The 61,672-nt window shown below is 44.4% G+C and overlaps 1 protein-coding gene across 1 annotated transcript; it reads left to right on the top strand.

Moving 5' to 3' along the window:
* The first annotated feature begins 5,515 nt into the window (after positions 1–5,515).
* pcbp4 (poly(rC) binding protein 4) lies at positions 5,516–38,842 on the top strand. Its single transcript, XM_085275695.1, has 7 exons — positions 5,516–5,534; positions 7,043–7,170; positions 18,079–18,120; positions 18,202–18,280; positions 21,116–21,171; positions 31,181–31,350; positions 37,221–38,842. Exons 1-7 carry the CDS (start codon positions 5,516–5,518, stop codon positions 37,660–37,662), a joined length of 936 nt encoding a protein of 311 aa, XP_085131821.1. The 3' UTR covers positions 37,663–38,842.
* Positions 38,843–61,672: the final 22,830 nt, after the last annotated feature.

The following is a 61,672-nucleotide window of genomic DNA, read 5'->3' as shown; positions in this document are numbered from 1 at the left end:
TGATGCTTTTTTATGACGACTCACAATTCTTAAGTATTCACTAGAGAAAACATTTGTCGCTGCTGGAGAGGAAACCTTGGTTTGTCTGTGTTTCTGTGAATGAATTTGTTGGATTGGAACGTTTTCACCAAATTCTACTATATATGATTTTTATTTCCAGACCAGATTGTTATCTCTTCCAGGGAAGTCATGTGATCATCCATTTGATAGCATCCTTGAAAGGCTGGGGACGGATTTGAACAAATATGGGGACTGGTTGAACTTGATTCACTTTTAGATACAATCTGATTCTATAACCAGGAATTTGTGGAAAATGGTTTTTGTTCCAAAATAGGGCAAAACTTTGCATCATGTAAGATCAGATGGACATCTATCAGGTCATTGGTGACCCATCTAAGGCTACGATTAAGATATTGTTTGTTTGTAGCTGAACTTTTCCTTGTTTGGAACACCTCATAATGGAAAGACACTGGTGTCAAATATATTTGAGTTCAACTTAAAACTATCTTGTAGTTTCTATAAATTTGCCTTAGACATGTTTGGGCTGGTGCCCTGGTGCATATTACATGATCGGTGATCTCAAAATTAACTTAGATTTTCCTTCAAAGGTCTTAATATTTTTTACAAAATGTGCATGAAACACTTAATTTTGTTGTGACATCTTTTATTCAGGTAAGAAAAACAAGGTTGCACAAATAGGATGCAATCTGCAATCGATGTAGAAAACCTGAAAAATGAAATTAGATGTTTGTCTGCAGATTCGAAGGTAATCAGTGGGAATCCACCTCGTAGTTAAAACAAAACAATGGATTTGCTGTCTTAAAGATAATTTAAAGTAAAGATATAATAAGAAACGATGCTTTTTGCCTTCTTACCACTTATTCTGCCAAGATGCTCTTCAGGCTGCAGGGATTGATTGTCAGTATAATCACATCAAGTCCCATTTCTGACGATTACACTGTCTATTGGGGATCTTCAGATTAAACCAATAACTCATTGTAATAGATCACCATGTGGAACTGATTTAGGTAATTGTATCATGGTGTTAGAGGATTATAGTCAAGGTTGGAAAGGAAAATCTAGATTATTTATTGATAAAATCAACAGGCCTGTGCCTACTTCTTTTATAAAGGCGCCTGTCCACTCAGTTTGGTTGCCGGGTCTCACGCCTGTCTGTCTGACCACCACGGACCACCGAATTTCTCCGTCTACACCTCCAATTCTCTCCCTCCTCAACCACCGGACGAAGCACCCAAATGTTAAGGTTCAAATATTGAGGAAGGAGAGTACAAACAACCATGGTCCAAGAGCTTGGTCAAACAATTGATTTTAATGAAATACACGCGTCTCCGTTCGCAGACAGCGCTGATTTCCAACCAATCAAAGCGTAAACAGATTTTTTATACCATCAGGGTTTGAATTTAATGACGCCCGCTCATGCGTCATCAGATAGAATATTTGCATACGTCAATTCAAAACCACAATGACTTTTAACACAGTTTGAAAAGGAACATTGTCTCTGTCTTCATGGCAGATGTTTCCTGTCAACCCGCTTCTCCAAACCCGCAGTTACAAGACAACATGATTAACCTCTCACCTATAAATGATTCTCTCTAACTGAGTGTGTGTGTGTGTGTGTGTGTGTCGTCCTTAAATGCTCTCTCATCTCACCCGTTGCACTTCTGACTTTTCACCAGAACAGAGGCTCATCCTTACATGTAATCCTCAGAATAACCTGCACTTAGACCCTGCTTTCAGTTTCAGTTCTGCAACAGGCACACTCTGCAAACCTGCAATTTCCTGTCAGCCTGTGGCTTTCTGAAAGACACACACTGTTTAAACATCTGAATGCAATATCAATACTGTAGATTATATTATTAATCTGGACAATAGCAGCAAAATAATTTCCCTGATCTCCACACAGCCTAATAATGTTTCTCCAAGTGTTATTGAACAAAAACAGCACATATTTTACTTGTTTGCATTTGCAGAGTTTACAAATGAAACTGTGACATCTACTAAAATAAATGCTCAGTGATGCTGAGCGCCATAAACCCCAACCTAAACGTTCCTGCATTTACAGAAAGTATTAATCGACAGAGAAAAACATGTTCTGGGTAGAAGTGGCTCAACATTTAGCCCAAGGCTGCTCCAGTGTAAACACAGGTAGAGGATTTTATATCTTTCTAAGTTTCTTAGTCCTGGGGAAAGTCCCTGCAGTGAAATGACAGCTAGAAGCACGAGAAGCTGCTGTTAAGACTCTTTGTGCCTCTGCTAGCTTAAGTCTGGGAGTCTCTTGGCCCTTTGACAGTCAGTAGAAACACATTTATGGCCCTTTGTGAGTCACTGTGTTACGGCTGTGCTACAAAATCTCTCTGTGTGTTTCTTTAAGCGTAACCCCAGAGATTCCCAGCGTACCGCAGTCACATCCTTCCCGTTTAACCCGTTGACCTTGTAAAGTTGTTCTTGTTGAGCTTGGATTACACCACTGTTATTGACTCTTATCGACAAGGCACAAACTGGAAATGTGGTCGTCCAGATTTCTAAAGAAACTGAAGCTACAGAAGCACAAGCAGCATGTTTCGTTCCTCAGAATCATCCAGATTCTGCTACATTTAATTTTTCATCAAACCCAACACACCAGAGGAAGACAGCCTGAAGATGCTGAGTTGGGGCTAAAAGCTCACAGGTCAGGCGGTGGTGACAACAAACATCTCTCCTTCTAGAGACCCAGTTAGCATGAATGCAGCCTTCCTGTGTGCTGATAGGTTGATTTGGCTTAGTGACAAAGAACAGCTTCATGGTTTGTAGCATTTGGTGATTTATGAATATAAAACAGAAAAAGACTTCATGATAATCGACGTGATTGTTAAAATTGAAACAGCCTCAGAATTGCGAGCAAGATCATTTTGCACTGAGTACAGGGAGTGCAGAATTATTAGGCAAATGAGTATTTTGTCCACATCATCCTCTTCATGCATGTTGTCTTACTCCAAGCTGTATAGGCTCGAAAGCCTACTACCAATTAAGCATATTAGGTGATGTGCATCTCTGTAATGAGAAGGGGTGTGGTCTAATGACATCAACACCCTATATCAGGTGTGCATAATTATTAGGCAACGTCCTTTCCTTTGGCAAAATGGGTCAAAAGAAGGACTTGACAGGCTCAGAAAAGTCAAAAATAGTGAGATATCTTGCAGAGGGATGCAGCAGTCTCAAAACTGCAAAGCTTCTGAAGCGTGATCATCGAACAATCAAGCGTTTCATTCAAAATAGTCAACAGGGTCGCAAGAAGCGTGTGGAAAATCCAAGGCGCAAAATAACTGCCCATGAACTGAGAAAAGTCAAGCGTGCCGCTGCCAAGATGCCACTTGCCACCAGTTTGGCCATATTTCAGAGCTGCAACATCACTGGAGTGCCCAAAAGCACAAGGTGTGCAATACTCAGAGACATGGCCAAGGTAAGAAAGGCTGAAAGACGACCACCACTGAACAAGACACACAAGCTGAAACGTCAAGACTGGGCCAAGAAATATCTCAAGACTGGTTTTTCTAAGGTTTTATGGACTGATGAAATGAGAGTGAGTCTTGATGGGCCAGATGGATGGGCCCGTGGCTGGATTGGTAAAGGGCAGAGAGCTCCAGTCCCACTCAGACGCCAGCAAGGTGGAGGTGGAGTACTGGTTTGGGCTGGTATCATCAAAGATGAGCTTGTGGGGCCTTTTCGGGTTGAGGATGGAGTCAAGCTCAACTCCCAGTCCTACTGCCAGTTTCTGGAAGACACCTTCTTCAAGCAGTGGTACAGGAAGAAGTCTGCATCCTTCAAGAAAAACATGATTTTCATGCAGGACAATGCTCCATCACACGCGTCCAAGTACTCCACAGCGTGGCTGCAAGAAAGGGTATAAAAGAAGAAAAACTAATGACATGGCCTCCTTGTTCACCTGATCTGAACCCCATTGAGAACCTGTGGTCCATCATCAAATGTGAGATTTACAAGGAGGGAAAACAGTACACCTCTCTGAACAGTGTCTGGGAGGCTGTGGTTGCTGCTGCACGCAATGTTGATGGTGAACAGATCAAAACACTGACAGAATCCATGGATGGCAGGCTTTTGAGTGTCCTTGCAAAGAAAGGTGGCTATATTGGTGGCTTATTTGTTTTTGTTTTGTTTTTGAATGTCAGAAATGTATATTTGTGAATGTGGAGATGTTATATTGGTGTCACTGGTAAAAATAAATAATTGAAATGGGTATATATTTGTTTTTTGTTAAGTTGCCTAATAATTCTGCACAGTAATAGTCACCTGCACACACAGATATCCCCCTAAAATAGCTAAAACTAAAAACAAACTAAAAACTACTTCCAAAAACATTCAGCTTTGATATTAATGAGTTTTTTGGGTTCATTGAGAACATGGTTGTTGTTCAATAATAACATTATTCCTCAAAAATACAACTTGCCTAATAATTCTGCACTCCCTGTATGCTCATCTCATGCTTGCATACTTTAAGAGCCACAGAAATAATAAGTTCACTGATATCATTGAATACTAAATGTGGATATTAACTGTTATGAGCCTGATATTTGTCACCCTGGTGTTGTTTTTGTAAACCAGAGAATTGAACTGAATGAAAGCTGAATGATCCAAATATTCTGACCTCGTTTGCCCCCAATTAGCACTTTCTGCTCACACATAACAAAACCAAAGTAGAAAAATCCTGCACGATTTCTCCCTGTAGGGTTTTCAAAGTACCTTGAATTCTGAAAAGTTTGCTTTGAAAACTCTGATGCTTAATTGGTTGCAGAAATCTTGCCGTGTGCGCTCAGGCTCGACGGTGCATCGGAGCTTAGCAGCGCGCAGGTTGTCATTTGGTCAGTCCGAGACCTGCATGATTTTTATTTTTCCCTAAGAGAGTGGCACAACTGAGATCTGTCTGTACTTGGTCACACATCACTGGACTGCAGCACAGATTGTTTGGAGATTGACTTGGACGTCTCTCTGCGTAGTTGTCTGGGGCATTTGGTTATTTGTGGATGAACTCTGAGGCGCTGCTGCAGTCAGCGGTGGGACAGTTTGTATTTCATCAACTCGAAACCCTAAAATCTCATGTAAAGTAAAATCAATGCTGAAGAAGATTCAATAAAACAAGGTCCTTTATAACTTTAGTGCATCAAAGTTTTCCACCAGCACTTTAGTTTAAGTGACAGAGACAGAAATCAGTCGTTGTGTTTGCTTGTTATTCTGCAGAGCTGCATATTTGAACAAAAGCTCAAGCTAGACGGAGTCTAAAGAAACCCTTTCATGTCCTCAGTTTAACGTTTGGGGAAAGCTAGTTTACTATAAGCCAAGATCAGTGAGATTACTACTGCACTGATGCTTCCTACACTGATTTCCAGTGAGTGGCAGGTTGCAAACTTTAGACACAATTATGACATCTTAGATTAGCTTGTCGGACCTCCGGTCACAACATTACGTTCATTCAGTTTTATTTTTTATACCTGCAAAGACAAAAATGATGGAAGCCCAACAAGGTAACAGTAGAGAGGAAAAACATCCCTTTTAACAAGAAACGAATAATAAAAACATTGAGACAGAGATGGTTCGTTTACCAGATGAATAAATTAGATGGAAAAATCAAGATTAGTTGTAAAGAAAACATTTGAGAATAATGGAATCAAATCATTTTACAAATACTCCATTAATCACAGCCTTCAATAACCAAAACATGTTTAAAAGTGTGGAACTGTGAGTAACTTCAGACACAGAACCTCAGACTGCAGCGTTTTTGGTTGTTTGTACACATGCGTGTGCAGGACGCGTTAATGCTTCAGTACATGCCACTTTATTTCACTACAGTCTACATGACATTAGCAAAGTACTGCAGAACCATCTGCTTCACTTTCCACCTCATTTACAACAGAAAGAGGCCGGGGCGCTGTATAAGAGCCAAGAACCAATCACTAGCTGGCGTGAAATATTAATATTTTAAACGAATGGCGTTATTAGTGCTGCGTAGCAGAGGAGTAACATTGAAACGTCTAGTTGGCCGATCGCACACGTCACTAAAGCGTGACGTCGCTGTTCCGTTTCATGCGTTCCTTCTCTGGTTTTCAGCATCGCCACCTTGAGCCGGCCGTTGGTGTGGGGGGGGGGGCTATAAAAATAAGACTGATGCAAATTGAATCTCAGCCATCTTGTTAAAACAAATGACTTGTTAAAACAAGTCATTTCAGTGCATCTCCAGGCAGTTTGGCCTTTGGAGACGGTCTCAGCGGTCCGACAGCATCGGCACACCTTTGGCGTCACGCTGCCTTCACGCTGCCACATGGCAGTTTTCTTTCAGAGAATGATAAAGTATTTATTCTGCTCCACTTCATCTTCTCATCTAGCAGTAAATGGGAAACTAAATGAACTCTTGATGGTTTCTTACTGATTTCTGCTTCTCATTGCAGAATCACATGGAAAACCTGTTTTTGTTACTTGTTCTGTGCGTCTGGTCTTTGCTGGCTTTACCTTTGCTTTTCAAAATGTCTTACAAATAAATACACAAGGACTCTGAGCTCTTGCAGCAGCAGAGGAAACACTTATGTAATCAGCTGAGTAACACTGCTCACATGAGGTTAAAGCAACTTACAGCCGATTCAGTGACATAAAGAAAATAGTTTTTAAGGACACTCGTAAAATTAAAGGCCACATTTTTCTTATTAAATTAACACAATTATTGCTGCTTTTACAGTTAGTGAGACATTGTTGGTATAATGCTTTCATAAGTATGATAATAATTGTTTCTTTATAAGGTAAAAGCTGGGATCAGTTTCAGTTCCTTTACGTAGTCTTACTAACTCAAGTTTAATAGTCTCATGAGGTGACTGTGCATGACTTTAATTTCTAGGGGAGATTTGACCCAGCTTGACATTAGTTAGTGTGTAACAGTGTCCACGCTGCATGCCTCACACAGGTTTAGCTGTACATCGAACAGCTGTGGCGATGAAGGATCCCGAGCCGCTCTGCAGTGACCAGGTTGTTCATGTTTGATCAGTTCTGAGCTCTAACCGTGGCGTTGACTCTGCTTGTGTCTCTCTGTGCCGGCTGAAGGTGTTCGAGGCTTCAGACTTTGGCTCTCACCCCCTGTTCTCAGTGGCACAGGGAGGAGTGGACCTGCAGCAAGTGAGTATGGCCGCCTGGGGGCAAGGGTCGAGGGTCAAAGGTCACTGCATCACTGCCTTTGTTTCCATCTACCAACGAGCTGCTTTGACTGGAAGCTGGGCTGGAAAGATGGAAACATTTAGAGCTGCAGTCAGCTGCTCCAGACTGAAATGTGTTCACTATACGATGTAATGAGAAGCCCTGCAAACATTTGTAAAAGTTTAATGATTTAATTTTGCGAGTACAAATATATGCACTGCTCAAAAGATTAGAGAACACACTGAAAACACATCTATCAGCACTGATATGGACTCAGCGTTAGGAATGAAAGGACCTGCACAGCTCTGAAAATCAAAGTGATGATGCATCAGGCTAGCCACTGCAGCAACTCCAAACGGTACTCAGCAGTTTGTCCACGTGCTTGTCTTGTATGCTTGTCTGAAAATGGCGGCGCACGCTCCTAATACGATGAACGGTGTCCTGGGGGATGTCCTCCTAGATCAGGACAGTCTGAGGGGCAACCTGGTGACATCCAAGAGGTCTTCTATTAGATTTAGATCAGACGAGCCCGAGGACCATCGGTGGCATCGATTCCTTCATCCTCCAGGAACTGCCTGCACGCTCTCACCACATGTCGTACACCAGGAGGAACCCAGGACACACTGCACCAGCGCCATACCTGATGGCAGTCAGGGTGCTGCTGCCTGGCCTGTACAGGCCTGTGCGTCCATCGCTGATTGACCACCAAACACTCACGCTGAGCGATCTTACAGACATAACGTTCTCCATGAGAGCGTTCCACGTCTGTCACGTGTGCTCAGGGTGAACCTGCTCTCATTTCTGAGAAACTCAGGGCATCTGCTGTGGACCTGCCACTGCTGGTATTCTACGGCCAACGGGGCTCCGTAGTCCCGGGCCGAGAGCACAGGGCCTACTGATGGCCCTCAAGACACAAGACACACCTTCATGAAGTCTGTGTCTGATTGTTTGGTCAGAGACGTTCACACCGGTGGCCTGCTGGAGTTCATTTTCTTGGGCTCATCCTGTTTCTGCACGGTTGAACCTGCAGCCGTGTCCCACAATCTTTGGGCCATTTTGGGAGAACGCCTACTGGCTGCCCCTCCCTGAGCCTGCTTCTTTTGGAGCACCCAGTGCTACTCATGAGAGATGACCTGTCATTGGAGGATCAAGACAAATAAGGTCCCAAACCTTGGGTTTGGCTGCAAATACTAGTAGAAAGGAGTAGAAAAATCTGACTAAACTAAAAGATTTGACAAAGTTTCAAACGTGACGTGTTTGGCAAAAGTTCATAGAACAATATAAAAGTTCCTGAAAAACTCTTTCAAGTGTCTTTATTTGCAAAGTCCTCAGTTTGCTGTTTTATGCAATTCTATTCACATAACTCGAATTTTTCTCAGGATAATTATGTCGTTTTTCAGCTGCACTCAATTTGCAGATCAAACCCTTTCTTCCCATTCGGTCCTCATTCCCCACACAATGCAAAAGCTCGCCTCCTATTTATTCAGATTTTTTGCTTAAATGGTTCATCGCCAACACACGCCAGTGCTTTGTTTCAGTTTTCGCTCTAAATCAACAGATCTTTTTGTTTCGGTCGGTCGTGTGAGGCAGGTAAACAACCGCCTCCCTCGGGCCGGGGAGCGAGCCAAAGGACCCGAATTCAATCATGCTGCTGCTGCGCTGCAGCCGACACTGGCATCGTAAAAACAGATGGTCAGTGCGGTCAAGGATGCCAGATTAACACCTCTGCACAGAGGAGCTCAGTAAACATGAATCTTCTTTTTCACATTAAAAGCAAACAAAATGCAGGCGCACGATAGCCGAGGCTGAGCGAAGACGAATGCCGTGGAGAAAAAGTACAAAACAGGCAAAGAAAAACACGGAATCGAGGAGGAAAAGAGACGTGACGAATCGAGACGGGAAAAAGTAAGTGCAGGGAAGGAGAGGGAAAGATGAAGAGACGAGCGGGGATGCCGAGCAGCTCCTCCTGGCCAGTTTAATCCCCGTTAAAAGCTGAGAGGGGTCGGCCTCCTCGCTCTCGGTGCTTTCACCTCCCAGGAAACGCATCCGTTAACGAATTTTCCCCCGACTCATTGTTTGCTCTGAAACACAAATGAAGCAGGAGTGGAGCCTGTGAAACAGTCGTTGGCTATAATTGCGAGGATGGATCGGGGAATGCACGGGTCATTTTTTATGTGCTTGTATCCTAGAGGGCTGCCATCATGTTCACAGTCCTCAAACAGGCTTAAAAGTGGCTTAATGAATCCAAAACGTACAGCAGGTGGGAAGCTATCAAAAGCACAAACACTCAATACAGCCTCATTATTCTAATGCTCAATAACAGCTGTCCTGCTTTGCAGCAGCTGAACCAGAGCTCCACGGTGTGTTGATGTGCTGGATATGTTGAGTACCACAAACTTCCTTGAGACTCTAATGGAGTCTCAGAGTTGTTAATTAACAACATTTCTTCATCAAGTTACTCGTAAACTCGATGCAAACATCACCGAGTTCCCTCAAAGAGCGTTTTCTGACGCACATTAGCTCTAATTAAATGTCGTTTCTAGGAGACAGACACACACCTGCAGTCTGGCACGTTAAAGCAGCTCATGAAGCTCACCTGCAACAAAACTGCACGTTTAATCACATTTACAGGAAAATATCATGTCTCCAGCAAAATACCTTAAAAACACAGGTATTAATAATGACCATGATTCATACAATAATAAAAGAAACGATGCAGCACCATCGGGGATGGTGATTCTAGTCGATGTTACTTGGATGCTGGTTGTTGAGGCTGAGGTTTGGAGATTATGAGCGGTGCCTCGTGACCGGCGGTCATTGCCTGAACGAGCAGAGGTCTTTGCATCGAAGCGGGTTTCAGGACTTCAGGGTTAACCCTGCGTGCACATCACCATGGTAACTTATGCAGCTAACCTGCTCTGGAGCGGACTGCGTTTGAGAGCAGAGACCAGCGGGGGTGAAATCGTTGTCAGTTTCCTTTTACAGACCTGTGAGCACAGACAGGCTTTGTCTGTCCTTCTTATCAGTAAGAAAGATCAAGAAATCTGGTTTTATAGATTTAATATATCCATCCTTCCGTTCTCGTCCGCTTATCCATATTGGGGTCGCGTCGGGAACGGAGCCTTTCTCAGAGTTAATATAGTTTGGGGGGTTTTCTTTGTTTTCCCCGTTGGCTGCAAGTAATTTTAAAACTGCTCTGGACCTGATGTCATATTTGTAGTAGTCCGAGGATAGATTTGAATTCTAGTTTTATATTTATCCTTGGTTAAAAACACAGGTGTGGATATTAATTTGATGGAGTAAATGGCTGTTCTATGACAGCGCGGTGTGAAGGCTCAGGACCTTCAGACAGGCTTTGTAACTGTAACACACCTTTCCCCGCCTCACTGACCAGCGTGCACACACACACACACACTGCTGCAGTATGTTGTTTAACCTCTTTGTATTTCATATATCGTACAGCTTTTGTAAGTCGCTCTGCTGGCCGTAGGTGGGTTACACCATCACTGTCATGTGACAGACTCTGCTTCTATTTACCGTTTTTAGTAACCGTATTTGTTTGACCGCTGAGCCTCGTTGTTGCTGTGTTGAACCCGCCTCATGGCCCAGGAGTTCACGTTATTCTTGACTTCATGTTTTGCTAACAGCACCTGCACCATGCAGGAAGTGAGCAGATAGCAGATTTTGGCCATTAATCTCTCCTAAGCTGTTTTAGGACAGCGTGATGAATAGTCTGCGAGCTGGCAGTACATCAGCCTGTAGGTCAGGTTTATGCACGTATGTTAAATCCACTTTAATGTGTTTGGGTTTGTTGTGTGTGTTGTGTGACTGTAACTGAAATTATGTGACTTACTGATCTGGGCATAATTTCTGAGCTCTTATCGTCTTGAAGTGTATCCAGATTTTCTCACATATCTCACGTGTACTCGTGCATGAATCAAACCTACAATCTGATAAAATTTTGCGCCTCTTCTACGAGGTTTTTTTCCCCCGGTGAGCGCTGGTGCATAAATAGCTTCATGTCAAGGGCGCGGGTGTTCAGACCAGACGTAACGGTCTGAGGTCAGGTTGTTGCGGCCGGTGTGTCGCCGTCATTAGCCAAACGTCCTTCAGCCAGACGCTGAACCCGCCATCGCTGCGTCGTGTTGGCTTAAAAGCGGCCTCGGGCCACGTTGCTTCTACATTTAAAATTCTTTCATCCAGCAGAGCCTCTGTGAGTGATCATCTGAGGGTGTGACTGCAGCGGCTCATGGCTTCATAAAAGATGCACACATCCCCTCTCAGCGTTTTTAAACGGTGTTTTTCCCGTCGTCACCTTTGCCTTTGAAACCCAGATCCACAGTCGGCAGCGTCTGCCCGACGAAGCTGAAAACCTCGTGGAGAAAAGCAGAGACAAACACACGGTAACCTCGGAAAAGCAATTTAGAGGAATGAACTTCTCTTTTCTTGTTTGAGCTGAATGGAGTGAATACAAGCTCGGCTGCTTCACTGTAAAATGTTCTTCTGTTAAATTGAAATGATTACCACAATAAATGAGTTTTTATTTTCAAATATGATTTTTATATTCTCGGGCTTCTCGACATCCAGTATTTCAGATTTTAGTCCGAAGAAACTGCTGGTGGTGTGAAAGTGCTACATCTTTAGCAAATGGTGAATGATCTCCTTGTTTCTTAATCGGGAAAAGGATTCAAGCCAAAATCAATCGTAATTAAGCCGTGAAACATTTAGAATAAAGTCTCTGGGATCAGCGCGAAGCATGAAGTCACTCAGCAGGTCGTGTTGTGTGTTAGAATTTACCATTGTTGTTCTTTGCGTGTCTTATTCACACTATAAGAAATGTTTAAATCTGATATTAAAGTGGATTTATTCAGCTTGGACGCCCAAGTTTGTGAATGAAATAACTTGAGAAGAAAGTCAACTGGATTTTAAAGTTGATGAACCATAAGTGCGTCAGGAGGCTGAGACAACAACAGCTCAGCCCACCTGTGGGTCAGACCTTGAGCTTGTGAGGGGCAACCAATCAGAAGAAAGTTTGCATTAAGGGGGAGGAGCTAAAAGAGCTTGCCTGAGTCACAGAAATTGGCCGAGTGAAACTGGTCACAGTGAGGATGCTGCACCAAAAACCTCCTGTGGTTGTTTTTGATCACCAGACACTAACTCGCTTTGCTAACTAACGACCGAGCGGCAGCTTGTCACAGAGAGGACGTGGAGAAGGTTTGCCTTCAAAGTAAAAGCTCGGGCCTCAGCCTAAAACCAACACATTTCAAAAGGAGCAACTTTTACTTTGAAGATAAGTCGTTTCTGTTTCCAGTTGGCATCACGTTCTTCGTTTGCTGAACGAGTAGGTGGCAAATGTTTGCAGACGAGTCTGCGTCTTCCATATAAACTAGAGGTAACCATGGCAACCTGTTAGTGACCAAAGCAGTCACAAGGAGGGTTTTGACAGCAGTTTCACCTAGCAACAGCGAGCAACAGCTAGCAACAGCTAGCAGACGCTCACCAACTGCATGTCTGTTGTTCTGAAAGTAAAACTCCCTGTAAATGTTTTAAAACAGCGTCTTTCACACGTTGTTGTGTTGGAGCTTCGCCACAGCTCCCGTTCATCATCCCGGCTGTGTGATTGTACTAAAACTGCAGTAAGTAAACGGACGATTATAAAGAAGCAGAAACCAAAACAGAGAATCTTTGTGAGCCACTGATCTGGAGACAGATCCACGCTGGCAGCAACACACACAGGTTAAATGGGATAAAAGCTTTACATGATCCAAGTTAGCCAAACTAAGCTCACTGACTTCGCTGCAGATCAGCTGTTTGTCCTCAGAGACACAGAGACAGCGTGGCTCACAGACAGGATGACAAATAGGACTAGAAACAACACAAGTGTGCGAAGTAGAACAGAAGAGCACTTTACTCCATCACACTGACAGGCCTGCACGCCAACTATAGCTAAGTGGGGTGTGTGTGTGTGTGTGTGTGTGTGTGTGTGTGTGTGTGTGTGTGTGTGTGTGTGTGTGTGTGTGTGTGTGTGTGTGTGTGTGTGTGGGACGGATGGGAGGAGAGACGGAGGGTTGAAGTGACAGTTGGGGGTGAGACGAGGAGACTGGGGGAGGAGAAATGAAGAGAAATGTAGAAAAACCTCGTCTTTGGTAACAAATCGATAAAAAGACGTTTAACATCGGGGGATCGGTCGCTCTGCTTTGGAGTGACATCAGTGTCAGTTTTGCTGTGAAGAATATTATCAGAATATTGTTACTTACATATGGGATTGATGATCGATCAGATCTTTTACACTCCTCTCATGACAGTTAGGTCCACTGATCAGCAGCTTCCCGATTGGCTCGTACGAATGACCGGACAGTCTCAGTCTCAGCTCCGAAACTCTTGAATCGTCTCCGTCCTCACGTTATTTCAGAGTTTTCTGCAGGCTCAGGATGTCAAAGTAAAGTGACAAAGTTTTAATCACCACACAGTGAAGAGTTGAACAGTAACTGTGGACTTGTCCTGCAGAGTTTTGTGTCAGACAGGAATCACCTCAGCACTCAAAAGCATGACTTGATTTTTGTTTTAATCAGAGAAAGTGATCATTACTGGTTAAGATGTGGCCACAAATCACTCAGAAGAACCAGGAAGCTGCTGGTACTCATCACGTGACTGTAGGGAAGAGATGGCAGGAGAGCACGAAGAAAGACGCAGAAAAGGATGTGAAGGAATGTTTGAAACGAAGAGGTTTTAGAGAAAAGAGCTGTGATGGAAGAAGCAATGGAGGGAGGGTTAATGCAGAGTTCAGTGACAGCGTGAGGAGATTAACGCCTTTAATTCATTATTAAGGCTGCAGAGAGAGGAAGAGGAGGCAGCGACTGAGAGACGAAGAGGATTCGTATACTGCGTTTGTGACGAGTCACATCATGATTGCGTCTCTCGCTCTGGTGACAAACTCATCTGCAGTAGTCATGGAGTCATTTCTGGGATTAAACGTTAATCTTTATTTCGAGATTGCAGCTGTGAGGATTTCTCCGGTGGGATAATTAGCTGTGATAACGTGTTTGAAATGGCATTAAGCATGTTTCAGTGAGAGTAAACAACGAGTTTTTAGAGGAAATTAGTACGAAGCTTTTAACTAAATGCAGGTAACGCAGGCTGTTTGGAAAAGAGGTGCTTAAAGCAGTGAAATCTGGATTTCCGTGTGTTCATCGTGGAGCCTGAAGTCGATGTTACCAGAATGGCTAAAATGTGCCATCGTCAGATTTTAGCTTAGGTGTCAAAGAGAAGAAGACAGTTTAGTGTTTCTGTGCAGGTCGATAGTCTAAGGAGCTTGGAAAGAAAACCACGTCACCTCTGAGACGTTTCACCTCTCATCTGAGAAATGGTGGTCTGAACATTCATGGACTGAAGAAGTCCAGTCGCGTAGAAGACACTTTAGTCGAGTTTCCCTTCGTGATGATGTGCGTTGGATCCTCAGCGCTCAGTGGCACTGGAAACCAGTGAAAGACGTTGGCTGAGGAGCCGGAGTCATCCTCACTGAAAAATAAAAACTGTGTCTGATTGTAGAGTCATTGCCTTATAATTGAGGGGACTGTTCCTGCACCTCAACAGGAACGCTTCATCGGTAAATGAAGTTAATAGGTGGCGTGATTGCACAGGGAGGGGTCTTCAGGAGGCAGCAGTGTATCCCGTCACAGTGGAAATGAGCGCCGTCCCACTTTGTTCAAACGATCCATCAGATTTAGACGAGTAACGTGTGTCTACTCCAGTGTGACCTTTCCCTTTCTTGGCTGTCTTTACTGGAGATGACAGGTGTCACTGCTCCGCTTCTGAGTGATCGGCTGTCAGAGGAGCTTTTTTTCGTCAAAGGTTGAACTTCACGCTCTGAAACAGCCTGAAGCGAAGCAGGATTATTATGTGAAAGACATGCTGACAGCCTTGAAAGATGTGACCACAGCGCTACTCTTAATTTGCTTCCATACAGTCGGAGGCTCCGGCTGTTTGTGCGGGGGAGACTAGCATCAGTTTTAGTTTGTGTATTTGAAGTGTAGTGAGCATATTTGCATTTGTGCAATAAGTACTAATACACTTCAGTACAATGAGTCTTTACTAAAAACAAAGGGCTATAGCATTACAAAGACTTACAGTTGCCCTAAAGTCGGGCGATATGTCAAATTTTTCCAGCCAACATTCATCGGTCCAAGAAACAACGATTAGTGATTTATTCATGCAGGTGACTTTTTGATGGGCGAAGCAATGTAATCGTGCATGGACCGATTTACCTATTTAGAACAAAGAAGTCCAAACATGGAGGAACTAGTTGCCAAAAACCCCCAAAGTCGTCAGTTTGGGATTTCTTTGGCACTAAACCGGATGAAAGAGGCAAAGCTGCCGCTGTGCAGACGTACGGCAGCAGCAAAGGACTCGAACACGACTAACTCGCATGAGCATTTAAGTGTTCGCCGTCCAGCTGAGTATGCTCGGCTATCACCAGCTTTCCATCAACAAGCTCAAGAAAAGCTTTTCACCAGCAGAATATCCAAAGTGCTTTTACTAAAACGGTTAAATATGAAAAGGACAGCCCCAGGTAGACACAGCGCACGCTGAATATCTGTCAAAGGAAGTGATGTCGTTTCATACCGTGGAAAAGGAGCCATTCGTCGAGGTGCTGAAAACTTTTGTCGAGCAGCACATGCTTCCAGGACGGAAATATTTAATCATATAATGCAGCACTATTAGTTTGCTCCATTGACTTCTTCTCTTAGCTTCAAACAACATCATTAGCAAACTGATGGTCGATAAATGCGTCCAATCGCTCAACCTTAATGCACACGCCTATAACACGTCCATTTTAAATGTACCTTTGTGTCCGATGTTGTATTTTTTAAGTATTCCTACACTGACGAATGAGCTGCTTGCATGGAGTCACATGACTCAGTCCATCTGTAGCCTCAACTCGCCTAAACTTTAGACAGCAGAAGAAAAACGAAGCCCATCCAAAGATAAGCTTTTATTCCTAAAAACCGTTTCTGATTGGAGAAACATGTTACCGTGGTTACAGCAGCTATTCTGGTTTACAGTGAGGTTCGTGGACGAGGCTCTGTGGGCGTCCACGGAGCGCTCCAGCAGAGCATCAGCGGCTGACTGAGGAGCTTCTTAAATATCGGCGCCGACATCAGACGGTCGTTCCTAAAAGGAGGAACAAAGTTCGTCAGTCTGACATTCTCTGCTGTCGTCTCCTGCTCGGAGAATCCCAGACGTACGGGAGCAGACTCTCTCATTCATGATGCATTAAACCGCGCATAAATATTTATATGGTGCTTTCCGTGTTGGACCCCGCACGGACCATTTGCATTAGGTAGACTTTCAGGTTCACAACGGTGCATAAATATCAAGCAGAGCTCACACGGGTCCGTTACTCTTATAGAGTCAGAGTCTTTGGAGCTGGATTCTGTGGATCCTCCACATCCCGGAGTGCTGCCAAAAGGAGTCAAAAGTTCAGCAGCACAGTCTGAGATCTCTTATATAAGGTTGGTCAACACAAGCGTCTCTGCAGTGTCTCGAATGCATCCACACCAACTTTGTCCCGCTGCTCATGCACACACACACACCACCTCCCCTGCAGCCGTCTCATGCTTCGCCTGTGGACGCGCTGCTCCTCTTTGAAGTTCAGCGAGGGATTTGGGAAGCCGTCTGCAAACTCCTCGAGTCATGATGTTGGACAGATAAAACATGGACTGGATGATCGAGGGAAACTCGTTTTCATAGTCGTGTTTTCAGTAACTCCGAGCATCACGGAGCATTAATCCTGACGGCGTTTCCCTCTGTACTCGCAGAAGACGGAGGAAAAGACCTTTAACTGACGGGCTTTTCGGGGTCTTTGAATTGGTTTATGGGCTTTGTATCCGAAGCTCCGGAGAGATTGGAAAATGTCAACGTTTTTCATCAACTACTTTTTATTATGAGCAAAAGCTTCGCTGTATCTATATTAAAAATCTTCAAGGATTTAAAAATAAAAGGTGACGCAGGTGCAGGTGAGAGTGAAGGTTTGGTTTCAGGCACAGAAAATACAGAAACTCGTGCGACGAAGGAATTTATAATCACGGCAAAAGTATCAACTTTAATAATAGCGCTTTTTTAGGCACCCAAAGCGCTTTACAGTTCCACTATTCATTCACACACTGGTGCAGGCAAACCACAGCTGCCCTGGGGCAGACTGACAGAAGTGAGGCTGCCATATCGCACCACTGGCCCCTCTGACCATCACCAGTAGGCGGTAGGTGAAGTGTCTTGCCCAAGGACACAACAACCAGGACAGGAAGAGTTGGGGGATCGAACTGGCGACCTTCTGGTCACAGATGAGCTCCCCAACCCCCTGAACCACGGTCGCCTTTGAAAACAAATGGAGATCTGAAAGATGGATCAAATGCAGAAGGTACGGAGCGCCTTGCTGCTTATCCGGGTCCGGGTCGGGGAACCAGCATTGTCAGCAGAGAAGTCCAAACCTTCCCATCCTTGACCATCACCTGCAGCTCATCGGCAGAGATACTGAAGCGTTCCCAAGCCGGCGGGAATGCTTCATTTCCAAAGAGAGACCTTAAAAAAAGTGTTACAATTTTCTTACAACTTTTAAGGAAAATCATAAATGATGCACGATATGTTTCAACACAGTTGCTGCAGAACTCTCTTCATCTACTTCATCTGCAGCTTTCACTAATCAGAGGGAAGATGTCTGATCGCTCTAAATGACCTTAAAGCAGCCGCACCAAACTTTTCCACATTTTAAAGCCTCTCCTGTCTTTTCTTGTCTGTCTGTTGGACTTTTGATCAAACTGAACCTCATGATGAACTCCAGGCTGGATGGATAATGAGGTGATAACATCAACCTTCTGTATTTTTCTGTTTCAGACGTATGCAGTACAGAGCCACTACGGCATTCCTCACTCAGAGGTAAACAGCTGCTTTATTCACTCTGCTCATCTTTGATATCGTCGCTTGTTTCTGTCTGATTTCCATCTCTGTTCCTGTCAGTTAGCAAAGCTGCACCAGCTGTCGATGCAGCAGCAAGGCCTGGCCCCCATCAGCCAGTCAGCTACACAAGTACTGCCTGGTATGTGCACGCACACACACACACACACACACACACACACACACACACACACACGCACACACAAGGAATTACAGGTAACCTCTTATTTCCAGCTCAATATTTGGATTCTTAGATTCTGCTCGAGCAGCTTTGCATGAGTCCCAGTTCAAAATAATCCTTCTTTATCTGACACTGGGGCTTCCCCCTCCATCCTTAGCCCGACTCTCTTCTGATCGGAGTCTACCACAAACTAATCTACTGATCAAACACATTCCAAGAGTCATTAACTTCTGATATAAGAGCTTTTCTCCCACACACTGATGGAGCTGCTTTAGCAGATGTTCTCTGGGTGAATCTGACAGCTGGATTTATTACAAAGAAGTACGACCTGTGTAAACCTGATATCTGTGTTAGATAAACATATACCTGTAGTAAATATTTAGCCTCAGAGCGATCTGCTCGTTAACATCTCTTTCCCCCCGCATGTCTGAATCTGCAGGTGTTTACAAGTCAAGACAAAGAGCGACTCACAGTCTCGGTGTCCGGCTCGGATTAATAGTTCAATATGTCGTATAATAAATCAGACTCCACAGAGAGGTTAACAAAATAAGTTTGTGTTGCCACAGAGCGGTTTGTGATCTGTGAAATAAAAGAGCCACAGAGGCTTTTGTGCTCACTGTAGTTTCATTATTGACTGATCTCCTCAGTGAAACCTGAAACCCTGCAAACCACTGTGCTTCCTGGAAAACGTCCATTTAACAGGAACTGCCTTTAATCTATACGCCTCCATGTGTCCTGTGTTGCCAGACGATTCCCACCTCCCTCTGACGCGATAACGTCTGCTCTCTGAGGCTGAGCGCTAAAGACTCAGGAGTCAGAGTGTGATAATGGTTCCCTCTGTCTTTCCAAAGGAAATTAAGAGCCCAGCTCACTGATGCAGTCACACAAAGCGTACAATAAAACCATAACACTGCTGCAAACCTGAGCCTAAAACCTCAAACAGCCACTCGAGATTCTGGGAACTCTGAGCGATTTGACCGTCGTGTGCATGCAGCACATGTTGGTGACGTGCACGTGAGCGCGAGAGAGACGAGCTGTCAGCAGACGCATACGTGTTCAGTCTGCACACATTCGACTTTGAATAAAAGGACTAAAAACAGACGTCAAAGTCTGCAGCCTCTTATTCAAAAACCTTATTTTCATTTTGGAAAAGTCATTACGTCGAGTTTCATCATTCTCTTTATCAAAAACAACAGAGATGTTTGTAAAAATGTGTGAATGTTATCAGACATCCTCCGAGTTCAGCCTTTAAAATGCACAATGCTCTCTCTCCTGTCTGCGTCTCTGTTTGTGGGACATCTTTTCAAGTACATAATGAGGTAATGAATGCTGCACGAGCTTCATTCTGCAGCGCGGCTCTGAATTAGAATCTGTGCCTGGTGGCTTTGATTTGGAGCATCCAGCTGAGCTTACAGGCCGACTGCAGAGCAGCTCTCTGTACTCGAACCTGGCCGGCAGATTTCTGGCTGCATCGGTGAGGCTCCACGCCGCTCTGCAGAACGGCTCCGCTAATCGACTAAAAGGTGGAAATCAAAGGTGTGACTGAGCAAACAGCTGATTGTGTTGGCCTCGTTAATAATAAGACCGCAGAGATGGCATCGTTAAAACAATTCAATTCAGGAAATTGAATAATTTGTCACAGATGCGGTTTTTGTAGCAAAGGAGAGAACTCCACCTCCACCTCTTCAGAGGAGCCAATCAGGTTCTGACGTTCCTCAAGGAGGGAAAGCAGCAACTATATAAGAGGACAAGGGACCAGAGGACAGAAGTGAAAGACAGAAAAGAGGTAGGAGAAAAAAGACAAAAGGACAGAGAAGAAGAATAGAATAGAATAAAATAGCCAGTTTTTTGTCAGTGTACATGTACAACGAAGATAAAGAAAAGGAGAAAATGGAAAGAAGGAAATGAGAGAAAGAACAGAAGAACCAGAGAGGAAACAGATGGAAAACATGAGTGCGTGAGGCATGGGGAACAAGGAAAATGAAAGAGATTTAAGAATGAAAACTAAGGCAGGGAGGGAGGAAAAGATGAGAAAGGATGAAGAAAAAGGAAAGAAAGAAAAGCGGAAGCAGCAAAAAGAACCATCGACGAGAGAGTCGTCACGTGGGGGCGACTGATTATTTCAACCCAGTCCAGGTAGAAAACTCATCAGACGTGGTTGGATGGGTGTCTCACACACTCACACTCACACACACAGAGTTTCAGAGCGATCAAACCTTTCTGCAGCAAAGGACGTAAACGAGGGGAAGGTCCGGGTAAAGCGTATCAGTTTTTTGGCTCCTCGTTAGCCGGTTGGATAGAATCATCCAGGGCACAAATATATCGGTACTGCAAACCGTGGTCAGCGAGTCCTGATCGCAGGGACGATAAACTGGACAGCAGGAAGTTTTAACCCTGACAGAAACTTTCCTTCTGAAAGTAAAGTCATGAAAGCAGCAGGAAGAAAGGAGAGTATGTATGTACAGTAAGTAACGCTGACCACCCATCCTGACTCCAGCTGTGCTCACCAAATCAGAAACAGTGTTATTAAAGCGCAAACAGAGATTCCTTCATTTTCTATTAATGGGGTAAAATAAAAATATGATTTGTTGAAACGTTTTTCCTTCTTTGTTCTAGCTTTGCCCTTCTTTCAGTTTCCCTCCCACTTTGCTCTTATCAAAGTCAAACTAAGTCCCCGTTTGTGGAGGACGGTGATGAAAAAGAAGCCATTGGGGGTTTGTTGTGTTTTGATCCCTGATGATTTGGACGTTTTCTAATCATTCAAAATGAATTTTCTCTTTCTTCTCTCTCTCCCAGGAGGGATGGAGGCTAATTCCCAAACCACGTCTCAGGAGTTGCTCATTCCCAACGATGTGAGTAAGAGAGAGCTCAGCTCCAGAGGAGGCGTGTTTGCTGTTCTAAGTTTGTGAGTGAAAGTGTAGCGTGACTCCGGCCGCTAATCTCCTTCTACCTACACAAAAACACATGCCTACAGGTCAGCTCGTGCTCACTCCTACACGAGCTTCCTCCTCCTCTTCAGCGTTTCTCCTCCTCTCAGCCCACTCCGGCTTTCTGTGGTTTTGAACTGCTGATCTTATCGAGAGCAGCTCCTCCTCCTCCTTTATTGAGCTAGAACAGCAGCTTTACAGTGTGTAACGATGTTAGCGCGAACGTGATGCTGAAGTCGGTCGGTGTGTTTGCATTCCCCGTTTGTCTCTCCGAACATTCAAACTCCACGCCAACCTCCAGCCGCGGAGATGAAGCTTCGTCTGAAAAATGAAATCAATGCTGCTCCTCTGCCTCTTCATACATTTATATTTCTGCTGCTTTGTCAGATGTAAACATGCAGCTCCAAACTTTTCAGAGATTTGAGTCTGAAATTGTGCGGCTGCAGTTTTTGGTTGCTGTGAAGTGCTGCAGATAACACAGAGTGCAAATGAATGGTTTTAGTGGTTTCAGTGGGCAGATGTGTGGCACACGCTGGCTTCAGTCACAGCTTCTTCTCAGCTTTAATTAAGCTAACGAGTTGATATTTTCCCATCATTAGAAAACGTGTGTTCAGTTCAAGGTTGCGTTTAGATTTTATATCATGTTTTGTGAGTGTAATCAGCACCTGGACCTGGAGGGGTGTTGCAGTATATCATCAGCTGTGTTCTCCCACAACCCCCACCCCCCCGACTGCTGGCCCCGCCCCCGCCCGGTTCCTCTCTGTGAGCAGCCCTGCAGAGCTCCCAGTGGCTTTTTTTCAGACACTTAACAGTTCAGTATCGTGCTCAAGGACGTGTGACGTTTGATGGACGTGTCGACTGTTTCGAGGTCAAAGCGGCGACCTTTTGTTCCTGTGACAGCTTCTGGCCACCCAGCCTCCCCCCCTCCCCCCTCAGCCTCCCCCCCTCCCCCCTCAGCCTCAGCTCAGCCGTTTGATGCTTCGCCCTCTCTTTGGTTTGGCTGTGTTTACACACCATGATCCAGCTCATTAAGCTGTTTACATGCTTCTGTAATAGGACTCCATGCCCGATCATTGGCTTACAGCTGACATGTACTTTGTGTGAGTGTTCAAACTCGCATGATAAAAGGAAAATTATGACAACATAACGTGACTCACACTGAGCTGTGGAGCTCTCTCTGTGGTTAGCAGGTCAGGATTAACTTACTCAAACACAGTGTTTTAAGCACCTGGATGAAATGTCTGTCCGTCTGTCTCAGCAATGAGCTCATTAGAATTTGGTGCTCAAAGGTCAGAGTCGTCTAAGGAGCTTGCAAAGAAAAGCGTCTGGACTTGTTTGAGTTGCTTGAAGACGTTTCACCTTCATCCGAGAAGCTTCTTCAGTTCTAAGGTCAAATGGTGGAGAGTCCCAGATTTAAACCCAGTGGGAGTTTCCCCCCAAAGAGGGACAAAGGACCCCCTGATGATCCTCTACCTAATCACATGAGCCAAGATCAGAGTCTGTGACCTCAGACATTAACGTTGCTCATTTAGTCCGATCACGACAGTTTTCTGACTGCTGTTTGCATCTCTTATATTTGGTGGCACGGGTCTGTTTCTGCGACCTCACTGCCTTTTCTATGCACATCGAGGTGGGTTGCAAAGAGGCTTGCAGCTAGAGCATACCTGTAGGGAGGCTAAAGCCTCGAATGTAACCTGTTGTGGAAACTGGAGAACCAACGGCTGACTAGTTATTCCTGTTAAATCCTTTGAAGTCTGCTGCCTGAGATGAAGTTGGTGCCTCATAATGGACGTTTTCTGAAAACGTGAAGCCAGGCTGTATATTAATATTAAGCTTTTAAAATATTTGCATTGTTTTTAATCAATATTGATGTTTTATAGACCATGTGAGATTGTCCATGATTTTGGACAATCACGGTAACAATGTATGCTGAAGAGACTGAATGAACAGAAGTGATGGACGTGTCTACAGACACTTTCCTGCTACTCTCCGAGTTGTAGTGAAACTGTGAAAAATGCAACACAAACGGGAAATGGGGACATGTTGGTTTTACTTTGAAATGTCTTTATTTCCATTTTTTAACTATTAGTTTTTGGACTTTTCTACTCAAATCTGAGGACACACAAGATGTTTTTGTTCTTCCGTGACCTACGTCCCCCAGGATTGAGCCACTGCCCTTCTGATTGGTAGATGACCTGCTCTACCTCCTGACCTGCGAGCTACCTTCACTTTACTCTTGTCCACTTCACGGGTTTAAGGCTGTTGACCAGCAGCAACAAGCTGACTGTGTGTGCTCAGCATGAACGTTCATAAAAAGCACCAAACGCTGGTTTAGATGTGGTTCACTGACTATCTGCACGTACACGGTGCTAAATAGGAGAATGTGAGCGGGAGGAGCCCGAGCACAGCCAGACAGTGTGTTTTTCCCATTGACACAGTGAGAGTATATATATTCCCTCTTTCTGCCTCACTTGACTCTTCCTCCACTTTGCCTCTCTCGGCATCCATCAGCGAGTGTTAGCCAGTCATTCAGTCTGTCACACATCAGCTGCTTAGAGCTGCCATCAGCTCTGTCCACACACACACACACACACACACACACACACACACACACACACACACACACACACACACACTAATATGAGGACAACAAATTCAAGCGAACCCTTTACATCTACTGGGTGTCAGGGATGATTAACAGGAAACAGGCTCTGGGTCTTCACAGTGCTTAATTTTAAATGTCTGACATCCTGTCAGCAGCTGGATCACTTTAAATAACTTTATTAACTTCAGTTTAAAAAGTGATTTTTTTTAAACAAGTGAATGCATCACTGTTCAAACGAACTCCAGTTTACATTTCCCTGCACGAATCATTCATATTCATAGTGTGCATACTGAGACGGCAACGTTCACATGGCCGGACGGACGTTTCTGGACCGTCACTAACACGTCAGCTTTTTGGAGCCATGAATGACCTGATATCTGCCAATCAGTATTCAGCAACATCCAAATGAAATCCTTGAATTTCACTCCCTGAAACTGGAGCTCAGACTTCTGAGATTGTCTCTTAGTACCGTTAACTCCACAGCAGCCATATTATTGATCAGATAATTGGATTAAAAATGCTCCAGAAGGTCCAGAGGTCCAGCTCAGGGACTCCAGTAACTGAGGGAGGCTAGCAGCTACTGCCGCCTGTGTCTGCTCTGAAGTTCAGGGTTTTAACGCAGGAGACTTTGGGCACTGACTCACTGCTGGAGCCTCGAGTGGACGTTAGAGGAACTGCAGTTTTTGGCACTAGTGCCTTGGCTCAGTTTTGCAGCTCTAGAGGTTGCTCCTTGGCCGGTGACTGAGAGGTCGAGCAAACTACAGTATAAACCTGCAGATGGCACTTCGCTCTCTCGATATTTTTGTCCTCGTCAGTGCTTCTGAAAAAGGCTGATGTGTAGCTGCTATCAGCCTGCTGTGATCTGTTTATCAAGAGAAGATCTTTAATATCTGCTTGTGAATACAAAGATGTGCCAAAGGAGCAAAGGAGCAGCAGGTTCATTCAAAGCAGTAATTATTAGTGAGGAGGGTTAAAGATGAGATGTTTCTGCACCTGGATAATAGTCTGTGATGAGGGCCGGCGTTAGTAAAGAAATAACACTATCTTTATCCATGCCTCATTGCCTAACAGGAGACTTGATTTCTCCTGAGGAATTCACACAGTCGTGTTCAGTCACACTGGCCTCTCTGTGGCTTCAGCTCGAGAAAAGAAAAACAGCAGCGCGAGGTCATTTCTTTCCCGGAAACTCTCCATCTCCATTCTGACAAGATAATCAACACCTCCGCAGGTGCCGTCACCTTCCAGGTTTAAATGAAGTCGCAGTTTCGAGGCCTCTCGGGGCCTCCATTCAGGCCTTTGTGTGCCGTTAGCGTGGACAGACTCGTGCAGAGAAACGCATCAGACGTGCAGCCCCGCTCGTGTGCGTTGACGACTGGCCGGAGAGAATAAGACGCACAAAAGCACACAGCAGAGAGGAGCTTAAGACCCGGCGCATGCAAGTGTGTGATATGTTTGTGAGTCACTGAGCAGAGCCAAGCAGAGCAGCTTAATGACATCCTATAGCTCACAGTTAGCGATTTAACAACAGCAGTCTCCCCCCTCTCTCCTTCAGTAAACCTCTCCAAATTACAGAGGCAGCAGGGAATCGCCCAAAAATAGCCCTCGCCCTGTCCTCGTCCTCCCCTGCGCTTCGGCTTCAAGCTGATTTTACCCACCAGCTCTTACACAAAGCTGCTCGCTGGGGAACACGGCATCCTGTGAAAACCACACATTTCCAGAGCAACCAACCTTGGAGACGGAGCAAAAAACAAACCTCGTCTCCCCAGTCGCCCCGCGCTCATCCTTCCCGTCACGTCATTTTTATTTACATTGAAGATCAAATATGAGCAATATTTTAAGTACTTAGTTCGTGAGTTGGGTGTTATCAGTGGTTCGGGCACCGTACCAGACAGGAGGCTTTCCACTCCCCAATCATTCGACGTCTTCATTTAGTCCAGAGTTTTGGCATGAAAGAAGGAAATCCCAGGATCATCTCATTCCTGAAAATAACAGCAGGTCTTTAGCCACCAGTATACTCACCGTGCTGGTCACCTCATCACTGCCACATTCATTAAGGTTCGGCATTATGGCGCAGGTAGTATTCGCCTGAACGACAGGCATCGTCAACACTTTCACATCAAGGTTCAAGGTTCTTCATCAGTGCAGATATAAGAGGAGGAGACGTCAAAGCCACATGCAAAGAAATTGCTTTGTTTCAAGTTGAGGCGTGCGTGACCGCCAGAACCATGGTTTGCATCCACTTTGTTGTTCACTGCTTCTACCAGGAGCTGCATGAGCTGCTTGGCGGGCTGTCGGCGAGCTGAAGCATTCATGTAAATTCTCCATGTTATCCATAATGCCAGAATTCTTGGATTTACTTTTGGCATGGAAGACATGACCAAAGAGCCTCGCAGGATGAAGGCCAAGTAATGACAAACATGAAAATAACACAAACCAAACAGAAAACATAAGGTGTATTATCCAGTGTGAAAAGCCGTCTCCGAATCTGACGAGGAGGTTTATGTAATAGACACGGGCGTCTCCGTCACCTTCAGACGAGCAGATGGTCTCGAGTTTCTGGTGTGAAGAGCTAGACTTTAATCTAGACGAAGCTAAGCAGCTGGTTTTTAGGTCCAAGTCTACAAGTGCTGAAAGCTACAAAGAACAAAATGCAGTGATTTTAGTTCTTACTAAGTGAGTCATCACATCACTGAAGGCTGTCACAGAGCGTGCAAGTGTAGAAGTGTGAGCCTGGCTCCACTCGAGGTTGTTAAAAGGGGGTTTTTCCTTCCCACTGTCGCCAAGTGCTTGTTCATAACCATAGTCTGATGGTTGGGGTTTTCTCTGCATTATTGTCTTTACCTCACAGTGTAAAGCACCATAGGCCAACTATCTGGTCGTTAAGTGATGACGCGACGAATCCTACTTCCGGGTCTAAAGTAGTCTGCGTTTAATATGGCTTTTGTGTTGTTACCATGTTTAATGTTTTGTATTTTCTTCTATTTAATCTCAAAAAGCTCCTAAAACAGTCAGTGATCACTGTTGACCTCCCTCGGCTTTTATTACCGCTAATCATTTATTTAAGCTCAGTTTTTAAAACCTTAGGATGTAACTACAGCCCAGCCCATGCTGCAGTATATGAATGACTAACCTCGTATTGGGGATGGATTATCTCAGTTGTTCTCCTGGCTGAAGTTTGGTCCTTTTACAGCATCCTGCCATGCGATTACATTTGTTCCTGACCACCGAGAACACTCACGTTAACTTTTATCGAGTGGAAAAAAAGTTAGCTTGTTTATATTATGCTAACATAGCTGTGTCGCTAGCGATCACGTAGCACATCGTTATATACCAGCTAGCCAAACTTCAGTAACCCTACAAACGTCACTGCTGTTTAGTTTTCTGTCTTCATTTATGCTGGAAGTGATAACAGAGCTGTACGTTTGAATTTGTTTCCAAAACCCCGCAGTCAGGACATGCTATATTGTATTTAGATAGAAGCTAGCGAGCTAACTCCCTGCTAACTTCTAACTCCGTTAAATGTCATAAATTCCGTTTTCATGGATGCCTGGATGTTAAACTCAATTGTTACACCTGGTAGAGCAGAACGCTGATCATTTTATTAAAGATGAAAGACTTTAGACAGTTTTCAACTCTCAGTAATGCCATAGTGATCGTTTGATATATGGACCTGCAGCGGAGTTTAGGCCCAGACACGGCTAGTGACGTCAGACTGAACGACCGGATTGTTGTTGGTGCTATATAATCAGTGTTGGGGAGTAACGGAATACATGTACCGCCGTTACGTATTTAGAATACAAAATATGAGTAACTGTATTCCGTTACAGTTACCGTTTAAAAAGGTGGTATTCAGAATACAGTTACTTTGTTGAAATAAATGGATTACACTGCGGTACTTTCCTGTTTCATATTGTCGCGGGTCAGGACTGTTTGGGTTTTGTTTGACAGCTACGTTCTTTCGTTCCAGGCGGCAGCGTTACGGTTGCCATGGTTACAGGGCGACGCTCTCTCTCTCTCTCTCTGCGACTGTGTGTTTCCTGGGTGAGAGAGCGCCTTTTCGTTGTTGTTGTTGTTGTGCTAAGCTAACAGGCAGAATGCTACAAGCATAGCTCTAAAGAATGCAGCATCATGGGCAGTGTAGTCCGTGTTGCAGGGAGAATGGACTGCCACACACGTTATGTGTCTGTGAGCGCGAGGAGGGAGAAAAAGGGGAGTGGAAAGGTACGAGTTGTCGTCGAGCAAAAACGGGAGCTGGAAGCATGTAAATATAATAATAACCACTGCAGCCAAGAAGAGAGCCTGACGAGCCCAGCTGTAAGTAAGCTATTAAGACTCGACTGTACACCGTGTTCGTGTTTTCCTCCGAAAACAATAAGTTCCGTTGCAGCAGTCTTTCAACGCCTCTCTCTGTCTCTCGCAAGAAAAATTGACCCACACAACAAAGTAAAGCTATTTTTCGGCTACGAGCCGACAGGGACCCCGCCGTATTAGTCAGAGGTCCCTTTACTACAGTTCGGAGTCGCGGACCTTCAGTAACAGTAATAAATCACACAGCAATAGCACATTCACGTTGTTGTAAAAAGCACGATAATATATTAAGTAATCCAAAGTATTCAGAATACGTTACTCTCATTGAGTAACGTAACGGAATACGTTACAGAATACATTTTGGGGCATGTATTCTGTATTCTGTAACGGAATACATTTTAAAAGTAACCTTTCCAACACTGTATATAATAAAAACTGAATTTAAGCTAAACTCAAGGGAAGCAGGCTGATAGCAACTCTCAGGTTAGCCAGCAAAATAAAAAAAACCCTGAGCTAGAAAAAGTGCTACAGTCTCACCAATAAGAAACTTTTTGCAGTTTTTCAAAATAAAAGTGAAAATTTTCTGCGTGTCTTCATGCTGACTGATGACCCCTGATGTACGAACATATTTAACCAGTATTCAGTGAGTCTGTGCACAGACGTCTTCATCCACAGGTAGTCACGCACCTGTATGACTTTAAACTGTGTTAATACTTGTTCAGCAATCAGAGATGGAGACATTTAAAGGTTAGTGTGTGTGTACATCTTTGTTTCCCTGGATATCTGCCAGTCTGCTGGTGGTGACTCACAGGAGGATGGTAATTATTCAATGAGCACGTTTGTGAGGTCAAACAGCGGCTAAGAGGGATCTCATGCAAATGGTTGTAACCCGGTTGTCATTGGCCAGCACTTTGTTTGTCAGTGTCTCTAATGCGCACGCACACAGACACACACTTAAATTATCAAAGACCTTTCTGAGAATACCTCTCTACAGTGCAGATCTACTCACTCTTTCGTGCACAGAGGAACAGAAAGAGGCCGTTACAGGGAGGCAATAAAGCAACGAATGAGATGAAGGCAAAAAGTGACTAAAGGGAAGCTCGGGGTCGTTAGTGGATTAAAGTGAGAAGCCGAGAGCAGCGATGAGTCATGCTTTAAAAAGAAGAGGATGGTGGTGGCTCAGCAGAGAGAGGAGCTTCTGTCCACATGTCAAACAGAGGGCTGCTTTAATCCGAGGCATTAAAGGAGATGCTCCTGATGGTTCATCAGTGCTTCAAGTAATAACCCAAACTTTAAATTACATAGAAATGCATCCCATATCAATTCTGCCCATTTTCAGTGAGCTGATACAAGTGATGCTTTTAAAGAATAATTGTTCCCAGTTGAGTCTGCAGCAACAACAGAGCTTATTTTTCAGACAGCATTTCTCCATTTCATAGATTGACCAGAATCGCGTCTTATGGCTTTAGCTGGTTTTGAAGATGCGCTCTGGAACGGGAGGAACACGACAGGAAACGCTCCTTCGCGTGCCGCCGTCGTTCCCGTCAAAACGAGTTCGCTGAAGTCAGGACTTCAGAAGAAACTTCCTGTCATAACAAGTCATTAACCTGAAATGACACATATACATAATCTGTAATATATGAGCAAACAATTCACTGCAGATGATAAAGTTAATCAATTATACATCTTCTGCTGTGATCAATTTCAGGCCAATCAGCTGTGCCGAGGGTTAATTGGCTCATTCTTTACCAGTTTCCACAGTGGGCATCATATTGGTGTTATGTTTTTAATTGGATGACACCAACAGCCTGCACGCTGACATTAGTCTTCATTATCTCCTTTGCATAACTTTTATATCCTCCAAATACGCCTGACCTCGTCTGCTCCTCATTTTTAGAGCTGAAAGAGAAAATATCAGCAGGAAGAACAAGTCTTTAAAATGCTTTGTCTAAAAATATTCAGAGCCAGGCTTTGGTTTGATCTTTTTTATCTGTTCCTTAAAAGGAAGCAGGTGATCTGGGATTGTCACAGGTCCGGGGAGCTTCTGTTTAATGGCTCAGAGGAACTTTATAGATACTTTACACGAGAGTTGAAGAAAGAAGTGATGGCAAAGTTTTCACAGTTGTGAAATGTGAGTCCTCTTTACTTACTGAGGGTAGCGCTCGTTGTTCATCTGTTCAGAGCTGCACTTTTACCTAGCCAGCCGTGTTTCCTCCTCTGGAACAAACTTTTATAGCTGGAAACCCCCCCCCCCCCCGTCTGTTCCAGCCCTGACCTCTCAGTCCTCGTCTTATAATTAGGATAAACAAGTCTTGTAATTACAAAATCTTTCAGTTACCTCCCAACTTTTTTTGCCTTCTTAACTGCAAAAATGCATCAGACAGAACAGTTTCATTTCTTATAAATTTAGCTCCAGATGCATAGCTGGCACCGTGCAGACATGCTGCCACCTGACAAGCCTGCCGTCTTAAAAAAAAAATAATGAGACACATTTACTGACACAGAGGTGAGCTCAGTAACTACCTGTCTGTGGTTGCTGTGACACCTACTGTGTGACAAACCCCCGCTGAGACCAGGATAGCTCACACCGGGACCCTCGCCCAGCTCACGGCAGGCAGATGAGTCAGAGTTCACCGCCTGGTGCTGTCCCATATTATTAGACACCAGCAGATAACAAGATGGAAGGATGGAAAATAAACTGAAGGCAGAGAACGAAGGCTGGAGGTTCATGTGGGGAAGTTAGAAGGTCTACGAGCCGTGAGTTTTTTAACCCGTCACACCAGATGTAAAGGCAGACTGAGGGTCTGACAGCAAGTGCAGGGAAACAAAAAACAGACCTCAAACTGGTAAGTAAGCTGAGCTTCCAGTTACATGCTGTCAACAAGTGAGAAAATCATCACATTAAGGCTCACAGACAACCAAGTGCTTTGAAAGTCTTTGCATTTGCCACCGTCAGAGTTCACTGAAGCCACGGTCCACCTGTAAAAGCCTCTAATCCTCTCCGTGTCTCCCTCCTCACAGCTGATTGGCTCAATCATCGGCCGCCAGGGCACCAAGATAAACGAGATCCGGCAGGTATCGGGGGCTCAGATCAAGATCGGCAGTCAGATCGACAGCACCAGCGACCGCCACGTCACCATCAGCGGCACGCCGATCGCCATCAACCTGGCTCAGTATTTAATCACTTCATGGTAAGCATCCGGAGGAAGAGGCGGGTATGAGAAGCAACGAGTGCTGCAGGAGAGCACGAGGCTGTAGACAAACGCCTCACATTAGACCGCTCCTTCTTCCCCAAATCAGCACTTTGATTCGCTGCTTTATTAACAGCAGCTGTAGGTACAAGAGTCAGGCTGTTGTCACGCCACAGAGAGAGGTGTGTCATTATATACCTTAATGTTTGGTGGGTAAATGGCAAAAGGCGAGCAGCACTCTCACAGGAAGTGCAGCAGTCGAGCAAATGTAAATGAGTTTGATCCTCTCGCCAGTTAGAGCAGCGTCGCAGTGTTCTCTCCTCCTCTGCCGTGCATGCACCGTCAGGTACATCTGCAGGATGCATCACATGACAATTACTGCCTGATAAGAAAGAAATCGAGCTCTATATCGAACGCAGCGGACACGTCGGCCTCACCTTCTCCTCGCCATTTAATCAGAAATATAAGCGACATGTGGTACGCACCGCCAGCTCGCTTTAATACAAGTAACCACCAGCATGAATATGCAAATTGGTCATTGGACTCTGGATGAAATTGATATTTGACTTACCACTCAGCCTGCCACCGACAGCGGGGAGAATAGGCAAGTGACACACACATAAATACTGACAGCTCACACACACACACACACACGCGCACACACACACACACACACACACACACACACACACACACACGTACACACACACACACACACACACGCACGGGTCAGCCTCGGTCAGTCTGAAATGTCAGGTCAGAGAAGGTGAGAGCAGTCGCTGGAGAATCCCTGACAAATTTGCTCTTTTCTATTATTTCTTTAATCGGTTACACACGGACACGGCGATCTGCCCGAGCTCATCCAATCTCCGTCCTCCTTCAGCGGGTCGCTCGCAGGTTGACGGGAAAAAGATGGAACTCAGACTCCGGCTTCTCTGTGGAGCTTTTCTTCCAACACAACCCGCACCTTTATAAGCCGTCGTCTCCCACCTGAGCAGTTCCTGCGCTTCTTTTTTGGAGTTTTCTTCTGTAGAAGAATTCTGAAGCTTTATGGTAAACCTGAGTTTCTCCAGTCTGTGGGAGAAACGCATCTTTGTGCTTTCACGGGACAGGGAGGGGGGGATGTGGAGCTCCTTGAACAGTTAACCAGGTCAGGATCACGTTCACCTCCTGCGTTTATTTAAATTGCTGCATCACATGGAAAAGCTGTAGATTGCACTGCGCGACGCGGTCACGGCGCTCCACCCTACGTCTTTGTTTTGTGCTGAACGGAGGATGATCGCTCTGATGTGAACGGGACTCGATCGCTCACGCCTTGGAGCGCGCTCCCTATGGACCTCTTATGCAATCAGAAAACCCGCCGAACATGAACCCAACGAGACACAACAAGTGTTTCCGTCCCTATGTTCAGTCAGCTGATGCTTTCAAGATGGCTGCCAGCAAATAATGAAGCCTTATTCAAATATTAACAAACGCAGAGATACAAACTTTGATGCTTACATTACAGTATATCTGAATATTGTCTTTATGAGCAGTAAAACCTTGGCAGGAGGGAGAACAAAATATTTCATATCCTCCAAGGTTCCTTAGATATGAAATGGATTCTTTAAAAAAACCAAAGTAGTTAAACTGACAGATATTGTGGAACGTCCCATAAACTAAAAGACAGTACACATGAACTCAAAAGGAGTCCAAACCACAAAAGAAGCGCGTATTCTCGGAAAAGTGGTTGCAGGAGGTGAGCTGGCTTCAAACAAATGATGAACGCACAGAGATGTGGTGCAGAATGTGCCGTGAAAATCCCACTCTAGCGGACAAAAACAGTGCCTTTTATATGTACGCAAACATGCTTCTTATCTGGTGCGTGTCTTTTATTTTGACACCTGTGGATCACTTATGTGCACCCCTGTCTATACAGATAGCCGGCTGCATCCCAGAAACATCAGCCTGTCAGACTGTGTGAATCCAGCAATATAGACATATATGTCTATATATACTGTATTTTCCGCACTATAAGGCGCACTTAAAATCCTTTAATTTTCTCAAAAATCGACAGTGTGCCTTATAATCCGGTGTGCCTTATGTATGAACTCTGGTTGTACTTACTGACCTTGAAACCGATTTTATGTGCTACACGGCGCTCAGAAATCTGTCAAAAATGTTTTAGTACGACTTTGGTAAGCTACGAAGCCGCACCGCTTGATGGATTGTTGGAGCATTACAGAGTTAAAAACTGTCTAAATTCTTTCATCTTTAATAAAATGATCAGCGTTGCTGCTTTACCAGGTGTAACAATGAAGTTTAACATCCAGGCATCCATGAAAACAGGATTTATTACATTTAACAGAGTTAAAAGTTAGCAGGAAGTTAGCTCACTAGTTTCCACCTAAACATGATATAGCATGTTCTGACTGAGAGATTTCTGAAACATTAAAACGTACAGCTCTGCTATCACTTCCAACATAAATGAAGACAGAAAACTAAACAGCAGTGACGTTTGTAGGGTTACTGAAGTTGGACTAGCTGGTATATAATGATGTGCTACGTGGTGGCTAGCTAACAGCTATGTTAGCATAAACACAGTAAAGCTGGAGGATGAACGCTAACTTTTTTCCACTCGATAAAAGTTAACGTGAAGGTTCCTGATGGTTGGGGACAAATGCAATCGCATGGCAGGATGCTGTAAATGGCCCAACCTTCAGTCAGGAGAACAACTGAGATAATCCATCCACAATACGAGGTTAGTCATTAATATACTGCAACAACATGGGAATAGAGCAGCCGTGAGAGAATTCAACATTAATGAATCAATGGTACAGAAGTGGAGGAAGCAAGAAGAATGAGCTGAGTAAAGTTTGACTTATCTGACTGTTTTGTTTCGCTTAATGTGCCTTATGGTCTGAAAAATACGGTATATAGATATGTGAGGGTATCAGGTACGATCAGAGCTCTGCAGTAAAAAGGTGTGACAGGGGTGCATCTGTCAAATGATCTACCCTCCGATTGTTTCACTTACACAGTAGTGAAGTCACATTGAAACAATGCTTCCTGCACAGCTTGATATTGAGTCTCTGTAACGGACACGGTCACTGCCTGAGTGTGATCAACTTTAAGCTTTTAGAAAGAAAGAAAGAAAGAAAGAAAGAAAGTGTACTTTATTGGTCCCCGTGGGGAAAATCCCTCTCTGCATTTAACCCATTCACTCAGTGAAGCAGTGGGCAGCCACTGGGCGCCCGGGGAGCAGTGTGTAGGGACGGTACCTTGCTCAGGGGTACCTCAGGGTAGTTGTTCAGGGGAATCGAACCCCCGACCTTCCGATCATGGGGCCACCACTCTACCTACTGAGCTATCCCTGCCCTTTTTATAACGCTGTCAGGTTCTAATCGGGCCCACACCATGAGCAACAACCTTTACAGATTGAACTTGTAATTGTACAATATCTGTCGTTGTAACCACTTCTGCAGTGAAATATGTGTAAACATGAATCAGTTTCATATGTGGGCGACGTTAGAGAATATGAAATCACTGCTTTGTTCTGCCTCCTGTGAGGCCTAGCACTACTTTTTAGGTTTCCACTGCATGACTACACTTCAAGGAAATCCAGATACAAGCCTGTGTTTAAATAACAGAGACACAACAACACACAGAATGGAAAATCCATCCAAGTAAATACAAAGACAGAATGTGTCCGTGAGCACAGACAGATTGTTTACGCCATGAGACCCGGCTGTCTTTTTTGTGGCTGGTCTTGCCGAAGCGAACACGATGCCAAACACAGTCTGAACTCCTGCAGCTGAATCTGCAGTACAAGAGGAGCTAATGTAATGTAACGGGTGTCCGCCTATTAAAAACAGCTGGAGCGTCCTAAAGCGGCAGAGGAGGCCTCTGCGTGTTAAGCAGCTGAAAGTTGTCTCACATCAAGCAAGAACAGGAAACTACAGCCGCTGCTCTCCTGAGGACGCTCAGTGTTGTTAAACGAGGAAGTGATGATGCAACTCAGAGGCAAACATGTTCCTGTCAAACTTTTCTGAATCGAGTTCAAAATGAGCAGTTCTCAGTTTAACATCGACATGTTGCCTTAACTGTAGTGTTTAAATGGGGGGCATCACCTATTGATGGAGCTGTGCATTGAAGGAAGTCTTTCAGAGGATAAGGTCTCAGTGACCTGGGAGTTTTCCTCCCGGTGACATGAACCACTGCTGACTTTCAAACAGGGAGTGTAACATAAGCCTTCAAAAGCAAACTCTTCACAGCATTCTTCGTTTAATAGTACTCGATTCCACTTCATTACTTCGTTTAGTCGTTTAACTGAAAGTGTCACCCATACACCTTCAAGAAACTTTAGAGCAGGGGTCTCAAACTCCAGTCCTCGAGGGCCGGTGTCCTGCAACTTTTCCATGTGCCCCTGGTGCAGTACACCTGAATACAATTAGCATGCTGAAGTGGTAACCCCTAACCCTTCTCAAGTAAATGTAAGTTCGTAAGTGTTTGAAAAATGTACTCCTAAAAGTACTTTTATTGCACCGTGTTCATTCACTCATGAGCTGCTGTAACATGAATCAAATGGCTGAATTGCCACCTCAGCATGCAGTCAAGTTCTATAGAGTCTTTCTAGTGACCTACTAATTGTATTCAGGTGTGTTGCAACAGGGACACATGGAAAAGTTGCAGGACACCGGCCCTCGAGGACTGGAGTTTGAGACCCCTGCTTTAGAGTGAGCAGACGTTTTGGCCTTTGTTGGTGTTCCTGTGCACTCGGGAATGTTTAACAGTACGTTTCTAATGCCGGGAACACTCCAGCTTCATGTTTGACCTGCTGTCTGATAGTTTCATGAACACATTTACATTGTGTGTGTGAATGGGTGGACGACTGGGTGTGTAAAGCGCTTTGGGGTTCCTAGGGGGGGGACTAGTAAAAGCGCTATACAAATACAGGCCATTTACCATTTACATTTAATAACCAGTGAAATAATTGTGTTAAAAGCAGAAAAGCTACAGTTTGAATCACATTTAGAGTCTCAGCTGTGCAAATACATGCGATAACATTCAAACACAAAGACAGGAACAGTTGCCGTGCAGCGTTGCCCCAAGGCAACTACAAGAAAAACTCGAGTATTCAACATGCGAGGAAATAAAAACCTTTAAAAATACTGACACACACACACACACACACACACACACACACACACACACACACTTATTTACAGTTCATGTCATTTTAAATAAGATTTTAAGTGAAAGTCCTGCCTTTGAATCATGCTTGTTAGTGATTCAAACAGCTGATTGGATTATGTTTTCAGCTGGTTGCACTGATTTAGGAAATATGAAGAGGACGCGGGGCTGCGTGCCCGCCCACCTCTCACTGTTTTATGGTGATTGATGCTAAAATGTGCAGAACATTTCTTTTAGTTAAAACATGAGGTGAGAAGCTCCCACAGAGATGAGCACAGACCCGCACAAAGGATTTCTTTCCTGTTTTTGAAGCAGCGTCCTGTCTGACGGAGCGTCCATGCTAATTTTTCTGATGGTTTTGTTCCCTCCTCCCTAAGCCCCCTCCCAAGCCATCACCCCAACTTATACAGCACACCCCCCATCTGTACAGCGAACTCCCCTACAATAATCTGTTGCAACCTCCAGCCAAACACGCCCGTCTTATGATTTGAGTTTTGTCAGATTTCCGTTTGTTCATTTTTACAGATCCTGTTTTTTTTTTGTCTTTTTTTCCCGTTTTTACTCTGATTTTTTTTAACATGTCTTTTATTTAACCCTCTAACCCTTCTCCATCCAAAATTCCCTCTCCTTGACCCCCTCCCCTCCTCCACCCTCCTTCCCCCCCCTTCCCTCCCCTCCACCTCCCCCTCCACCTCCAGTTTAGAGACCGCCAAATCCACCGCCCAGTCCTCCTCCATGCCGTCTCCCGTTGATCTGACCATGAGCTTCACCCAGCCCTCCCCCCCTGTCTCCGCCTCGTCCTCCTCCTCCTCCCCCCTGGCAGCGATGGGCGCCGCACTGCCCCATGCTCAAATCCTGGGCGCTCCCTACGCCTTCCCCCTCTCCAGCCTCCTGGGAGTGAAATCCATCCCCTACCTGGCACTCTCCACCCCTCCCGCCTCAGCAGCGGCAGCAGCGGCGGCGGCCGCAGCGGCCATCGGGGCTCCAATGCTACCAGCGTCAGTGCAGACGGCAGCGGCGACGGCAGCCGTTCCGGTTCAAGCTCACGCGGCGGCGGCCCTGGCGTCCTACACAGCCAAGATCTCGTCCTCAACCAATGGAATGAAGAAGCCGGAGAGACAGAAGTTTGCGCCGTACTAAACAAAGAGGTAGCTCCTGGCCGGGTTTAGACGTTAAGGGCCGTTTTTGGTTTTTCTTTTAGCACATTACTCATCGACTTGTTTGCCTCTCCACTTCTTCCTCTTCTTCTTCTTCTTTTTTTTTCTGACTGCCTAAAAGAATCAAAGTGGGATCGTTGGAACATGAATGATGTTGAATCATCCATGGAAGGCGTGCACGGCAGCAAACAAGCTTTTCTCTTTGGCTGTGGGGTTAGTGACGTCAAAAGTTTAAAGCTTGCAGTTCAGCTAACCGTGTCTCTGCGCTGTGGTCATAACCAAACCCTAAACCAGGGGTACAGCAGGTTCGTGTCTTGGACAAGTTTTTGTTCCATCACGTCTTCACATTGCGAGCAGTTCAAAGTGTTTAGTCGGTGCCGGGTCTTTTATTTTGGACCCAGCTCTTTACCGGCTGTCCTGTGTCTGACTTCCTGCCCTCCTCATATGCTTTCTGCAGCTTGATGTGGCTTCTGTCAAGAAATAAAAAGACCTGGTGCTATTCTGAGTGATGTGGAGCAGAGACCTGCTTCTCGGACACTTGTGAACCACTCCACGGTGGATTTACTGGGATTGCAATCATTGTCCTGAGTGACCGCAAGTAGCTCTGGTTGCTACCCTGGTATTGGAACATTGTGCAACCAGGTTGGGTGTATTCCCAGGATAAACCGATTTGACAAAGTCTTGGAAATCAAGGGGAAAAATAACAATTTTAACACAAGTTTCCTCAAACAGTGTTTCTGGGTTAAAATCATTCTGCTGTTTGTGTGGATCAGCAGCTATAGACCAAATAAACAGACCAGTGTAAAGTTAGCTGCATAACTAAAAACCACGACTGAGGGTCTTATTTACTGTCATGAAAGGATCGGGAGGACGACGGTCTCTCAGCAGATTTCGCCCAGTTTCCCCAAAGCACTGACGACTTGCATGTCAGACAGCATGTTTGTGCAATTAGACCAAAACCCACTGCCAAACATGATGTATGTGTAAGTTTGCAACCAGTGTCATGCTACCAAGGTGACAATGCACCAACAAGATCACTTTTACAAATATAACTGAGCACTATTGCAAAGGCTAACTCAACTACACCTCGAGCTAATAGGAAAAATCCCCAAAACAGAGCTGCACGCTCTCTGTAAATTCAAAAGTTTCTTATTGAATCATAAACGCTGAATAATTAACTCAGAACCTGCTGAGGGACTCTGACAGACTGCAGCGGCTCCAGTCACGGCTTTCAGAAATCAAATAAAGGAGGATTTCTGATTTTCATGCAGATATCCGTCTCAACTCCACAGAGTGGGAAATAAATTAAAGAAAAACAAATACAGGATGACGAATAACACTCTTCACCTTGCTTCTTTAACCTTTTTATATACCCAACAGCTTTTTCTTTCTTTGAGTAGCACTTTTAAAAACAAAGTTTCAGAACCTTTGAACACCTCAAAGCGAGGCATGTAGGACCAGAATGAAAAACACCAAAAGCAAAATAGGACAATCCTGTACAGCAGCTCTCTAAGGCTGATGGCTCACCACGTACAAACGACTCAGGGTCAATGGCTCCTCAATACTTTACCTGTCACTCAAACACAGACACAGCTGTAAAAAGTTCAGGAAAAAAATTTTGCTATACAGTCAGACAAACCTATGGATGCTTTAATGTCTCTGTCCCAGCCCGGATCCCGGACAAGCCCCAAAACGTTAGTTTTCCCAGTGGATGGAGGACAGTTGTTATTTCAATAGAAAACCAAGCAAAGATGAGAGAACAGTGCAAACTTTAAATTCATCCACTGATTGTTTGTGGGCACCACTGCAGAAGCAGAACTTTTACTTCAGATACTTTGGATGTGATAATACTTTATGGATTTTGAAAGCGAGACTCTTACTTGGCTCGTCGTTATTCCACATCCGACCACATAAAAACAGCTTTAAGGATGTTTCAGTCTGCTCCTTGATGTGGAAGTGTTCTTCTTCTTGTTAAATAATTTGAGACATTAACAGAAATTCATCTATTTGTCTGATTTTTAAAATTAAAAGTCAGGATCAGCAGGTCTGAGTCATCATTTTCCAACAATCCCACTTCTAAAAGTCCACCCCGACTTTATTTTTCCTCGCGTCTTTTTGCAGCTCGGCCCTTTTCCGAGTTCAGAGGGTTGGTGGGTGTTTGCAGCCCCTGATATTTAAGGTCATTTGGGCCACAAAGCCTGTAAAAGCCATAGAGACTATTCTGCTTTCCCCTCCTAGTCTGTGTCCTGCTCTTTTTGTCCCCTGCTCTTCGTCCTATTGTATACTCGCATATTTATTAACTATTGTGGAATATTCCCTCAGAGTTTATAATCACTGGTCACTAACACTGAGCTGAAAACGCTTTTGTATACGATGATGTCGACTTGTAAATGACTATTTTGCGTTTGCTTCCTGTCTGGTTTTCCTTCAGTATTTGTTGTGTAGTTTTTTTTAAAGACATACAACAGATAAAAGGGTTCTTTTTTTGTTTTTTGCATATGTTCTCTTTCAAAATGTGTTGTTTAAATTATTTTTTAACTTATTGAGAGGAGTATTACAGTTTTAGAAGAGTTCATTTCCCAACATGGCTGCAGGTAAAGACTGTAAAACTGTATTTTAGTCTCTGTATGTTCTGTATGTAGAGTGAACAAAACTGATTATTTTCTTTTTGGGGGATAAAAAAATATCACTGTACCATTATTGCTAATAACCAGGTGTTTTGTTAGAAGAGTAGTGTTTTCACTTGTGAGCTCCAACTGGCCATTTTATGTCTCTCTCTCTCTCTCACACACACACACACACACACACACACACACACACACACACACACACACACACACACACACACACACACACACACACACACACACACACACACACACACACACACACACACACACACTTTCTAACTGGGATATCTGTTTATAAATGTCTGCCCTGCTTCTCACCTTTCAGCATCCACAGAACTAGAATAAAAGAACTGTTTTTTAAAATGGGAAATCTTTGAACGTGTACAGTGAGGAGCTTTGGAAAAGCCAGTTTCTGATAGCCACACGTTTGAAGTCATTACTGGGTGAGTACCACAGATCGATAACCCTGGCAGCTCTAAGCAGATATATCGGGGACACGCTCTGATAAGCGGGCCAAAATCCAGCTCGGCACCAGGAGTCGATCCATCCGTCAGAAAGTACCGAGTCAACATTTTGTCACATGCAGTTGAGTTTTAAGTGGACCTGTTGTGCACTTTTGCTCATCTCCTGTTCCTGTGGTGGATGCTCATATAAAACATGACCAGTCTCTCTAATGATGAGCTCAGTGTGAGTACAACTGTATCTAATCCCTGTGGGCTAAAAGCTCAGGCTCAGAGTGCTCTGAACACTCTTGGCTCTCTGTGATGTCATTTAGAGTCGATGTCCCTAATGTAGTCATTTCACAGTAACTGTCTGTGAACCAATTAGAAGAAAGATGGCTTGAAGGTAGACAACAGAGCAGCGTTTTTATTCTTGGACTCTGCCAGACTAGCTTTGCATGATTCAAAGTTCAAAATAATCCTGGTTTACTTCATACTTGGTGCATCACCCAGGGCTGGACTGGGACAAAAAATTATAGGAAAACCCATAAAGCCTTTGAATGATCTTCAACAATCTTTGGTTGTAAGATTTAGATAATTATTTAATAAAAGTGAGACGTTTTTAAATGAGAATAAGAAAAAAGTATTTCTTTGTGCCCCCCTCTCCCTGTTAATGCCCTACCTGCCCCCCTGGCAAAACTTTGCTAGATCCGCCCCTGCACAGTTACCAGCTGTCAGCTACTTAGAAAAGGATCCTGGTGTTATTAGTCTCTCAGAAACAGTTCATAACTTCAACTCATCCATGTCACCTAAAGGTAAACCTGTTTCTCCATCACCTGTTCAGCTCTGATGATTCAGTAAGGACATCTCCTGGTTTCATCTTCATGTTTCCCTCTCACCACATAACCAAACCGACATCATGACCAGCAGCTTCACAGCTGTGGCTCCAGCAAACATCAGCTGATACTAGAAATTAATATTAAATAAATTCTAACAACAGCTGATCAAGCTTAAACGTGCTGCTGTTGTTTAACGCGACATCCGGCGGTTTCCTCTTTCTGGCACAAAGTGAGAGATAAACAAGAGAGAGAAGCTGATCATTGATCAGTTTCATGATTGAAGTAGCAACAGGAGAGGGAGGGGGGAGAATGGGAGAAGAAGAGGCAGCTGTGCAGTAAAGACACAGAGTAACTCCATCTTTGTGTCTTTTCCATTCTAGCTGAAGTTCGGGACAAACTGTTTCTTTTCACCTCAATACGAAACGCGTAATATTTTCTCTGAATAAGAGACGATTTCGTTTTTTACGGGACGGTTGGCAACTATTTTATTCATAAGGTTAGTTAGAGAACTTTACTATCAGTAACATCATAGCACCCGCCCAGCCCAGAAACTCCGTCATGCTAGCTAGCACGCAGTACGAGTTATTGTAACTGACAGTAAAAAGTCAGCACAACGAAAATAAACTCCACCTAAACTTGGTTTATATCTGACCCAGATACACTGCAGGTCATAACTTCTTACCTGAAGTTCAGTTCACCTGACACTCGGACCGGCGGCCGCCTCGGGTCTCTCCTCCTCCTGCCTCCCCTTTCCCTCATCCACCTGCTGGCCTCTGTGGAAGCTCCACCATAGCCACCACCAAACAACTGAGTTATTTTTACACATTGACCAGCATCTGGCCAATCCACCACCAGTCCAGCTATGGCATCACCTCATCTCATCAACTGTCTGTGTTAGCTCCTCTCCCATTGGTTGCCCCTCTGAAACAGAATGTGTGAACAGATCATGTAAGGACACACCCCTGTATGACATCACAGGCAGTCTGCAGCCGAGCTGTGGGCTCTCAGAGATTACTGTCCATACACTGACCTCATGATCGTGTTTGAATGAACGCCCGCCTCTGGAACAGAAGTATATGAGAGAGAAATTAGATTTTTACCAATTCTGAATCTGGATCCAGAAGTTGGAACAGATTCCTTCATGTATTACTGTGTTACCTCTGAGAACAGCTTCCTGTTGTAACCAAAACACCATCAGAGCCGAGTCAGAGTAAAGATGCTACGCTGGCTGTGAGGTTCTCTACAACGAGCAGGCGTGTTATAGACAAACTTGTGATTAAAGCAGAAGTCAGTCATTAGTTTTACTCTGATGATCAACTACAAAGTCTGCAGACGCGTTTCCAGGAAGCTAATCAGTACCGATGACCAAAAATATTGAAGTGTAAGGTCATCCATCCACAAACATTTAGATGATCAGAGGCTGTTTATCAGAGATGGACGTAGCCACCTAAAGCATGAAGCTGAACGTTTTCACCAAGTCGGTGTTTTGAAACCGGATAGTTTAACATCGGTCTGGACGCCAGTTTACAAAATGAACATCATGTGTTAAATCCCATTTCAGATTAATGTTCAGGCCATCGAGTCGTTGGGGAAGTCTGAAGTCACGACAGTATGAGAGCAGTCGCCCCCTGCTGGACATTATACGGTGCATCTTTTATGCTAGTCTGTGGCAGCGGCTGACGAGATCTGTTAGAAATGTGTGAGTGTGCTTTTTGTAGTTCTGTAGCAGAGCTTGTGCAATTTTTAAAGAGTTTATTTGATTTTAATTTATTTTGTTCAGATTAAACTGACGCCCAGAGTGTCAGAGACTAATGCTGCATGTTTGACTGGCCTCACTAACACGCACACAAACATGTAAATACACACAAATATGACCAAGAAATTAGTGTAACACACACAGGCCTCGGTCTTTGCACTGGCAGTGTGAACTCAAAGCAATACTAAACAGAGCCGTACGAGTAGCTACACATTGCAGAGCAACAGCAGCGGCTAATCTGGGTGTGTGTACTTTCCAGCTGTAACAAATACATCAACGTTCAACTCGATGGGGTGTCGACGCTTCCCTGTTCTTTCTGTTTGTTTCTAAAAAGACTGATGACGATGATGATGTGGTATATTTAACAAGCTCACTTATTTTTATAAATAATGTTGATGAACTGAACTGTGGACACCCGTCTCCTCACATTCGTCCTCTCGACACCACTTTTTTCTTTAACTTTCGTCGTCCTTGCTTTTCATCGTCCACGTGTCCTTCATCCATTTGCATGAGTCTGACTTGAATTGATGTCTATGCAAACTCATCTCTGTGCGGTTCAGCGCTGAACCCTGCGTGGGTTCACGCGGACGCCGTGCTGGTAACGTGCAGCTGAAGTGAAAGGGCTACAGCAGACTACGGCTCTGACTGGCAACGCACCCGCCCTGAAGAGTAACTGACAGACTCTGGTACTCTGAATGATGTCTGGAGCAAGGTTATTATCGTTAACGAAAACTAGAAGTGAAAAAACATTTTCGTTAACGGAAATAAAAATAAAAACAAAAAAAGGAAAACTAACTAAAACTGTAATGTGTGCTCACAAAACTAACTAAAATTAACTGAATTTATAGCAAAAATGTGTTTAGTTTCATTGATGTGTGCGTGTCCTACAATAGTCGAGGGTGAAAATGAAGTTTAGTTTCCAGATTTTTTCTTGCTGTGTCTCATTATGCCAGCAGGTGGCAGCACGTTAGTTGAGTCGTCTGTGTTGCTGCTCCGTCCTCGCGCAGAATCATGTCAGGAAAAGTCGGGAGAAAGCGCCAGAGTCCAATTTGGGATTACTTTGAATATGACTGTGTTTTGGATAAAGCAAGTGTCTTGTAGTGGAAAGAGACAAATTATGAGGGACATTTCTAAAGGGAAAAAAATCCCACAAACCTTAAAGCGCACTTGAAAAGCTCACACAAGAAGGCTAACCTAGCTTACCTTGAGAAGGGAGCACACGCAACCCTCACCCCCAGAAACAGAAGCTAACCCAGGCAAGGCAGCGTGATTTCTGTCTCTGCGTGTTAGCCCTGCAGCAGACAGGCGACCTGTGCAGGGTGCAGGGTATGGTAGCTGGAATAGCAACATACCCAAGGATGAGCAGAAGAGCATGACTGATATGATGACACTGGGATTTTGTTGCACTTAATTATTGCAAACACAACTAAAACTATAACTGAAACTAATCAAAACTAAACTGAAACTAAGGATTTTCAAAAAAATAAAAACTAAACTAGCAAACAAATGATAAAAACTAATTAAAACTGATATAAAATTGAAAATCTGAAGTCAAAACTAAATAAAAATAAAAACTAATGAAAATTGCAAAACTATTAAAACCCTGGTCTGGAGGGGTTCTTTACATTTGGGGCACCAAGTAGAAGTAGACAAGGGATGTGCAGGGAAAAACAGGACATATTCCTCAGTGCACCGTAAACAAGGCGGAATCAAAAAGTTCTGAGAACATGAAACTCGTGAACCGCCCTCGATTTGAATTTGGCTGATCTTTTCTTTAAAGTAAGAATTTTAACCACTTTCATTTAAAAATGCACAAACTTTTATTTTTATTTTTAATTGTATCCTCATATTTCCTCATCAACTAAAAAAAACAGATGGAACCAAAAATTATTCAATTTGCATGAATATGAATCAGCTCTTGGCCCATAACAAAAATATATATATATAAAAACTCTCCAGACATCATTTTAAGACACATTAAAAGAGACTGAGCTGAAGAATAATTTGTGCCAGATTAATTTTTCCTTTAACAAAAAACTCATTTTTGCAGTAATAATTAGAAACAAAATGTTTTGGAAGAACATCAGGAGCAGACGTGTTGAGTCCTGGAGTCTTAAACACAAAGACCAGAATCCACAGCAGCTCCTTAGATTAACAAAAAAAGATTTATTTTCAGGAACACCGATGCAGATTTTAGCCGAGCATCCATCCTTTGAGGGAGACTTAATTCCACTTCTGCTCTGAAGTGAACATTAACAACACATTCTTTATCGAAACACATTTTTCACTCTTATTAAAATTCAAAGTCTGTGACGTTTTTCCAGAGAGAAAAATCACGTCGTCAGGTCTCCTGGGAAACAAAACAGAGTCAAGTTCTTGCTCTTCGGGGTGAATGTGTTGGACACTCAGACCGTGGAGGCGGACGTTCCTGCGACGTGCTCCGAGACTTTGTCCAGATGAAGCTCGCTTCATAAAAATGCTCTCGTTGGAGGCTGTACGACAAACACACACGGCGACACGCTCGCTCGCCCTGAACCCACGGCTGAACGGTTGTGAATATTGTATTGCACTCGAACATGAAAAATCCATTATGACGACATATTCTTCCATCTTTTTGGTTTTCATTTCTGCTTCCTGTAAAGACAGGATGTTTTGCTCTTTGTATATCAGCCTGATGTGTTTGTGACTGTTTTCTTTCCATCCATGCCATGTTCTAATAAATTAAACCCACACTGAAGATGAAACTGTCGACTGCTTTCTGCTTTAAAACTGATGATTCTCTGTGCGTGACGTTAGTTTTAGAGTGCACACCTGCAGGGCAGACGCGTACACAGTGCATTTATGCACATCTGCAGGTGTGTAATTATCTAAAAAGCAGTCGCAGATGAGTATCAGAATATAAACTGCACAGTGAGGTTGACCTCTGACTTTCACCTTCAAGGCAACTCCTCGTTCCAGCAAACATCTGATGAAGCTGCATCGAGTCTGAGGAGGGAAAAAAACCTTCGCACAAAAACAAATATGAAGACAAAACTTCAGTGAACCTTCAACGTGAAAGACGCCGTCTGCCGACACTGCAGGCTAATGTTGGATGATTGTATGCGATGGGTAAATGGACTCATTCTTACATGTACACAACATGCCACATTCACCCAGTTTCTTAGTGCTTCCTAACTACCATTCACACTCGTGGACACATCGGAGAGCAATTTAGGGTTAGTATGTTGCCCAAGGATACTTGGCATGCAAACTGGAGGAACCAGGGATCGAACCACGAACCTTGCGATCAGTAGATGACCTGCTCTACCTCCTACAGCCACCCTGGGCAGGTGGGCACAGATCCCACCTCGAAATTCATCTCAAGTCCTAAAAGAATCCACATACGGACAAAATGATGTTTTCACAGTCAGTGGAGTTAGGCTGAGATGAAGACGTAAATGCTGCATTTGGGTTTAAATATCTTTGTGTTTCACATCCTGAAAGAGTAGAGCTGTGAAAGAAAACAGGACTAGCCGTTCATGTCCACAAATGACTGCACAATAAGTCATTCATCAGTGCAAAGCTCAGATTTACAGGGAATCACTGACTTACATCAGTTTACTGCTGCGTCATATGAACTACATGGCTGATGTACAGTACTGTGCAAAGGTTTCAGGCAGGCATGAAAGAAAGCTTTCAGAAATATAAATGATTGTTTACTGGCCCCACATGTATTCTGAAGCAGGACAACGGCCCCAAACATACAGCCAAAGTCACTGAAGTACTGGAAGTGATGGTCCGGCCCCCACAGAGCCCGGATCTCAGCATCATCGAGTGTGTCAGGATTACACGAAGAGACAGAAGGATGTGAGGAAGCCGACATCCACAGAAGATCTGTGGTTATTTCTCCAAGATGTTTGGAACAACGTACCTGCCTCCTTTGCTGGCCACACCAAATATTGATGCGATTTAGATTTCTCTTTTCTTCAGTTGCTGCATTTTGTTGATAGATGAAAATAAATGATTAACACTTTTATTTTTCAAAAGCATTCTTTCTCTACATCACGTGTAGTCCATCCCATCCAAAGTCTTCAGATTTAAAAACAACAGAAAGGTTTCCTTGGGAAGTCTCAGCTCCCTGCTGTCATTAGATTTCTCAAAATATATAAATAAAAATTTCCAAGCAAAGGATGACAGCAGGACTGCTTTAGATCGTTTTCTAGCCTCATGTTTTTCATGAGCCATTTTGAAATGATATTATCTACAAATTTCAAGATGTTTTGAGGACCCCCCACTGAGGTGAATTTCCCCACAGCAGGGGGCTGATACTTCATACAAAAGGCCCAGAATATTTAAAACAGTCCAGATCAGCTGAGTGCTTTCACACATATTCAAGCCTAAACATGGAAGACACTTCACCCGTTGCCTACTGGTGGTGGTCAGAGGGCCCGGTGGCGCCAGTGTCCGGCAGCCGCAGGGCGGCTGTGGCTACAATCACCATCACCAGTGTGTGAATGTGTGGGTGGATGACTGGATGTGTGAAGCGCTTTGGGGTCCTTAGGACCAAGTAAAGCGCTATACAAATACAGGCCGTTTACCATTTACTTCAGTGGGAATCACACAGTGTGCCGGATCCAGCTTCATGGTGACAGAAAGAGCTTCTGTCTCAGGCAAATACAACAGGTCCTCATATTTCACTGATGTTTTTTCTTCTTTCTAAATATCATGAATTGAGATGAAAAGAAGCCCCGCCCACTTGTGTTCCTGTAATGCTGGGCAGACACTGTGCGATTTTTTCATGCGCGCGATTCAGCTCCTGTTCAAACTGTACGATTGACTCGCAGGGGTTAGAAGTTGGTAGGTCACGATGCAGGGTCACACTATACGGCCCGATGCTCTGATGCGACCTGAGAGCTCACACTGTGCCTCCATAACATGAAGGTTATAACAGAAAATCTGTCGCTCTCTCTGTCTTTCACTCACACAGACACACCACCACCACCATCAACTTTGCTAAATTGCTAATGAAAAACATGATCAGGCAGCTGTGATTGAGCAGCATGTAAATCCAACTATTTTCACAGTTGTTGTGGTCGTGATAATTTTGTGATGCCACATCGAAAAGGCTCGGATGAGCTTTCCAAAGTTCTACAAGTTGTGCCTCCATCGCTTGTGTCCAGATCACACGCTGCACTGCCGTGCTCTCGTTACCCCACGTATACTACACGACGCACGATGAAGGCCAAAATCGGGCCGATCGCCAAAACGGTCGCACGACTCAAAAATCGGCTCAAAATGGGCCAAAAATCGCACAGCATTACTTTATTTGATCATATTGTTTAATCAGAATACTTTATTGATCCCTGGGGGAAATTCTTTTTCGTTACAGTGCTACATTATAAACCATTAACAAAGACAATACACTAAGAATAGCACAATATATACAGGCATGTATAAAGGTCACTTGTTAATAAATAGCTGAAAAGGAACATGTGCAAGAAGGGTGTAGCTGTAGCAGTAAACAGTGTGTTAGGTGGAGCAGTTGTACAGGGAGCCACAGGCAGGAATGATTTCCTGTGTCGTTCTTTGGTGCATCATGGGTAATCTCAGTCTCTCACTGAACGAGCTCCTGTGACTGACCAGCATGTCATGGAGTGGGTGGGAGGTGTTATCCAACATTGTCTTTATCTTGGACAGCATCCGCCTCTCCGACACCACCTTGAGGGAGTCCAGCTCCATCCCCACAACATTGCTGGCCTTACGGATCAGTTTATCGAGTTAAATCGAGTTAATTATCTTTGTATTACTTTTTATTGGCTCGTTGCATATAGATTATCAGCACACTGGCCCCTCTTACAGTTCAAACCTTCTGTTTGTGACAGACAACCAATCAGAAGAAAACTGCCTTAAAGGGGGAGGAGCTAAAACAGCTAGTTTCAGACTGAAAGATAACTGGAAAGGCTCAGGATAAGATGAAGGATTATTCTGAAGAGTGAATGAACCTGCAAATGCATCTTTGAAATGTTCAATTTTTATTTTCTGCTTTTATTTAAACTGTTTCCTCCCCCGAGCGGCGCAGCTGCTGAAAATCCCAAAGTTGTAAAATGACAAATAAAAACACCACTAATCACTGTATCCACCGAGGTTTTTTTAAGTAATTACCGATCATTTTATGAGGCAGCGACCCGAAACATGAACAGAAGCATATTCTCTGTAGGTGGTGAAACAACAGCCACTTCAGAGAGATTACAGTGTTACAGCGACAGAGCTCGGAGACATGAGACGCTCTGCAGGAAAAGAAGAACCGGAAGGTCGGTCAGTAACAAAGAGTCCGAGTCATTGAACTGCGACCACAGTGAACTCTGTCCGGGAGCACGCTGGACCTGATGCTGAACTTCATTCCACTCCCAGCGTGCCCGTCATTGTGCCACGCCGCACCGTCACTCTGATGAGTATAATGGAAAGCAGCTGTGCAGCCTCCCTCAAACGAGTGGTTTCAAAATGCAAATGGGGCGTTTAATGGGCAAGAAGCACACAAAAGAAAACACAAATGAGGAGAGACAGGACAACAAGCTTTCATAACACACGCACGACGCACACACGTGACGTCTTTACTTCCAAATAAGTTGTTGCTGTTTTCTGTGGCTGCTAACCATGAAGAACCACAACCTGCAGTCTAACATCCACAGGAAGGAGTCTGTCACCACCAACGTCATGTTAAACTTTACAGCAGAAACAAACCACTTTACAGCCTGCTGTAAAACACAGGTGTTTTAATTTAACTCAGTTCATCTAAATCTGGTCACGTCTGCCTCTGAAAAACAAACATGGCGAAAGTGTAAATGCTACAATTCAGACTTCAGAAAAGCAAAGCGGTGCGTGACTGTTCCCACCTGTTACACTTCAATTAGTTTAAACAATCCTGCAAACTCGTTTTGAGACTGTTAATCACATTCAGCCCAAAGTTGCTGCACACCTGCAAGCTGCTTTGCAACCCAGCTCCTCACTGTCACATTCGTCGTCATCACCTGCTGTGCCCCGTGAGGCCGTCCTGCTGCTGCTGCCCTCCAGAGTCAAACCAACAAATAGAAATGACCAGAAATGGAAATATTAATGTTCTGAACAGGAGTCTTTACTGAAATGCACATTAAACCTCAGCACACGATTGCATGTACTTTCTTCTACTGCGCCTATACACGGTCTAGAGTCACATTAATTTGCGCGCACACACACACACACACACACACACACACACACACACTTACTTCTCTGTCTCTCTCTCTCACCAACCAAACAGATAAGGGCGAGCGAGTCGGGGACAGCAGTAATTACACAGAGATCGGTGCTAGCCGGTGTTTTAAACAACAATTAAAGCAGCCTGTTCACACGAGGACCCTTAACTGACACAAAGCACCTCGACCGCTGGAGATAATTATACAGATGTCACGTCTGCGTCACACCAGCAGCAGCGGGGGAGGGACAACGATGGGCTCAAGGGGAAATCAGCTGCTAGGCTTTAATTTTCTTTGAGTATTTACAATTTTACAGATGTGTTCTTTACTTCTCCTGCACACAGCTGATGCACCTGCATTCACCACACCCTGATACAGATAACAGCCCTGGTACTCGTACGACGCTCTCAGAGCGCTCAATATAATCTGATTTTTTAACAATTAGTTTCAGTATACGTGTATCTTTTTATCTCTTAAGTGCTTATAAGTTAATTAACAGAGAAGCTGATTGTACCTCGTTTCTAACCATCTGATTTTTTTCCACCAGCTGCTGGAAGTTCTGAATGCTTTACTGCAGTTAAACAGCCAAAAAAAATCTTATTTATAGAGAAAATAATCCATCAGATTTAATCTGATTCCTCGGGCTGCGACGGGGAGACTGCAGCGCCGTCGGGACGGTTTTGTGATTTTTGCTGGAAGAATGTGAATGTAGGAAATTAATTTTAATGATTGTTGGGAGAGAGACGAGACATGAGCCCCAACATGGAAGTTTTCATGCATTCCTGAACTTTCTGGAAATCTGGAGGAGACCCACCTGTGTCCTCAAAGCTCAGGACCATAACTGAGGAACCCAAACAAAACGCTGTGTAAGAGCTGGGCAGTTGTGACAGGGGAAGTTAAAATAAAGAACCAGTGCATGCAAACTGCTTATTAAGTCTGACATCACTATCCATTTGATCCAGATTCAGTGTGGCCGCTCTCACAGTTTGTACAATAAATTTTAACTTCCAGGCGTTCATGAAAAAGAGGATTTACAAGGTTTCGCATTAGCTAGCTAGTTTCCATCTAAAGATGACAGACTCTGTTCTGACTGAACTACGAAGCAAAAGCCTCAATCCCGAGCTTCACGTTTACACTGAAATACCAAAGAATGGTCGTCCCTGCCTTAAACACCACCTGAATCATAACTGATGGGTTTATGTACTGAACAGTAATTCTGCTTTTCCTCACTTCCTGTCTCTCAGCTCCTGCTCCAATCATGGATGCTCATATGAAACATGATTAAAGTTTCACAAAATGAGGTTGACATGCGTGCAAGTAATCCCCGAGAGAGGAAAACATAAAACATCTGCTCTAAACGCTATTTTTGGATCGTATGATGTCATAGAGAGAATCGCAGACACACATTTGGGGGGGGGGGGGCAAAGATGACTTGACACACCAAGACCCCATGTGAGGATTATTCTAAACTGTGAATCATGCAAAGCTACTCTCGGAGAGCCTGAGAACAAAAAGCACGTCCAATCATCTGCTCATGTCACAACTGACAGCCTCGACTTAAACACAAACAGAGCTGTTAAACAGCACAGCCACTCAGAAAATTACTGCCAGCAACATTTATAAGTCGATATGGATCAATAAGAAGAGACTGAGCGCTGCTGTCGGTTTCAAACCAACGGCGAGGAAGAAAAATGTGGCCAATTAACACGCAGCAACATGGTACCCTGCAAAATAAGAAAGTCCATATCCGGAGCTCTGCACAGAAGATACAGGACACGGTAACACACACGGTAACACACACACACACTATGTGAGCAGGGCTTGGCTTGACTGGGGCTGCTTTGTTCATCCATACGGCCCTTCTGCCTGTAAAAGCAATCCAATCAACATGCGCACACACACAGAGTCAGATGCTCCAAAGGTCTGACTATGCAATCACAAGACCTTATCCATCAAAAATGACAGGAGGAGGTGGTGGAGGAGGGAGATATGAGGGGAGGATGTGATATATAGGGTTAGTAATAAAAGTGGGGAGGGAAGGGTGGGAATGCTGGTGTGGGTGAGGGCAGCCACGACCTCCTGCTGATTTCCCTCACACGGATGCTGCACTGGAAAAAAAAAACAGTCTTTATCTTTAAAATGTTGCTGCTCTGGAGGGAGACGCAGTGGCTGCTCATATACAGCACGCCCAGCAGGGGAGATTACTACTGTGTGTGACATTTGCTTTGATATACAGATGCCAAGTTATAAAGAAGAGGATGAACACATACAGGAAGGAGGAAAGAGACGGACAACACAAACTCTTATAAATATCACGTGAAATCCAGGATCATCAGTCACTGCTAAAGGGCGCAGAAAGAAGCTGAACAAGGAGAAAAACTCGTTGAACACAGAGGAAAAATAAAAACTGCTTTTAAGTTGCTGCTTCACTGCTTCGACTGAAGTCCTGCTCCTCACATACAAGGTCTTAAATAATCAGGCCCCATCTTATCTTAATGACCTTGTAGTACCATATCACCCTATTAGAGCACTTCGCTCTCGCTCTGCAGGCCTACTTGTTGTTCCTAGAGTATTTAAAAGTAGAATGGGAGGCAGAGCCTTCAGTTTTCAGGCCCCTCTTCTGTGGAACCAGCTTCCAGTTTGGATTCAGGAGACAGACACTATCTCTACTTTCAAGATTAGGCTTCAAACTTTCCTTTTTGCTAAAGCATATAGTTAGGGCTGGACCAGGTGACCCTGAATCCTCCCTTAGTTATGCTGCAATAGACGTAGGCCGCCGGGTGATTCCCATGATGCACTGAGTTTTTCCTTCCCACTGTCGCCAAAGTGCTGCTCAGAGGGGGTCATATGATTGTTGGGTTTTCTCTGAATCTATTATTGTACGATCGCCTTGAGGCGACTGCTGTTGTGATTTGGCGCTATATAAATAAAATTGAAGTGAATTGGAGCTCTGAAGGCCTCGGCGGTCCAACAATCGTCCACCAAGCAACATCAAGTTAACATTTTTAGCTTTTCTAGACAAAATCAAAGTCTGAACAGAATTAGAATAAAAGCTCTACATGTTTTTTTCACTTTGTCAGTCTACTGAAACTGTTTTGAGACAAAATAAAAAAGAAACAAAGAAAACAGACTATCGTGGTCTCCTGCTTTCAATTTCAATATGTCATCATCAGAAGGAAGAAAACCAACATCATCTCCATCAGTTCCAGCTGTAACCATCACAGCAGAAGCTCACTGTGGCAGAGAAAAGGTGTGCAACACTAAAGGTGAGGTCAGGAGTTCAAACAGGTGTCATCAGATCACAAAGACACATCCAGCCGTGGAGCATCACAGGGACAGATACTGCAGATGTGCCATTATTTGGAGAGTAAACGGATGCTAAGAAACGATTTGCAGGAGGAGCAGAGGAGAGGACTGAGCTGCTGGATTAAGAGACGATGGATGTTTGGCCTCTCAAGCCAGCAGTTCCTCCTCTAAGCTGCCATCTGTCGGCACAGTGCCTCAGCCTCAGGCTGGAGGGTATTACTGACCAAAGGATCTGACCTCAAACACTTTTCCAACCAAATAAATGACCCAAAAAGCTCCACACTTTGCAATTAGATCTCAAATCCACATTAAAACACACTTCAGCCTTCAGAGGAAGAGGTCTGTTCACCTTGATGGAGGATCCACCGACCCACAGCAGTGCATGATCGCACCGACAGCCACCGTATCCTGAAGCCTGACAGCTGAGCAGGTAAAATGCAGAAAACACAATTTCCAAGTTCCTCATTTTGTCCCGCTCAGAGACATGTGAGGCACCTGGAGCACTTCCACCAAAGCAGCATCAGGATCAGCTCATCTCCAGCATGAAAAGACGTAAACTTACATAAAACAGGAAGTTCGTTACTTACTTATGCATGTGCATCTGCTGCTCCTGTAACCTCCATTTACAGGCAGCCAGTTTAGAAACACCTGAGTCAAGTAACCTCTTGATTTAATCACCTCTGCCTGGTTGGCAACAGCGCTGCGCCCCCCTGTGGTGGGAGGTTTACCAACCAAAGCAGCTGTGAGGCTTTTCTTATTTCTCTCATTGGTGCCTCCTCCTCTCCTCCTACCTGTGCTCAGGAGGACAGATATGACCAGGCTGTGGGAAACTTCGCCGTCTCGATCCCAGAGAAGCTTTTATGTTCCTAATCCTTTTACACTTTCAGAGGCGATGCCTCCACATGCCGTCTGTTTAGCGCTCATGTATTTTCACCTAAATTTAAAAATAACTCTTTAAAAAAGGAATTTAAAAACCCTCTCAGACTCCTCATCTACCTGCTTCACCCAGTTAGAGGAGCTTCCCAGTCTTTGCTCTTAAGCTGCACTGACGATGCATCATCTCGGCTCCTGTCATCGTCACATTATCGGACTGTTGGCTGTATTTGCCAAAGTTTACTGAAACACAGGATCGCCTGCTTTCCTTCCACTCAGCTCCAATGCGTCCTGTTAGCGTGCTCTGCCCTCGTGTGGCCTGAAAGACTGACAACATGCAGGAAACCCCCAAAATCCATAAGCAGCAGTTAAAGTGATGGAGCTGCAGGCGGTTTCAGACAAAATGTGGAACAGATTAAAAATAAATAAAGACGAAGCCATCGTCACGAATGAACCTCAAACATAAATTGCTACTGTGTAAAAATATAAGAGATGAAAATGAACACAGTGCTAACTTTATTTATCAGGCCCTTTATTAATACCGCTGCATGCGCCCTGTGAAAAGATTTCCTCTGCACATCGTCGGCCTCGCACTGAGGTAATGACAGTACGGGTGCAATGACTCTTTCAGATCCCGCGAAGGATTCTCGGAGCTCTAATGTGCAGCGGGAAATTGTATTCATGGGGGAAAATGGTCTGGAAAAGCTCAAACGTTTATTACGTCTCATATAACGACTCGTAATGGATGGCAGTGCGGTTCTGCAAGCCTGTGAGCCTCACTGTGTTTTCCCTGTGCTCTCAGTGAAATGATGTTAAGAGAGGAGCGCTCCACTGTTTACAGATGTCTGAAGCATTAATGGTGCATCATTAGAGCAGAGACGAATCCGGTGATATCATTTCAGAAGCTTTTAAGCTTCTTCTGCATGTGTAACAGGAAGAAGACACATTTCTACTCTTCCTCGTGTGTCATCGTCTTCCAAGCTAAGCTGTGGAAGCTGTGGAACATCTCAGCGAGAACCAGGAGCTCCATCTTAGGATGCTCAGGTCCAAGTCTGTCGTGGTGCTGGGTCGTTGATCCAGTGCTCTTGACTAAACATTAAGGCGTTCCTAGAGTGATTCATATTTCCTGGTTTCGTTTTTCTTGTTGTTCATCCCTGGTGGTTCTTGTTGTCCCGTCCACTGTAGTCTTCGTCTCTATGTTGTGTCTTTAGCACGCTCCTCTGTGTTTCCCTCTCCTATTGTTAAGCTTGCATGTCTTTGTCTGGGTCTCACGGTGGGCGTCACTTCCTGTTTTATTTTGAAGCTACCTGGTCTCAGGTGTGCTATGTTCAGTTTTGCTTCCCCTTTTCCATCAGTCAGATTTGTTCCTGCTGTGTTTCCACCTGTTGTCCATCCTCTGTGTATTTAAGTCTCCAGTTTATATCTGTTCCTCGTCACATCGTCAGTCTTCATGCCCTCCCACCATGTCATGGTTCAATTTCAATGGACTAAACAAGTATTAGCAGCCAATCACAAGCTTGGCCTCTGATTCAGAGACAGGAAGTACAAACGCAAAACCATAAAAGGAGTAAATCAAAAATCAAAGGCGGGTCTTATAAGGTCAGAAAAGCCACATTTAACCAGCAGTCATCACCAGCTTCATTCATCTCCTTGCAGGCTGCTCAGAAACCTCCGTTGTTCTGACTGAACACCATGCTGTGAGCAGGTGGTCACCAGCTCCTTCCGCTTCCTCCCAACAACCGCCTCCTCTTCCTCATCTTTCCATGCCCTCACTTCTCCACAGCCTGTCAGCTCCAGCTTTGATCACCACGCTCAGTCCTTCTCCCAGCTTTTCTTGCACTCCTCCTCCTCCTTCATCCTCCGAGCTCCTCCTCTCAGACAGCTGTGATATTTAACCACCATTCATCAGCGGCTCGGCCTGCTGAGAAATCTGTGCTGTTGTTTTGTCGGTACGCCACGCTGTGAGCGATCAGCCTCCCTCTCCCACTCCTTATTTTCCTCCTTCTCGCCAGCATCTTGCTCCCTTCTTCCTTCCCTCCTCTGATGCTTTCCCAACCCCACCCATTAATCTCCATTTTTATTCCTTTGAAGTCTGTTCTCCTTCCTTCTTTCCTCCAACTCATCTTTCTGCAAACTAAATGTTTCTTTGTGCTCAAACCTCGTTTCCAAGTTTCCATGAAAGGAGATCTGGGAAACCTCTCGCCCCTTAAAAACACAGCTGCAGCACATCTATGTGGAGCCTGGTTGGTGCACTGTGTGGCCTCTCTGCTTCATGATATATCAGTCCAGCATTGACTATGCTGAGTGCCACTTTTGTCCTTATGTGGTGTTCCAGTCATTTGTGTTATCTTTGATTTAAGAGAAACACCCAAAGCGCCATAAAAACTATTCGGTGGTCATTCTCGGCCTCTCCAGGTTTCTCTCAGCGCTCTTCGTGTAAAAGACTTTTCACAGCGACAGATCGAAAACCCACAGCAGCAGATTAATGACCAACCTCGTGGATCATGTCAGACGTTCTCTTGAATGACGTTTGCTTCTTCTTCCTGCTGCACGATGGCATTTATCTACACTGTGTCCAGTCATAAGACGGTGTATACATTACCCTCTTTTTCACAGATGCCTGCATGTTTAGAGCCAATCATCAACAGCGAGGTGTCCATTTGTTCGTCCACAGAATTCAGTCAAACTTCAGTCATCATCCAGCAGGTGTTTGCCTGAACTGTGCTCGACGAAACATTTGTCATTTTACGGTAACCTGTGAACTGTGATGAGATGTTACTGATATTCGGTTGTGTGTTCATGCTAGCGATCAGTGGACTCTGTCTGTAAGCTAACGTTAGCCAGTGCTGCTCACTGACGCTGACTTCCATGCACTGGGAAGTGTGAGCGTCACAGGGTTTCATGGGAAACCTGATCCGAGTCCTTTAGGCAGACGTCTGTTAGAGGCAGACTGTGCTTTTTTTAGATGGTGGTAATAAAGACATGACATTATGAATGAATACATGAAAATCTGTGTTCTGTTGCTTGTTTGTCTTGTTGAGCTTCACGATATATCCTGATTTATAAGTGAGCAATAAAAACCTCATCACTGCTGCGCAGGACAGGAATCTGTGTTCATTTTGGTTCATTTTAGCCAGTTTGATCCATTAAAATCAGCCTGAATTATGTTCCTTGTTCCTCTATGACGATCGCGTCTCTTCATCTTCATCTCGACTCTGGGTAGTTTTCCTTCATCCTGCTTACATCCTCTCCAGCGTCTTCCTCCTCCTGCTTTTCCCTGGCACAGGCTTGCTGTTTCTCTCTCTCCTTCTGCTCTGGCACTTTGATCAGCAGACATCCGCCCTCCTCTTCCTCCTCCCACTCCTCATGTCTGCCTTTTAAGTCTCATCCTTCTACCTCATAGCACAGCCTCGTGTTTTTTTCATGCACTATATATCCTGCTCTATTCCTGACTTCCCTGCTCTTCTTATTCTCCTTAAACCTGTTCAGCTGTCTTTTCTTCTCCTCATATCAAAATGTTTTTAGTTTCCATCGTCTCGTAACTAGCACCGCCTCCTCCATCACCCTGTGCTCTGCACGGCAGACAGCTGTGATATTTAGGGAGCATTCATCAGCATCAGCAGTGAGCTCATCCCTCTTCAGGGCTTGTTAGAAATCTCTTGTGCTGCTCCGTGTGTGCACCGTGCTGTCGAGCACGTCGCTTCTCTGCTCGCAGCAACGTTTCAGATGAAACATGAATTCTGAAAATGTCTCCCACTGTCCACTTCACTTGTGTCATTCATGGATTTACCTCACTTTGTTTACAGCTGGATAAGAGGCCCAGATACGGAAGCTGTTTGATTCTCCTTCGAATGAAATGGTAAATGGCCTGTATTTGTTTAGCGCTCTTACTAGTCCCGCCTAGGGACCCCAAAGCACTTTACACACCCAGTCATCCACCCATTCACACACTGGTGGAGGCAGCTACAGTTGTAGCCACAGCTGCCCTGGGGCAGACTGACAGAGGCGAGGCTGCCATATCGCGCCATCGGCCCCTCTGGCCAACACCAGTAGGTGAAGTGTCTTGCCCAAGGACACAACGACCGAGACTGTCCGAGCCGGGGCTTGAACCGGCAACCTTCCAATTACAAGGCGAACACCCAACTCTTGAGCCACGATCGCCCAGAAAGCAGCTCTATTCTCCTAAAGCTCTCACAGACATGTTCTGTCACGTTCAGTTTGATTCCAGCTGCCACAATCCAGATGTGAGACCACTACCCCTGCACGGACGAGTTCAACAGAAGCTTTCGGGGCATTTTAACCCTCTGAAAGTAACGTTGTTGGGAGAAATGTGAAGGTATGTGGTTTATTATTACACGTTCTGAATGAGGAGGGTCAGAGTTAGGTTGTCAGCGATGTGTGTGGTTCAGAATTGTTTACAACACTTCGAAGTAACTGTTGTTGTTAATTGGTGCTATATCATTAAACTGAATTCAACTGAACAGACCCTACAATATTAAAGATATGACAGGACAAAGATACGCTGTGGAGGAGAGCCACAGATTAATAATAACTAATGATTAAAAGCAGAGCGGCGTATAAACACATAGTGAGTGAAGAAGAAACGCCCAGTGCATCATGGGAATCCCCAGCAGTCTACACCTACTGCAGCATCACTAAGGGAGGATTCAGGGTCACCTGGTCCAACCCTAACTATGAGCTAAGTGTTGATGGAGAAGTTTACAGAAGGTTAGACGGAGCTTCACTGTGTCTTTGTGGATCAGAGAAAGCAGATGATTGTCTGCAGAGAGAGGAACTGTGGTACTGCGAGAGGAAGTCAGGAGTGGCAGAGAAGTGTGTGAGCGTGGTGCAGGTGTACGAGGACAGAGAGACAGGTTGAGGTGTGGAGCGGGTGGAGACGACTGTCGGGTGATGTGTGACAGAAGGAGAGCAGCAAGAGTGAAAGGAAGGTTTAAAGATGGTGGTGAGAGCTGCTGTGGTGGTTGGGAGAGGGTGGAGGCCGAGCTGAAGATGTTCAGATGTTCACTGAGCAGCATGGATCAGAAATGAGAAGAATGGGTGTAGTGAAGGACATCCAGAGGGTTGGTGTAACAGAGGAGGATGCTGGGATAGGAGGAGATGGAGGCAGATGATCCCTAAAAGGAGGAGCTAAAATAATAATAATAATAATAATAATAATAATAATAAAGAGAAGAAGAAGCTATTGTTGGAGTAGCTGAGAACCACAGAAAGAAGAACAGAGAACAGTCGATGTTTCCAACACTCTGACTTTCACAGAGCTCGTCTGGCATTTCTTACTCGTTCCCTGAATGGATTTCATTGAATCTCCAGAGACTCCACATTAACATTTCATCGGGCCTCCGTTTCCCGCCTGTATCGCAAAACCCTGCAGAAGCAGCTGATGGTGGCGCTGTCAGAGAGACCGAGCAGGACTGATAACGAGAGGAAACCAGGGAGATATTTTTCAGCCGCCGGCACAATCTGGAGAAACTCAGAATCACCTGCGGAGCAACAGATGAGCTGAATTTAGTCGATAGATTCCACAGCAGCCGCTGCACAGAGCAGACGATGATGCACAAGTTAGTAAAGAAATAGGTCGAGTGTTCCCAACATGGACCGTTTTGTAAAGGACAGACAAAACTGGAGTTACTGCTCTGTAGATTAAATAAGCCTGACTTACTTATCATGATCCTTTCACTGTACTCGTGCCTGCTGTGTTATAAATTATAACCTGTCGGCTAAAACGAATCATTTAGTTTGAGAATAGAGAATCATGACCTCATCAGATGGGATCATTCGTGCTGTGGGACGTGAATTTTCTCCTTCTCGTCATCACGATCTTTCCACTCTCGTGTCTCACTCACGCCCATGTGTGACCGAGCAGAAAGACGAGGATGATGGTGTAAAAAGCCCTTTTTAATTGGATGAACACATTGGAACAATTTCCATCTAGAAGAGTGTAATGAAATCCTAAACAGAGCTCAGCCCAAAACGAGGTCAGCAAAACAAAACCTCATTAAAGATTAACGTATCTGACCTAACAGACACGGGTGGATGTATAACACGAGCTAACCCTCACCTCGCACAAAAACAAACACAACAAATAGTCATGTCCCCTGCTTTCAGTCCACTGATGGATTCTTCCATTTCCTGCTCATCTTCTGTATAAAATGAAATATGTGCACCCATCTCAAACAACAGTGACATGAAAATATGTGAATATTTTAGTGTGAAAGATACTAAAGAAATACCAACACTGAAGGGCAGAGGTGGATGAAGTGTAACATATGAGCTGTGGACGGGAAAGAAAGATGTGACAGTTTCCGGTAGCAGGAAACAGCTTGAATATCTAAGAGCACACGCTAAAGGAGATGAAGCACGGGACTGATCACACAGGCGTGAACAGCAAGGGATCATCACACAGGAGGGACAATAAGAGCCACCCTGGAGGAGGTGATCAGCGACAGACTGCCTGTCCTCCATAACACACCGGACAATCTGAAGAGCAGTTTCAGCAACAGGTTCCTTCAACCTGACTGTCGGGAACGTTACAGGACGTCGTTCCTTCTGCTGCTGTCAGACGGGTCAGATCCACAAATGTGGAACAGGATTAATCACAGTGCATCCTGTCACTTTGTACAACACATACTTTTATATTTATATGTATATTTCTGTATTTATCTCTTTATCTTAATATGTATCTATCATAACTCTGTAACTCTCATTTTATATGAATGCTTGTTGTTTGTTGTATACTTGCTGCTATGACAACTTGATTTCCCTCTGGGATCAATAACGTTTCTCTGATTCTGAACAGGATGTAAACCTCATCAGAAAAATACGCTTCAAAATAAAACCGAAAATAAAAGATGTTACACGGAGACACAAACCAGAAGAACACGCGAGGAAAAAGTGTTTCGACCGAACAGGGAGGGAAC

Source organism: Mchenga conophoros, linkage group LG5 (assembly GCF_057382185.1).
Source record: "Mchenga conophoros isolate Kocher_MC1m ecotype Shallow Benthic linkage group LG5, M_conophoros_male_GT1.1, whole genome shotgun sequence".
NCBI classification, from domain to species: Eukaryota; Metazoa; Chordata; class Actinopteri; order Cichliformes; family Cichlidae; genus Mchenga; species Mchenga conophoros.
This window is presented reverse-complemented; position numbering and strand designations above follow the sequence as displayed.

Excerpts from the sequence above, each read along its gene's own strand:
- pcbp4 (XM_085275695.1), top strand. Across the intron at positions 18,281-21,115 it reads AGCTACACAAGTACTGCCTG|GAGGGATGGAGGCTAATTCC; the intron begins GTATGTGCACGC and ends TCTCTCTCCCAG. Across the intron at positions 21,172-31,180 it reads AGTTGCTCATTCCCAACGAT|CTGATTGGCTCAATCATCGG; the intron begins GTGAGTAAGAGA and ends CCCTCCTCACAG.